Consider the following 72,089-nt stretch of genomic DNA (forward strand, 5'->3'; position numbering starts at 1 on the left):
TACACAACAGACACACGCACAACTACAAAACACAGAAACACGCACACCAGATACACGCACACCTAAACAACAGACACACTCGCCACCACACACAGACACATGCACACCTACACAACACTCCTCCCCCACAGACACCTACACAACACACTCCCCCCAGACACACGCACACCTACACAACACAGACACACGCACACCTACACAAAAGACACACGCACACCTACACAACAGACACACTCCCCTCCACACACAGATACATGGAAACCTACACAACACAGACACAAGCTCACCTACACAACAGACACACGCACACCTACACAACAGACACACTCCCCCCACACACAGAAACACGCACACCTACACAACACACTCCCCCATACAGACACACGCACACCTACACAACACACTCCCCCCTCACACAGACACACGCACACCTACACATCACACTCCCACCACACACAGACACACGCACACCTACACAACAGACACACACACACCTACACAACAGACACACGCACACCTACACAACAGACACACGCACACCTACACAACAGACACACGCACACTTACACAAAAGACACACTCCCCCCACACACAGAAACACACACACCTACACAACACACTCCCCCCATACAGACACATGCACACCTACACAACAGACACATGCACACCTAAACAACAGACACACTCCCCTCCACACACAGACACATGCAAACCTACACAACACAGACAAACGCACACCTAAATAACACAGACACACTCCCCACCACACACAGAAAAACTCACACCTACACAACACACTCCCCCCATACAGACACACGCACACCTACACAACACTCCTCCCCCACACAGACACCTACACAACACACTCCCCCCACGCAGACAAACACACACCTACACAACACAGACACACGCACACCAACACAACAGACACACGCAAACCTACACAACTCAGACACATTCACACCTACACAACAGACACACGCACACCTAAACAACGGACACACTCCCCTCCACACTCAGACACATGCAAACCTACACAACACAGACACACGCACACCTACACAACAGACACAAGCTCACCTACACAACAGACACAAGCTCACCTACACAACAGACACACGCACCCCTACACAACAGACACACTCCCCCCACACACAGACACATTCACACCTACACAACACTCCTCCCCCACACAGACACCTACACAACACACTTCCCCACACAGACACACGCACACCTACACAACACACTCCCCCCACACACAGACACACACACACCTACACAACACTCCCCCCCAATAGACACGCACAGCTGCGCAACACACTCACCTACACAGATACATGCACACCTACGCAACACTCTCCCCCACACACAGACACACGCACACCTACACAACATACTCACCCCCACACACAGACACACGCACACCTACACAACACTCCTCCCCCACACAGACACCTACACAACACACTCCCCCCACACAGACACACGCACACCTACACAACATACTCCCCCAACACACAGACACATGCACACCTACACAACATACTCACCCCAGTCACTCACACACCTACACAACATAGACACACGCACACCTACACAACAGACACACGTGCACCTACACAACACACTCCCCCTCTCAGACACACGCACACCTACACAACACACTCCCCCCACACAGACACACACAAACCTACACAACACACTCCACCCACACACAGACACACGCACACCTACACAACACTCGCCCCACACAGACACACGCACACCTACACAACACAGACACACTCACACCTACACAACAGACACACGCACAACTACACAACAGACACACGCACCCCTACACACATACACATGCAAACCTACACAACACACTCCCCCCACACACAGACACACACACACCTACACAACACTCCCCCCCAATAGACACGCACAGCTACGCAACACACTCCCCTACACAGATACATGCAAACCTACGCAACACACTCTCCCCCACACAGACACACGCACACCTACACAACACTCCGCCCCCACACAGACACCTACACAACACACTCCCCCCCACAGACACATGCACACCTTCACAACACACTCCCCCCACACAGACACACGCACACCTACACAACATACTACCCCCAGACACACGCACACCCACACAACATAGATACACGCACACCTACACAACAGACACACACGCACCTACACAACACACTCCCCCCCACACAAACACACGCACACCTACACAACACACTCCCCCCACACAGACACACACACACCTACACAACACACTCCACCCACACACAGACACATGCACACCTACACAACACTCGCCCCACACAGACACACGCACACCTACACAACACAGACACACCCACACCTACACAACAGACACACGCACACCTACACAACAGACACACGCACACCTACACAACAGACACACGCACCCCTACACACAGACACATGCAAACCTACACAACACACTCCCCCACACAGACACCTATACAACACACATCCCCACACAGACACACGCACACCTACACAACAAACTCCCCCCACACAGACACACACACACCTACACAACACTCCCCCCCAATAGACACGCACAGCTGCGCAACACACTCCCCTACACAGATACATGCACACCTTCGCAACACACTCTCCCCCACACACAGACACACGCACACCTACACAACATACTCACCCCCACACACAGACACAGCCACACCTACACAACACTCCTCCCCCACACAGACACCTACACAACACACTCTCCCCCACAAAGACACACTCACACCTAAACAACAGACACTCCCCTCCACACACAGACATATGCAAACCTACACAACAGACACACTAACCCCCACACACAGAAACACGCACACCTACACAACACTCCTTCCCCACACAGACACCTACACAACACTCCCACCCACAGACACACGCACACCTACACAACACACTACCCCCACACACAGACACACACACATCTACACAACATACTCCCCCCAAGACACACGCACACCTACACAACACAGACACACACACACCTACAAAACACTGACACACACACACCTACACAACAGACACACGCACACCTACACAACAGACACACGCACACCTACACAACAGACACACGCACACCTACACAACAAACACACGCACACCTACACAACAGACACACTCCCCCCATACAGACACACGCACACCTACACAACACACTCCCCCCACACACAGACACACGCACACCTACACAACACATTCCCACCACACACAGACACACGCACACCTACACAACAGACACACGCACACTTACACAACAGACACACAACCCCCACACTCAGACACACATACCTACACAACACACTCCCCCCACACACAGACACACGCACACCTACACAACATTTCCCCCCCATAGACACGCACACCTACGCAACAGACTCCCCTACACACACACACAGACACACGCACACCTACGCAACACACTCCCCCCACACACAGACACACGCACACCTACGCAACATACTCACCCCCACACACAGACACACGCACACCTACACAACACTCCTCCCCACAGACACCTACACAACACACTCCCCCCCCACACAGACACACGCACACCTACACAACAGACACACTCCCCCCACACAGAAACACACACCTACACAACACACTCCCCCCATACAGACACACGCACACCTACACAACACACTCCCCCACACACAGACACACGCACACCTACACAACACACTCTCCACACACAGACACACGCACACTCACACAATAGACACACACACACCTACACAACACAGACACACGCACACCTGCACAACAGACACATGCTCACCTACACAACAGACACATGCACACCTACACAACACTCCTCCCCCACACAGACACCTACACAACACACTCCCCCCCACACAGACACACACACACCTACACAACATATTCCCCCCACACACAGACACACGCACACCTACAAAACATACTCCCCCAACACAGACACACGCACACCTACACAACATACTCCCCCCCCACACACACACACACACTCCCCCACACACAGACACACTCACACCTACACAACATACTCCCCCTCCACACACAGACACACGCACACCTACACAACATACTCCCCCCCACACACAGACACACGCACACCTACACAACACCCCCCCCCACACACAGACACACGCACACCTACACAACACCCCCCCCCCCACACACACACACACACACACACGCAGACACACGCACACCTACATAACACACTCACACTCTGGAACTGCGCGAGCCTTGCTGCGACCTTGGGCGATCGATATATTGCCGGGGCCCTCCTTCAAGGTAGAAGCGAAAAAAATTGAGACAGTGCCAGGTGAGGGAGGAGGTGTTAATGGAAATGGATAAGGCAACAATCGATTTTGTCTGTGTGTAGGGAGGCAGAGGGAAGAAAATTGAGAAGCCGGAGTTAATGCTGTCCGGTTGGAGTTGTCCGGGTGGAAGATGAGGTGTTGCAACGAGAACTTCCTACGACTTCCTCACCCACAGGATGTCTCTAAACCCATGCCCTCACCATCATTCCCTGCCCTCCCCAACCCCGGCCTCTTCTCAAACCCACTCCACCGCTTTCTGCTTCAATTTTTTGCCCCTTCAACTTAAAAGTAACATATTTCAGAGTGGCCAAACTTCTGATGTTTGAGAGCTGCCAGCCAGGAAAAAAATACGTTATTACTCTGACAGGCACATTTTGTTGCAAAAAAAGTATCTATAAAGAGAAACGTGCACATAATAAGATTTATTCATATATGCACTTTTTAAATTGTTAATTTGCATTCATTTTAATAATCAAAAGTTACACATTCTCAAATTTTGTGGACCGATTTTTAGGGTAAGATTTAGGGGGTCAGTTATTAGACGCGTACTACTTCGACCATGCATTGCTCGGGGTGTCGGGATGGGTCTGGCGGCCGAGGCGAGGGTCTGCAGTCGGGGCTCCGGAAGCTCTGGTGGGGCCAGCAGCCAGGGCCCAGACGAGTGTCCGTGGCCGGGAGGTCCAGCGGCCTGGACCACGCGAACGCTCCCCTGCCCGCAACGTGATTGCAAGCCAGGCCCTCTAACGCCAACCAAAATACCCCCCACCCAAGCTGCACATTCACGTCAAAGGCCCCCGTAGTTTGGCCACCCCCCACCCCATCCCCTGCTCTACTTTCCACAGCCGCCGTTTCCCCTGTCCGCTGTGAACTGGCTCACATTGGGTTCAAGAGCGGGGTCTTTCCCTGATCTCCACAGTGCGCATTGGTCCACCGCGAAATGGGAAATTGGGAGCAAATACATTTCCCACACCCCATATCCAACAGCATACTTCCTTAAAACTGGAATTCTATCTTTTTATTTTAAAAAACATTACGTGATAAAACTTGTACATGTGTTAGCTAATGGCTATACAGAGGTCCTACAACGAAGCAACAACTGTACATGCTAGTTAGTAGGCTATCTAAAGCAGTGGTTTTCAACCTTTCTTTCCACTTACATACCTCCTGAAGTTATCCCTCTGTCATCAGTGCTCAAGGTGGGATGCAAGTGGGGGGAATAGAAGTTTGAAAACCACTGGTCTAAAGTTTTATTTTGCATGTCTGTCTAGAATGGAAACTTGAACATTTTGTTTGAAAACATTTTACAGCACGGTGGAAGCTGCTGCTACCCAATGGTGCCCAAATTTACCCTCAACCCCCCCACTTGTTGGAGGGGATTAGCATGTCCAGTGGTTTTCAAACTACCCATCCCACTTTAAGTCATCCCTCTGCCATCTGTGCTCTGTGATTAGTCAGAGATTGCTTAAGGTGGGATGTGAGTGGGAAGGTTGAGAACCACTGCTCCAGACCTAATTGTTACTGAAATATTTTGCTTGAGAAAAATTGGCCCATTTCCTTTGGGAGTTCTGAAACAGTGCACATGATGAGTCCATGAGGGACGATTTAAACAGTGGTCAAACATTTACTTCCCACTCACATCCCACCCTAAGGCAACCCCTGATTAAATCAAAAGAGCACTGATGGCAGAGGGATTACTTAAAGGGGGATATGAAGTTAGGCAGGTAGTTTTGAGAACCACTTAGCACAATGATGTTTACTGCATCAGCGACTTGGGATCAATTCTGACCACTGCCCAGGAGTTTGCACGTTCTCCCCGCATCTGCATGGGCTTCCTCCCGCTCCTTCAGAACGTACCGGGGTCACGGGTCAATTGGGCGGTGCAGCCCCAAGAGCCCCATGCTGCATGTATGTCTTGAAGGGTAGGAGGAAGCCAGAGGAGCAGAAACTGGAGGATGAGAGAGAGAGAGAGAGAGAGAGAGAGAGAGAGAGAGAGAGAGAGAGATGGGAGATGGGAGATGGGAGAAATTGCGGGGGGGGGGGGGAAGAGGAGAAAACGGAGAGAGAAGGGGAAGCGGGTGGGGAGGGAAGGGGAAGCGGGTGGGGAGGGAAGGGGAAAGCGGGTGGGGAGGGAAGGGGAAGCGGGTGGGGAGGGAAGGGGAAGCGGGTGGGGAAAAATGGGCAGAGAATTAGGAGGGAGTGACGGGGAGGGAGAGCCTGCAGAGGAGGTTCAGATCAAAGAGGATCATCAAGGGATCGGCCTGTCAGCGAGGTTAGGACACGAGCCACTCCGACCCCCTCTTCCCCATCACTCATTCCTCTTCGTACACCTCCACCTTCCCGCCCCTCTGTCACTCCCTCTGCATCTCGTACATTTTGTTGATCTCGGACGAGTTCATCAGCTCGAAGCTCTGCGAGAAGATGGAAGACATGAACTGCTCCACCTCGGCCTCGTCCTCGCCCAGCAGGCCCGCCCCCTGTCCCATTGGGGACCCCCTCGGGCCTGTGCTCCTGGCCGCAGTTCATCAGCTTGATGATGTCAGGCGAGTAGCTCATCAGGGTGGCCTGCGTTGGCTGGTCCTGGCGCAGCAGCTCCCGGAAGTCCACGTTATCAATGGAGCCCAGGCTGACGCACTCGCCATCTTGGCCTGGCAGTAGGGGGTCTATCGAGGTGGCTCCCCCACTCAGGTACAGCTCGGGCCCCGGGGGCTGCCTGGAAGGATGAGGGGAACAATTCGGTGGCGTCGATGGTGGAGAAGGCGGGGGGTGGGTCGTCTGCAGCAGGGGGTGGCAAGGCCAAGATGTCAGCCAGCGATTCGGTCTGGCGCTCTGATGAGGGATAGAAGTCAAAATGGGGAATAAAGCAGGGGGCCGCTGCCGGTGGGGCTCGCGGAACCTCCTGGCCCCGGCTGCTGCCCGCGGCAAAGCGGTCGAAAGGCGAGGACGAGACAGTTCCGCCGAGCAGGTCTGGGGGGTTGGCTCCTGGCGAGAAAAGGTGGGGGGAGGGGACAGGGGTGAGTAAGGCCTGGGACCTTGGCTTGCTTCCCCCACCCCACGTGCTCTCACCGAAACCTTGATCCTCCACCCACCCTTTCCTATCTACGGACCTTTAGCCCCCTCCTCAATGCTTTTCAAATGACCTCAACTCCCACTCCTTGGTTCTACAGCTCCCCCATCCCATCCTCCCCAACCTTGCTCCCCATCCCTCTCCCCATTCTCTCCTCCCTCCTCTCAGTTGATGATCCCCCTCCTTCCCCCAACCTGATCCCTTCCACCCCTCCTCCTCCTCCTCCTTCCCTGATTCCCCCCCCCACCCATCCCCCTAATTGGCGGCCTGTGACTAGTGGTGTGCCTCAGAGATCGCTGCTGGGACCATTGTTGTTGGTCATCGATATCAATGATCTGGATGATAATGTGGTCAATTGGATCAGCATATTTAACACTAAGATTCAAGATGTTGTGGACAATGAGGAAGGTTTTCAAAGCTTACGGAGGGATCTGGACCAGCTGGAAAAATGGGCTGAAAAATGGCGGGTGGAGTTTAATGCAGACAAGTGTGAGGTGTTGCATTTTGGAAGGACAAACCCAGAAAAGACATACACGGTGATTGTCAGGCACTTAGGAGTGCAGTAGAACAGAGGGACCTAGGAATACAGATACATAATTCCCTGAAAGAGGTGTCACAGGTGGGCAGGGTTGTAAAGAGAGCTTTTGGCCTATATAAATCAAAGTATTGAGTACAGGAGTTGGGATGCTCTGGTAAAGTTGTACAAGACACATTTGGAGCATTGTGTGCAGTTTTGGTTACCTAACTACAGGAAGGATATCAATAAGATAGAAAGAGGGCAGAGAAGATTTACTAGGATGTTGCCCGGACTTCAGGAACTGTTTCAGGGAAAGGTTTAACAGGTATGGACTTTATTCCCTGGAGCGTAGAAGAATGAGTGGAGATATGATTGAGGTATTTAAAATTATGAGGACGGATAGAGTAAATGTAAGTTGGCTTTTTTTCCGTGAAATTTTTTAAAAATTTAAACGTACCACACAGTAACAGGCCATTTCGGCCCACAAGTCCACACCACCCAATTTACACCCCATTAACCTCGGTACGTTCTGAACGGTGGGAGGAAACCGGAGCCCCCGTGGAAAACCCCATGCAGAAATGGACAAACTCCTTACAGACATCACGGGATTCGAACCCCAGTCCCAATTGCTGGGTGCTTTAAAAGCGTGGCACTAACCGCTAGCCAACCCGTGCCGAAAAAGGAGAAAGGTTTAAGGGAAACTTCTTCACACAGGGACTGGTGAGGGTGTGGAACAAGCTGCTGACAGAAGTGTGGCGAATGCGGGCTCAATTTTAGTTTTAAGATGAAGCTGTACAGGTTCATGGATGGGAGGGGTTTGGAGGGCTCTGGACTGGGTTCAGGTCACTGGGACTACAACGGCACGGACTAAAAGGCCTTTTTCTATGCTGCTTTGTTCTAAGGATCGGGCTCGGGTTCGAGACATAAATATTGCCCAATCCACTGAATCTCTGATCCCTCCCCCGCCTCACCTACCTCCTCTGCACCCCCCCACCTACCTCCTCTGCACCCCCCCACCTACCTCCTCTGCACCCCCCCACCTACCTCCTCTGCACCCCCCCACCTACCTCCTCTGCACCCCCCCACCCTACCTCCTCTGCACCCCCCCACCTACCTCCTCTGCACCCCCCCACCTACCTCCTCTGCACCCCCCCACCTACCTCCTCTGCACCCCCCCACCTACCTCCTCTGCACCCCCCCACCTACCTCCTCTGCACCCCCCCACCTACCTCCTCTGCACCCCCCCACCTACCTCCTCTGCACCCCCCCACCTACCTCCTCTGCACCCCCCCACCTACCTCCTCTGCACCCCCCCACCTACCTCCTCTGCACCCCCCCCACCTACCTCCTCTGCACCCCCCCACCTACCTCCTCTGCACCCCCCCACCTACCTCCTCTGCACCCCCCCACCTACCTCCTCTGCACCCCCCCACCTACCTCCTCTGCACCCCCCCACCTACCTCCTCTGCACCCCCCCACCTACCTCCTCTGCACCCCCCCACCTACCTCCTCTGCACCCCCCCACCTACCTCCTCTGCACCCCCCACCTACCTCCTCTGCACCCCCCCACCTACCTCCTCTGCACCCCCCCACCTACCTCCTCTGCACCCCCCCACCTACCTCCTCTGCACCCCCCCACCTACCTCCTCTGCACCCCCCCACCTACCTCCTCTGCACCCCCCCACCTACCTCCTCTGCACCCCCCCCACCTACTTCCTCTGCACCCCCCCCACCTACCTCCTCTGCACCCCCCCCATCTACCTCCTCTGCACCCCCCCACCTACCTCCACCGCCCCCCCAGAGATGGTGGAGAGGGACGCTCGGTCCTACCTGCACGGCAGGACTTGTCCAGGTTTTTGCTTTTCACTCGACCATCAGCTCCCCGGGACGGTACCAAAATGGGCCTCTTGGCCGTAGATACCCCTGGAACGGATGGAAAGAGGTCAGAGGCGAAGACATGTCCCCAACTCCAAAAATACAATTCAGGAGGAGGCAAGGGAGGGGGAGGCGCGAGGCGGGACGGACGAGGGGGCGGGGGGGAGAGGAGCAAGCGGCTCACCTTGCAGTTGACACTTATGCAGCATGTTGACAAATTCGTTGTGAGTCTTGCGCCTTTTCTCTTGGGTGCCGTATGGATCTGCAGAGAGAAGGGGGAGCAGGGGGCATTTAAACACAGGAGCATCACACAATTCATCAATACCGATGGTCAAACAGCTTAAATGTCACTGAACTCTGTTCTGCCACAGAGCCATCCCATTCTAATAATGACCGTGGCCAAGACAAGGGATGGGTGGGGGGGGGGGTAGAAGAGTGGGTGAAGGGCGGGGTGGGGGAGGAGATGGGAGAGTGGTTACCTCTATCCTCAGGGAGGAACTGGAATTCCATGGCCTCGCTGACCTCGTTGTCGGATGGCCGACGAAGCTGCATACGGACGGTGACCGGCTGGCTCAGCGACACGTCATGGTAGGCCGGCGTCCTGAACACGATGGCCACCTGCCTGTGCACGTCCGCCTGTGAGAAGGAACCCTTGCCCTCCCAATTCTGGGTGAAGAAACGGACCTCGATGTCCTCTGCAGGGGGGAGCAGAGGGGAGGGGGGGGTCAGTGCAATAGGTCCACCGTCATTGCCGCCCATCCCCCAAACGTGCGCACGCCAAGATAAACAGAAAGCCAATAAGACAGACGCGCACAATCACAGACACATACTCGCAGACAGACATGCACACTCAGAGGGACATACGCAGACACAGAGCTAGCGGTAAGGATCGAATCCCCACCTCGGGAGCAGGGAGGCAGCAACCCCCTTCTTCCCAGATCTCCAGTTACCTTTCTGAACCTTGTCACAGAGCAGGAAGATCTCATCCCCACCATGACAGCTTCCGGAATTCTTGTTCACTCGACAGATCTTCAACTCTGCCGTGTTCGGAGCTCCTGAAAGAAAACTTGAGTCCTTCAGGCACCAGGCAGGGTCAAGACAAGGCCATCACAAACTCCCAGGGTCAGACAAAGAGTGAAGCTCTGTCCACACCGTCCCGTCACACACTCCCGGGGTCAGACACAGAGTGAATCTCCCTCCGCACCGCCCCATAACCACTCCCGGGGTCAGACACAGAGTGAAGCTCCCTCCGCCCCATCACCCACTCCCAGGGTCACACTCCAACCTTCTCACTGCATCCTGGCATGCGTCACTGCCAACCCGAAAATAAAACTCACGGTTGTCATAGATGGGGTTGGAGACAACAGGTTGGAGGGGCATGGAGCAGATCCCCAGTTCGTTGGGAAGGAACACTTCGAAGCAGAGGCGGACGACATTCAAATCCTCCTCCGAGTCATTCTGTAACTCCTCCGCTGACACTATACCAAACGGTGGGGAGAAAAGGAAGTGGGATGAAGTCAGTAACCAGGCCATTCAGTCCATCTTAAGTCCAACCATACTAGACTCAGAATCACAGCAGGAGGCCATTCCTGCCTTCGAGCCTACCCCACCTTTCAAAGCGACAGCGAGACAGTGCCCCATTCCCTCTCCACCCTCCCTCCCTCCAACCCCCTTGGCCCCGTTGCACACCAGAGCAACATCCAACACCATCATGAAGGTAGAGCCAGCCTCAACAGAGCCTCCTGCATCCAGGAGTTCAATTCGCACATCCCACCCAAACCTTCCCCATCCACAGCCCTGGCCTTCCGCGAGAATCAGGAGTCGGCCATTCAGCCCACTGGCCCTGCTCCCCCATTCATTGAGAGCATGGCCAATCTGTTGTCTGGCTCATCTCTACCTTTTCCCCATATTCTTTAATTCCTCAACTCTGTAAAAATCTATCCAACCTTGTCCATGGCTTTAATGGGCAGTGAATTCCATGGATTCACCACCTTCTAGGGAAACCAGTTCTTCTTCATCTCTGTCCTAAATCTACTCCCCTGGATTGATGTCCCCTAATTCTGATCCCATTAATCTTATCTACGCCTTTCATAATATTATACAAGGTCCCTCTCATTCTTCTAAATTCCAGCGAGTACAGCATCTCATAGGCCAACGCCCTCTCCCAATCTCTGGATTCAACCTGGTGAACCTTCCCTGCACCCCTTCCAAAGCCAATCCATCCTTCCCCAAGCAAGGAGACCAGAACTGCCCAGAAGTGGCCTCACCTGCACCTTGTACAGTGGGAAACGTTCATTGAACCTCCTCAGACGCCATCTTGTTCCACACACCTTCTCTCTCCCCCTCAGGGCTTAGACGGACAGCAGGGTCAACAGGCCCTTCTGGCCCACGAGCCCGTGCTGCCCAATGACACCCAACAGATATATGACTGGTACGTGCTTTTGAAGGGTGGGAGGGGACTTCAGCACCCAGTGGAAACCCACAGGCAGAAGGTACAGACTGCTCACAGGCAGGATGTGAGGTGGCAAAGGGTTGGGGAGACAGGTCAGAATGGAGAGGCTCCCCCCCTACCCTCCCAGACAGAGGGTTTGGGGCCAGACCTCACCATTGAAAGGGTTGATGTTCTTGCTGATGCGGTTTTGAAGAGCCATCGTCACCTCTCTCTTCTTCACGCATTGGATGCCAAGGTTCTGGAAACTGGGGAGGCGACAATATGGTCATCAGGAAGGCGCAGTCCCTCTCAGCATTCCCTCTCTCCCTTCACTCTCTCTTCACGGACATCCCCTCTCTCTCCCCCCACCAACTCTCTCCCCGTCATTCTGTCTCTACTCTGCCCTTCTCTCCCCCATCCTCTCTCACCCACTCCCCCTACCATTCCTGTTTCTCCCCGTCTCTTCCCCCCACCTCGGCCCCTCTCTTTCCCTGACCCACAGGCCCTCTCTCTCTCTCCCTCTCCCCCCTCACCGTTCCCCCCCCATTCTCCCCTATTTCTTTCTCCCCATTCCCCATCTCTCTCCCACCTCTGTGCTCCTCCCTCCTTCCCTGTTCCCCTCTCTCCATTCTCCCCTCTCCTCCCTGTCCCCTCCTTTCCCCACCACCTCTCCTGCACAACTATCCCTCATGTTCACTCTCTCCCCATCAACACCCCCTCCTTCCTCTCTGACACCCCCCTCCCTTCACTCTCTCACCTCCCTGTTCCCCCTTTCCCTCCTTCCCTGTGCAACCCTCCCCTCTCCATTCTCTCCCTCACCTCTCCATGATCTCTTTCCCCCACCCCCTCTCCCGCACACCTACCGCTCATGTTCTCTCTTTCTTTCTCCCATCAATACCCCTCCTCCCTGCCCTCCTGCTCCTATAGCCTCCCCTCCCTTCACTCTCCCCTCCTCTCTGTTCAACCCCCCCCCCCCCGCCCCCATCACCCCTCCCTGTCCCAGACCTGTGGATGCTTCTCTCAGGGAGTTCAGCCTCGTAGAATCCGTCCTTGCAGTCCTTGCCCACCAGGTCATGGGGATGGGGTCTGAATGGTTCCTTTTTGGTCACCAGGCAGATCCGGACCCGCGCCGGACCCAGGTAGTTCATAATCTGCCCACCGGGAGACAACTGAATTTACACAGAGCCTTTCACACCCCCGAGCCACCTCCCCTCACATGTCCAAAAAGCGCGATCCCACACAGAGTGCTTGTGAAGCTGCAGAGGGAACTTCAGCCCATCCAGACCCTGGTATCCACCATTACCACACGGGCACAGGGTGAACGTGCAAACTCCACGCGCAGCCCGACCAGCATTTCTACCCCCCCCCCCATCCCACCCACCCCCCTCTGAGAGTGACCGGCCAAACCACGGGTCACGGGAACAGACCCGAAACGATCACCATCTTTGTTTTCACCCCTAGGCTTGATAAGGGGGGTGGGGGGGGGGGCGCGATACCCGCAGTTCTGATCTGAATGAGTTGGCCACACACCCACCTCGATGGCCGGATAGGTCCGGGTGCTGTCTGTGCTCTTTTCCCCGGGAATGCTCCCGGCTGACCGGCCCTCACACTTGTACCGGAACCGCATGCCTCGCTGCTTCGGCTGCTCCAAGATCCGGACGTAGGGACTCACTGAGGAGGAAAAGACAGGTGAGCTCCAGACCCCCCCAACTACACACACAAAGCTTCTCAGCCACTGCTGAGAAGACTGAGGCGGGCAAGGCCACCGGTCACCATCAAGTCAACCTTCGACAGGAGCTCCATTGAGAGCGCTCTAGCCGGCTGCATCACTGTGGAGGTCCAGTCGCTGCAGACAAACGGGTCGGAGGTCCATCCACAGGACCTGAAGAGTGGCAGAGAGGACACCAGAGTCTCCCTCTTCCCCCATCAACGTGATCCACCGGGATCGCTGTCTGAAGAGGGCGCGCAAAATCATCGAGGACCACTTTCCGCGCCCCCTCCCCCATCAGGGGAAGAGATCCAGGATGATTAGAGCCAGCACCGCCAGGCTGAGGAACGGCTTCTTCCCACGGGCAGGGAGAACCACCAACAGAACCACTCGCTCTCGCCCTCCTAGACTATCTTATTCACAAAACGGTATCTATTTACCTATTTGTAGATATGAAATCTTGTCCTGTGTGTGCATTGTTTGTACATGTGTTACGTCTGGGTGTGTGTCTGTGTGTTTTGCACTGAGGACCAGAGAATGCTGTTTCATCAGGTTTTACTTGTGCAATTGGATGATAATAAATTTGACTATGAGGCTCAACAGTTCAAAGGACATCCACCAATCGACAAAGAACACTGCCATCAGACAGCAGCAGAAATCTTCCATTTTAATTTTTAAAAAATTTAGACGCACAGGCCTTTTGGCCCACGAGCCCTGTGCTGCCCAATTACACCCCATTGACCTACAACTCCCCATTTTTAAATGGAAACCGGAGCCCCCAGAGGAAACTTACGCCTGACAGACCGCGCAGGATTCGAATCCCAGCTGCTGGTGCTTTAATGGCATCTTGCGTTAGCCACTGCGCCAACCAGGCCACCCGGATCAAGGACTCACCCCACCTGGCCCACACTTGGTTCTCGCTGCCGCTGCTGGAAGAGGTCTTGGCGCCACAAGACTTGTTCAGGAACAGCAGCTGCCCCTCCACCATCAGACTCCTCAATGACAAACTCAATCAGGGGCTCGTTTAAGAAATCTCGTTCATTTTTTTTACATTTATTTATTTGTGGATCTTCTGAAGTCAGTTTTTATTCCCAACAATCAATTAATGGTAAATTCTGCCTGGCCCGTAGGGAAAAGCTCATGGCTCTACGTGATATCGTGTGCGTGCCCTCTGACAATAAACCTGAACGCTGATAGATTTGGTGATGACGCCACTGTCGTCGGCAGAATCGCAGATGGCCTTGAGGGAGCAGCTGGGGTGGGGGGGGGCGGGAGGGGGAGGGTAGATCAGGCCGTCAAGTGGTGTCACGACAACCGCTTTGCACTCAACGTCAGCAAAACCCAAGGAACCGATTGTGGACTTCAGGAGGGAGTCAGGGGAGCATGACCCAGTCCCAGTCGAGGGCTCAGTGGTGGAGGGAGTCAAATTCCCTGGGGTTGACGTCTCCGGGGATCCATCCTGGAGCCTCCACGTCAATGCAGTCACAAAGAAGGCACACCAGCGGCTAGACTTTGTGAGGTGTCTTGAGGAGATTTGGGTCGTCACCGAAAACGCTTGCAAACTTCTACAGGTGGCGAGCATCCTGGACAGTTGCATCACAGCCTGGGATGGAGGCGCCATCTCTCAGGACAAGAATAAACTCCAGAGGGTTGTTAACTCGGCCTGTGGGCCCCAGACCTCACTCCATCAAGGACATCGACATGAGGCTGTGTCTTCAAAGAGCAGCTTCTATCCTCAAAGACCACCCAGGCCAGGCCCTCTTCCCATCGGGGAAAAGATACAGCTGCCTAAAGACGAGCACAAGAACAGCGCCTTCCCCTCCACCATCAAATTCCTGAACAGTGAACTGCAGACACGGCCTCACTTTTAAAAAATTTTTGCACTCATTTATTTACTTTTTTTTTTAAAAAATGGGGTTATTTATAACAAGAATTTGGTCAGAGATGCTGCTATAAAAGGACAAGTTCCGTGGCAGATGAAGCTAAATTCCGGCTCAGTGGGGGAGGCACGGGGTGGGGAAGGCCCAGCGAGAACTCACCTGGGCTGATGCTGGCCGGCCACTGCATCGACGCCATCTGCAGGAAACCTGGCAAGGCGAGCAAGACAAGGACGGTGGTTAATCCACGCTGCAATTTCCCACGTGTGACCCTGCCAGGTCACGTCTGTTCCCTTTCTCCCCACCATCAATTCTCCCCACCGCTTCCATCAATCCCCACTGCATCCCACGACCCATATAACAATTGCAGCACAGAAAAAGAACAGTCCGGCCCTTCTAGTCCATGCCGAACACCTTCTCCCATTGACCTGCACCTGGGCCATAACCTTCCATACCTCTCTCATCCATATACCCATCCAACTTCTCCTTCAATATTAAAATCAAGCCCACACCACTACTTCGGCTGGAAGCTCATTCCACACTCCACCACCCTGAGTGAAGAAATTCCCCTTCACATTTCTCCTAATTTCTCACCCTTCAATCTCAATCCAGGTCCTCTTGTTTGAATCTCCCCCAACTCTCAATGGAAAAAGCCTCCACGTTGACTCGATCTGTCCCCCTCGTAATTTTAAATACCTCTATCAAATCACTCCTTAATCTTCCACCTCCTATCCTGCTCAACCTTTCCCTGTAACTCAAACCCTGAAACCCAGGCAAACTTCTTGTAAATCTCTTCTGCACTCAAAACACACAAAATATTAGCCTGGCAACATAAAACAGAACAAGCTAAAAGAATTGTATTAGCATCAAGGAAAAAGGCCGACAAACAAATTACATATAACCTAATGGAGATTAATGAGAACTTTAAGGAATTTTATGAACAATTATACCAAACTGAGAACGAGGGGAAAGATGATAAAATAGAAGAGTTTTTAGCTAAAATTGAACTGCCGAAATTGCAAGAAGAGGAGCAAAACAAACTGATAAAACCATTTGAAATAGAGGAAGTACAGGATATATTAAAACAGCTGCCGAACAATAAAACACCAGGAGAGGATGGATTCCCAATGGAATTCTATAAAACATTTAAAGAGTTATTAATTCCTCCTCTCCTGGAAGTAATGAACCAGATAGAAGAAACATAAAACTTGCCAAATTCATGTAAGACAACAATAATTACCGTAATACCAAAGACGGGGAAGGATCCACTAACACCAGCATCATATAGACCAATATCTCTACTTAATTCAGATTATAAGATAATAGCAAAATTATTAGCAAAGAGATTGGCCGACTATGTACCAAAAATAGTAAAACAAGATCAAACTAGATTTATTAAGAAAAGACGAACAGTGGATAATGTCTGCAAATTTATTTAATTCATGCAGATTGGTTCAATCTACCAGAAAAATATATTAATTGGATTAAAGCATTATATAATGGACCATTGGCGAAGGTAACAGTAAATGGATATGTATCGAACTAATTTAAATTAAGTAGGTCAACTAGGCAGGGATGTCCATTATCCCCCTCATTGTTCTCTTTTGCAATAGAACCATAGGCAGAACTGATAAGAACAGAAAACAAAATAAAAGGGATAAAAATAAAGGAGAAGGAATATAAAATCAGTTTATTTGCAGATGACATCATAGTATACTTCTTTCTTTTCTTTGGCTTGGCTTCGCGGACGAAGATTTATGGAGGGGTATGTCCACGTCTGCTGCAGGCTCGTTTGTGGCTGACATATCTGATGCGGGACAGGCAGACACGGTTGCAGCGGTTGCAGGGGAAAATTGGTTGGTTGGGGTTGGGTGTTGGGTTTTTCCTCCTTTGTCTTTTGTCAGTGAGGTGGGCTCTGCGGTCTTCTTCAAAGGAGGTTGCAGCCCACCGAACTGTGAGGCTCCAAGATGCACAGTTGGAGGCGATATCAGCCCACTGGCGGTGGTCAATGTGGCAGGCACCAAGAGATTTCTTTAAGCAGTCCTTGTACCTCTTCTTTGATGCACCTCTGTCTCGGTGGCCAGTGGAGAGCTCGCCATAGAACACGATCTTGGGAAGGCGATGGTCCTCCATTCTGGAGACGTGACCCATCCAGCGCAGTTGGGTCTTCAGCAGCATGGATTCGATGCTTGCGGACTCTGCCAGCTCGAGTACTTCGATGTTGGTGATGAAGTCATTCCAATGAATGTTGAGGATGGAGCGGAGACAGCGCTGATGGAAGCGTTCTAGGAGCCGTAGGTGATGCCGGTAGAGGACCCATGATTCAGAGCCGAACAGGAGCATGGGTGTGACAACGGCTCTGTACACGCTGATCTTTGTGTGTTTCTTCAGGTGATTGTTTTTCCAGACTCTTTTGTGTAGTCTTTCAAAGGCGCTATTTGCCTTGGCGAGTCAGTTGTCTATCTCTTTGTCGATCCTTGCATCAGATGAAATGGTGCATCCGAGGTAGGTAAACTGGTTGATCGCTTTGAGTTCTGTGTGCCTGATGGAGATGTGGGGTGGCTGGTGGTCATGGTGGGGAGCTGGCTGATGGAGTACCTCAGTTTTCTTCAGGCTGACTTCCAGGCCAAACATATTGGCAGTTTCCGCAAAACAGGACGTCATGCGCTGGAGAGCTGGCTCTGAATGGGCAACTAAAGCGGCATCGTCTGCAAAGTGTAGTTCACGGACAAGTTGCTCTTGTGTCTTGGTGTGAGCTTGCAGGCGCCTCAGATTGAAGAGACTGCCATCCGTGCGGTACCGGATGTAAACAGCATCTTCATTGTTGAGGTCTTTCATGGCTTGTTTCAGCATCATGCTGAAGAAGATAGTAAAGAGGGTTGGTGCGAGGACGTAGCCTTGCTTCACGCCGTTGTTAATGGAGAATGGTTTGGAGAGCTCATTGCTGTATCTGACCCGACCTTGTTGGTTTTCGTGCGGTTGGATAACCATGTTGAGGAACTTGGGGGGGGGGCATCGAGGCGCTCTTGTATTTGCCAAAGCCTTTTCCTGCTCATGGTGTCAAAGGCTTTGGTGAGGTCAACAAAGGTGATGTCGAGTCCTTTGTTTTGTTCTCTGCACTTTTCTTGGAGCTGTCTGAGGGCAAATACCATGTCAGTAGTTCCTCTGTTTGCGTGAAAGCCACACTGTGATTCTGGGAGATACTTAACAGAACCAGAAATATCAATAAAATAATTACATAAGAAATTGAAGGAGTATGGAGAAATATCGGGGTACAAGATCAACACAAACAAAAGTGAAGTGATGCCAATGAGTGATGCGGATTTATACAGAATTTTAAAAAGAATCACCATTTAAATGGCAAATACAAGCAATCCGATACCTAGGTATTAGGTTAGATAATAATTTAAGCCACCTGTACAAATTAAATTATCAGCCATTAATAAAGAAATTACAGGAAGACTTATAACATTGGAAAGAATTACCACTAACGTTGATAGGGAGGGTAAATTGCACTAAAATGAATATCTTCCCAAGGATACAATACCTATTCCAATTGTTACCAATTCCCTTAACAGAGAAATTCTTCAATGAACTAAAGAGAATAATAAGGAAATTTTTATGGAAAGGGGGGAAACCGAGGGTAGCATTAGATAAATTAACAGAGTGGTACAACCAAGGTGGTTTGCAGTTACCAAACTTTTGAAAATTATTATAGAGCCGCACAATTAAGGTATTTATCAGATTTTTATCAGACAAGGGAAAAACCAGAATGGACTAAGATAGAACTAGATAAAATAGGGGAGAAGGTACTGGAGCATATAGTTTATAAGTTCGATGAAAAGCTGGTGCAATACAAAAGTTCACCAGTACTGCATCATTTACTTAATATATGGAAGAAGATCCACCTTAGAAAGGAAAAAAAACAAATCACCAACTACCAAAATTATCATTGACGCAAAATCAGCAAATCCCTTTTATAATAGATAACCTTTCCTTTAGAGAATGGGAGAGAAAAGGAATTAAAAGAATAGAAAATTGTTTTTTTGGGAAATAATTTATTAATATTTGAACAAATGAAGTACAAATATGGAATAACTCACGGTACAATGTTTGCATTACCATTAACTGAAAGCCCACTTAAAGGATAAATTGAGAAACAGACTGAGATTACCAGAAGGAAGCAGCTTTGAATGTGTGATTACAGAAACAATGATAATTAAAAGATTTATAACGAACATGTCCATTAAGCTGCAAGAGAGGGAAAATAATGAAATAAGCTATAAACCCAAACAAAAGTGGGAAAAAGATTTAAACATAAAGATAAAAAATGAAACATGGGAAAAGTTATGAAGAATATAATAAACACAAGGTTACACATGAAGCAGAATAATTGGGTTACACGCCCCAAAAGTTAAATAAATGGGATCCAACATTATCAGATAGATGTTTTCGCTGTAAGAAGGAAATGGGAACAACAGTACATACAATTTGGGCATGTGAGAAAGTGAAAAAGTTTTGGGAAGATCTAAATCAGGTATTAAATAAAATCACAAAAAGCAACATACCAAAAAAATCCAGAGATCTTTCTTTCTAAGTAATATAAGAAGAAAGGAATTAGGCCTCAAACTCGATGAAGCGCAAAAAAGATTTATTATGATAGCCTTAGCTGAAGGAAAAAAATGTATGATGTCAACTTGGAAATCAGAAGAGACCCTGAGAATACAGCAATGGTACATGGAAATGAATAAATTTATTCCATTGGAAAAAATAACATAATTTAAAAAATAAAGTCACATTATTTGAACAAATTTGGGAACCGTACATGGAATATAACAGAGAGGGTTTGCCTTGGACCTCCACCACCTAAAATTATAAAATGAGAAGACAAAATGACTTGACCCAGTGTGTAAAAGTAGATGACACAATTTTCTTGTTTATTTTCAGTGTGATGACATTGTTTAATGGTTTTATTGTGTTGTATTTGTTGAACGTTTAATGGGTTTGGAGGGGGGTGGGAAGGGGGGGAGGGAAGGGAGGGGGGAAAAGGGGGAGAAAATGCCACTGTGTATATTTAAGAGGGAAATGTTTGTATGTATTTTGATTGATATGGTTCAGTGTGAAAAATAAAAAAAATTTAAAATCTCTTCTGCACTCTCTCTATTCTGTTGACATCCTTCTTATAATTCAGTGACCAAAACTGCACACAATATTCCAAATATGGCCTCACCCATGCCTCAGACAACCTCAACATGGCATCCCAACTCCTGTATTCAATACTCTGATTTATGAAGGCCAACATACCAAAAGCTTTCTTCACCATCCTACATGTGACTCCACTTTCAGGGAATTATATACCAGAATTCCTAAATCCCTTTGTTCTACTAAACTCCTCAATAATCTACCATTTAACGCACATGACCTTTGCTGATTAGTCCGACCAAAATGTAGTACCTCACATTTATAAATATTAAACTCCATCTGCCATCTTTCAGCCCACTCTTCTAACTATCCTATATCCCATTGCAAGCTTTGATAACCTTCTTCACTGTCCACAACACCACCAATCTTGGTATCATCTGCATACTTACTAATCCAATTTACCACCCTATCATCTAGATCATTAATATATATGACAAGCAGCATTGGACTCCATTAGTCACTGACATCTCCCATCCAACTATTGTTGAATCCATTTCACTACTTCCACATCAATAGCTAATGATTGAACCTTCCTAGTAACCTCATGAGGATCCTTGTCAAAGGCCATATATACAACATCCACAGCCCTCCCCCATCAACCTCCTTGAAAAACTCTATAAGATTTATTAAACATGATCTACCATGTACAAAATCATGTTGACTACTCCTAATCAATCCCCGTCTTTCCAAATAATTGTATATACCATTAATGGAACACTCTCCATTAATTTAACTCCCACTGATGTCAGACTCACAGGCCTATAATTACCCAGTTCACTTTAGGAACAGTGGAACGACACGAGTTGCCCTCCAGTCCTCCGGCTCCTCCCCCCTGTGGCCCATGACCTTCTATTTCTGACAGAGCCCCCTCTGTTTGTTCACTAGCCTCCCTTGGGGTCCTAGGGAGTATCTTGTCAGAGATTTATCCACTTTTACTCTCTTTAAAAATAGCCAATACTGCCTCCTCATTAATCTGTACATTATCTGCCAGACTTCCCCTCTTCCACCTCCTCAATATTCTGTTCCTTCGTGAATACTGAAGAAGAAAAATCTTTTAAAATTTTCCCCCATCTCTTCGGATCTTCAAGGGGCCCAATTTAATCCCTTGCTATTACTTTTAATGTACCCGTAGAAGCCCTTTGGATTTATTTTTTTACCTTGACTGCCAAAGCAGCCTCATACCTCCTTTTAGCCTTTCTAATTTATTTCTGAAGATTTTTTTTTTGCATTCTTTATATTCCTTGAGCACCTCACCTATCCCTTGAAAACCAAGGCTCTCTATATTTTTTAACCTTTCCTTTAATCCTCACGGGGACACAGTGACTCAAAATTTCCTCTTCAATATCCTTCATTTATCAGTTACATCCTTTATCTACTCTGGTCTGTCTTTTTAAAAAAAACTCTTGATACACTTTTGTTATGACCCAAAAACCCAGCAGTAGTAGATATTCAGAAAGACAAACGGTTACTTAAACAAAAGTTCCTTTTAATTATCTTTAAACATGAAAATAAAATCACACTTTAACTTATCATGATTGACTTAACTAACCTATTTAATCCCCTTCTAATTTCTAAGCGGCGCATGCATGTGCAAGTTCAGAAAAGTTCTTTGGTTCACAGTCCAAACTCACTTCTCATTCCTCCAAGTTCACTGGTTGTTCTTGTACTGTGCACAGAATTTAACATTTATAAAGTTCACCAGGCTTTGGTGCTCAAAAGGTCATTGGTTACCACTCAGGAAGGTTCTTGTTGGTTTTCAGAGAGAGATTTGTTGTTCCAGGTCATTCACAACTGATGAACTTCCATCAGTCACCTCAGTGTTTTACTGACGAAACTTTCCCCATCAGGGATGTCCAGATGATAACCTCTTTCTTTCATGGCACCAGAGTTCTTTTTTGTTTCTCTTATTCCTCTCCTCTTGAATGAACCACAAAGGCTTCGACCAGGCCGTCTTCCAAATGGGGCTTTCCACAAGCTTGCCAGCTCGTCCTGTTCCAGTCCCAGCTGCTATTGCTGACTGTAATACTGTAGAACTGATCTCTGTCTCTCTCACACACACAGAAAGCCTGTTTGACTCTCTCTGGTTTCAAAACCACATGACTCTCTTAGAACAGCAGGTTCCACTCCAGATAATCAGCAGCTCCAACAAGATCTTTCATCTGTTGCCTTTTTGTAAACAACAATCCAGGAGTGAAGTCTCTTGAGCACTTTTCAAAGCTCTTGCAAAAGCTCTGAGGCTCTGACATGTCTAGCATGGGGAAGAGCTCCAGTATTTCAAATAAGATCTGTTTTAGTGTGTGTATGTGACCTACTCTAACAAACCTTTCCTAATTTATCTCCCAAAAACATATCTATATACTCTGCCACAACTTAAAAAAAAGCCTTTTAGTATCTTTTTGACACTATTTGCTATCCTCCGAACTGTAGTTGTTGCCTCCCCTGTTCTCCTTCAACAAAGCCTCCGTCTCTGAGTGGTCGACGTTGAGTCCCTGATTACACAGTGGGGAGGGGGGGAATACTGACAGGGTTTCCTGTTGCTCCCGCCAATCACAGGGTCCGCACTGGAAGGGTAAACCTGGGCCACTGATCCACAGATTCATCTGCCCAGTGTTTTTAGTTTGATCGCCGTCAAATTCCAATATGTAGAATCTGCTCGTAGAAACCATCCACCATCTACTAGCCATGGCCTCTTATGACCCCCAAACTCCTTGCCCAAGGGTGGCCCATCAGCGAGCAGATGGAAGGAGCGCCTGACACCTCCTTTTAGCTGAGCAAACTGGGTAGTACTGACACCCGAGATCAGGGGAGATCAAAACTGGAGCACGTGGGCGAAGGATGGAAGGTGGGAGTGGAGGTGGGGGGGGGGAGAAGAGAACCTCTGCATGCTGAGAGTGGCTGGGAGTTGTGAAACGAGCTACCAGCTGAAGCGGGGAATGTGGTCTCAACTTTGGCTGGGTACGTGGATGGTGGGGGGGGTGGGGGGGGAGGGGGTCAGTGGGACTGAGCGGAATAATAGCTCAGAATGGACTAGAAGGGCCTGTTTTCTGTGCTGTCATGCCCTATGGGAGCAGCTGGGTCTCTCCGTGTAAACCAGAGGCTCTCAACCTTCTTCTTTCCACTCCCATCCCACTTTAAGTATTCCCTCCGCCAATTGGTGATCTGTGATCAGTAAGGGGTCACTTAAAGTGAGATGAGGGTGGGAGGAAAAAGTTTGAAAACCACAGTTTTAATCGTCCCTCATGGGTTCTTTATGTTCAGGGTTTCAGAGCTCCCAAAGGAAATAGGCCAATGACAACTTCTCCCAAACCAACTATCTCAGTCACAATCGGGTCTAGGGGAATGGTTCTCAATCATCCCTTCCCTCTCACATCCCACCCCTCTTACTAATCACAAAGCCCCTGATGGCAGAGGGGTTACTTAAAGCGGGGTGTGAGTGGGAAGAGGAAGGTGGTCGAGAACCGCTGGGGTAAAGGGCAGGTCACGCAGTGGCGGACACAAGCCACAGCATGGGGGTGGGTGGGGGGGGGTGGGCCACAGCGTTCCAGTGGCAAGGCGTCCCCGCCAACAGTCTCCAAAACAGTGGCCCTCCTGCCGTCGGAGAGCGCCCTGGCTCCATCCGCACCTGTGACACAGACCTTCCCGGGGAAAGCCCATGCAGGCCCGTATAGAATTCAACCCTCCCCTCCTCATTTTTTTGGCCCCAGAAATTCGACAATTACACAGTAGCTGTTAACTGGAGAGCAGCTGCGTGTTTAACAGGCAAATCTGCAGATGTTGAAGTCCAGTTCAGTGCCCTACAGCATCCCGAGGCAGTAAAAGGCAGTCGAGATTGCAGGCCCGATCCCTTCATGTCAAAAAAAAAAATCAAGTGTCGGAGGGGATGGAGCACAAGCTGGCAGGTGAGAGGTCCACACATGTTGGTCATGTATCACTACATCGAATAGCAGTGGATTAAATCACACCGCAAAAGTGTGCGTGATTAGAAATGGGTAATTCGGGCCTCGTGCTTAACACGGACATGCGGGCCGCTCTCCAATTTAACGGCAGGGTAAGATATTTACCAATAGGAATCCAGGCTGGTGACATGTCGCAGAGATTGGTGGTGGGCACACGTTGGACCAACCAAGAAAGGACGTACACAGTGAATGGTCAGCCAGTGAGGAGTGCGGTAGAACAAAGGGATCTGGGAATGCAGGTACATAATTCTCCAATGGATGGGGTTATGAAGAGAGCTTTTGGTACATTGGCCTTCATAAATCGAGTGCAGGAGCTGGGATGTCATGAGGCCAAATTCGGAGGATTTAAACCATGCTTTTGCTTATGCAAGGCTGAGTATCAGTAACCTATTTTGAGAATAATGTAAGAATCTGCAGACAGAAGCTAAATTCCACCACGGGGCCCAGAGATGCAGTTATCTGACAAAAAGACATCGGATACCAATAACATTTAATCTTCCTGCTTGTTAGCCGGTTGCTGTTTGAGATTGATGGGATTGTTGGTCGCAGAGTGTCAGGCGAGGCCTTGAAGCTAAGTAAATCATTGTATTCAAAGTGATAAGCTAGAAAGTTGTGGTATTTGATAGAAGCCTAGGCGTGCTCGGTGCGTGCTCAGTTTTTTGTGCAGGGAATAGGTGCTTGAGTAAGCAATTTTTGGGTAATATAAGCTGTGGTCCCACTGCTGAAGTTTCAGACTCTCTGAGGGGTGGAAACATCTCTCAGCAAGAAGAAGAACTTCTAGAGTCCAACCAACGTCCTGGTCGAAGGAGGTGGAGAAGCTGCTACCAGCACCCCGACAACCTACTACAAGTGTGCGGTTGTTGCCTCGCTTCACCAGTTGGGACCAGTCCAGGCATTGATAAGTATAATTGGGAAGGGCTTGCATATTGTAGTTTGAAATCAGCTTAAGATTTTGTAATAAAGATTTGTATAAACTGAAGTGCTCTCGGCGTGTGTCTCTGTTTTCTTTCGGTAGCTCAAACACTGACCAATCTAAAATGAACAAAGTGAGAGGTACAAGTTTACCCAGGACAACAGGTTAGGTCTTTATTCCCTGGAGTGTAGAAGAACGAGGGGAGATTTGATGGAGGTATTTAAAATTATGAGGGGGACAGAGAGTAAATGGTGGAGGGAAGGGGCACGGTCCCACAGACAGGAGGTAATAGGGGGAGAAGGCAGGGAAGGCACAGCAATGGGTCTGTGAATGGAGAGAGAAAGGGGTGGAGAGCTGGAGGAAGGAAGGCAGAGAGACGGGGGAGAATAGGTGAGAATTAATTTTGGCTCTGTGAAAGGAGATAAAGGGAAAAGGGGAGAGAGAGATAAAGTGCGAGAGAGAGCACGCACGAGAAAACTAGAGAACAGGAATAATACTCAACAAATATCTTGATGAAGGACTCAAGCCCAAAATGTCGATTCTGTATCTTCACCTTTTCTCTATCAAGTGCACTGTTTGACCTGCTGAGTTTCTCTAGCATTTGTGTTCTCACTACATTTTCAGACTTTTGTGTTTTACGACTGCCCGTTATCGTGGTTGGATGAAACGTCAGCAACCTTCAGTCAAATTTTATTAAACTGAAGTGGCGAATGCAGGCTCAATTTTAACATTTAAGAAGAATTTGGACCGGTGCATGGATGGGAGAGGTACGGAGGGCGAGGGACTGGGTGCAGGACAGGGTGGGATGAGGCAGAAAACAGACTAGAAAGGCCTGTCCCTGTTCAGTCGCACTCCGAGTGCTGCCATCCATCATCGTCTTGCTCCCCCCACCCCAATTCAGCAACTGGGCGCCTTGTTCTACCTGCCAGTGAACCTGAGAGGGTCCAGACAGAAAATCAAGCGATGTTCCTCCAATCCACGGGTGGTCTTGGTGGGATAGTACAGGAGGCCATGGACAGTCACGTCAGTGCAGACACAGAATTGAAATGGTTAGCCACTGGGAGATCCCGGTCACTGGTGCGGACAGAGCGAAGTGATCTCCCAGTCTCTCCGATGGAGAGGAGGCCACAGTGGGAATCGCCGGGTTACAAAAAAAGTTGCTTTCCTCAGAACTATTTGTAGGTTTTTTTTCTCCAAGTCGGACACATCAGTTTTCTACAGTTCTCCATATTGTTCTGCTCTGTGCACACTTGCTGTAATTTTTAATATTCACCATAACTCTAACAATAATTAAATTGATGAAATGTACTATACAAGATTGAAAACTTACCTGAACGGTCCACCAACAACAACCTCACACTCAATGCCACCAAAACTAAGGAGCTGATTGTTGACTTCAGGAAGGGAAAACCAGAAGTGGATGATCTAGTGATCATTGGGGGATCAGAGGGGGAGAGGGTGGGCACATTTAAATTCTTGGGAGTCGCTATCCTGGAGGATCTTTCCTGGACCCAACGCACCATTGGCATCATGAAGAAAGCCAGTCAGTGCCTCGACTTCCTCAGAAGTTTGTGGAGGTTTGGTGCCATATCACAAACCTGGCAAATTTCTACAGAGGTGCAGTAGTGGGGGAGGTTCGGGTGGGGGGAGTGCACCGACTGGCTGCATCATGGTCTAGGATGGGGAACATCAATACCCCTGTGAGTGTGAAGACCTGCAAAAGATAGTGGACAACAGCCCAGGACATCACAGGCAAAACCCTCCCCACCATTGAGAACATCTACAGGGAGCGCTGCCACCGGAGAGCAGCAGCGATCGTCAAGGATCCCCACCACCCAGAACACGCTCTGTTCTTGCTGCTGCTGCCATCAGGAAAGAGGCCACAAGACCAGCACCCACCAGGTTCAGGGACCCCTCCACCATCAGACTCAAATTCAATCTGGCACTCTTACTTGAGCATTTTATTGATTTTTCTTTCTGTTCTCTCTGTGCTGCACAGTCAGTTTGTTTACATTTGTTACCTGCTTCCAGTTCTTTACATGTTTACACTGTGTAGAGTTTATTTTTTGCAATTAGTGGTCATTCTGCCTCGCCTGCAGGGAAAAGGAATCTCAGGGCTGTATGTTGTGTGTGCTCTCACAATAAATGTGAAATGTACTCTATCCAATCATTAATAAATAATCCAAGACATTTTAACACTTTGATGAAAACCGCTTTAAAAATGCACAGGAAAATTTGTGCAAAAGGGGGATATGGACTGAGTGAAGAACAGCGTGGGACTGACAAGGCAGCACACAAACAGGCCCTTTATCGCCTTGCTACCCCCCTTCCCCCCCCCCCCCCCCCCCCCCACGGGGACCTCGTTCGAGGAAGGTACCCGAAAAGATGGGGGCTTGGGAAGAGATGACCCGGGTGGGCTCGCTTGCAAATCGATCGCCCTCCCGATGGAAGTGGCCCTTCTCCAAAAAAAATCAAAGCTATTCCATTTTTTATTTTAAAACACCCCCAAAACTAATCCGCCTGGGCTGCCAGATTGGCCTGTAATCCAACTGCTTGCAAAGGGGAAGTCATGACAAAAATGGGGCCCCTCCTGTAGGGCAAACAATCGCTGGTGCAGGCGTCTCGTCGGGAGGACGCCGCTGTCCTTATTTGGCATAAATACTCCAGAGAGAAGTAGCCCCTTTCCCACACACACACGCAGACACAGAAAAGGAAACATCCTTGGGGAGGTGGGTCAACAAAAACAAGATACTGACCTTCCATTTCTCCCACGGGCCGACCTCCAGCTGTCCAGAGGGAAGGGGGTGAGCTATCTTCACCTGGCGGGGAGGGGAAAGAGGAATGGCAAACGGGGAGCACACCCCCTCCCCCCTTCTTTGCGCGTCAATTTCACTTTATTTACTGAGAGACGCGGAAATACCCCGGGCGGTGACGTCACTGCCGATTGTTACACGAATGTAGCAAGTTTCCTGCGCCTGCGTCTCCCTGGCTGGCGGCCCATTCATAAACAATTCCAGCACTTGTATCAAGCGTTACTCTTCAGTGTTATTGCCATCGCGCAGCTGACCAGCGGGGAATACGGAGAGGCTGCAGAGAGATCGTGAAGGTGTGGGAACAGAAGTAGGCGGTTCAGCCCATCGAGTCTGCCCCGCCATGTGCTGATCCATTTTTCCCCCAACTCGGTCCCACCGCCCGCCCTTCTCCCCGGAACCTTTTGATGCCCTGGCTAATCAAGAATCTGTCGATCTCTGCTCAGTGACAACAAATTCCACAGATTCAGGGCTGAAGATTCCGCATCTCTGCTCTTCGATCCCGAAGTCGTGCCCTCTTGTCCGCTGTGGAGAAACAACCTTTCTACATCGACTCTGTCTAGGCCTTTCAACATTCAAAATGTTTCAATGAGATTCCCCCCGCCCCCCACCCCCATTCTCCCAAATTCCAACAAGACACCTCTGGTGTGATACCCTTTTCATTCCCAGAATCATTCCTGTGAACCCTCTTTAACAAAGGCGCATCTTTTCAATGATGAGCCCAGAACGATTCCGAATGCTCCAAGTGAGGTCTCACCTCTGCCTTATAAAGCTTCAACATCCGCCCCTGCTCTTCTATTCCTTTCATTTCAAGAGAAACTGCTGACTGCAAATTGATCGCCCACTTGAAATGAATACCAGCTTCAACCAGGTCATTGGGTTGTGGGTCACAGGGTGCAAACCCCACACACTTTCTCCCTGTGAAGAGGTCAGGGATCGAACCAGGGGCTTTGATCCCCAGGCAGTAGTTCAGTCCACTGCTCCTCTACCTTCCTAGTTCTGGAAACAATGTCAATCATATCAAAAACCCACTTTCCCATCGTTTATAGAAATCTTTTAAATTTAGACACAAAGCACAGTAACAGGCACTTCCGGCTCACGAGCCTATACCTCCCAATCGACCTAAAAAAAATCCTCCCCCACCAAATCCCGGTATGTTTTTGAAGGGTGGGAGAAAACCGTTGAGGACAATAGTCTTCGTTCCGTTGATCCACAGAGCGAAGACGCCTGCTTGCGTATTTGCTTAATGTGGTCCTCCAAGATACATCGAAAATTAGCCAGTGGCACAGAGACCACGACAACTGGAGCGGACAGATTTTGGGCAGCCTTCGTCGGCCTTCACAGCTGTTGAGTTCTTCATCCCGCCTGTTCCTGCCCTTTGTCAGGGGACCTCCTGCCTCCCCTCGGCCTTACCACCATGGGTGGGCCCTACCAGGAGCTCACCCCAGATGGCATCGCTCTCATGAACTCAGGACCACACGAGCGTCTGCACTGCCGGCAATCCACAGAGAAACGGCAGATATGGATAGGTTAAGCGAGAGGGCAAGGGTCTGGCAGATGGAGTCCAAAGTTGGCAAATGCGAGGTTTGGAACCTCGGAAGGGAAAACAGAAGATCAGAGTAGTATTTCAGAATCAGAATAGGGGGGAGGGGGGGCACAGTTTTCTTGAAAAACACCTTGTATCAAAGTGACATGAGGGAATAAAATACTGGATACTTGGCACTGTAAAAGGGATCAAGTGTATCGAGGATTGTTATAACATTTAAACAGCTAAAAAATAGATACGATTTGTCCAATAGAACTTTCAATTCCGATCATTTTTTTGAGAGATAGTTTAGGACCAACCATGACCCTGCCGATGTGACATGACATGGAGACTCTCCTTCAAAAGGGGATCTCAAATTCATTTATATCTAAGATGTATTGAAGAGCTTGAAGCTTGTCGAAACTGGGCTTCAACCAATCGAGGAGATGGATTTGGGGAAAAGGATTCAAGAATAATATTAGTCAAAATTTTCCTCTGATAACATCATTTATTAATGCCAGATATAGATTGGTACAATACAATTTTATGCACCTTACCCTGCAAAAATTAAAATCTGAATCTCCGGTCTCGTGTTTGAGGTCTGGTATAGAGATTGGAACAACCTGGCTCTGCTAAAAGTAAGATTCTTTTGGTGTGATGGCAGAAATTTGACAAAAAAAATGACAGAATTAAGATTTTCCATTGCATTTATTGAGCAAAACTATCAAAAGATCAAATCCATTTCATGACGATCGCACTAGCGGGAGCCGGGAGGTTACACAGAAGTCTTACTCCCCCCCCACCGCCACCCCACCCCGTACTTATTACTCACTGGGATATGGAAACACAATGTTTTCCTTCCGCCCCCGGAAAAATAAATCCTGGAAAGAAATATGACGTGTTTGTTGAAATATACAGTGCCAATTTCTCATTGAAACTTACCCTGAAAAGCTCACACAATGAGGTTAAGGTTGAATTCCTGAAGATGAAGTAGGGACTAAATCTTCTTTGGCTTGGCTTCGCGGAGGAAGATTTATGGAGGGGTATGTCCACGTCTGCTGCAGGCTCGTTGGTGACTGATGAGTCCGATGCGGGACAGGCAGGCACGGTTGCAGCGGTTGCAAGGGAAAGTTGGTTGGTTGGGGTTGGGTGTTGGGTTTTTCCTCCTTTGTCTTTTGTCGTGAGGTGGGCTCTGCGGTCTTCTTCAAAGGAGGTTGCTGCCCACCGAACTGTGAGGCGGCAAGATGCACGGTTGGAGGCGATATCAGCCCACTGGCAGTGGTCAATGTGGCAGGCATTGATTTCTTTAAGCAGTCCTTGTACCTCTTCTTTGGTGCACCTCTGTCTCGGTGGCCAGTAGAGAGCTCGCCATATAACACGATCTTGGGAAGGCGATGGTCCTCCATTCTGGAGACGTGACCCACCCAGCGCAGTTGGGTCTTCAGCAGCATGGATTCGATGCTTGCGGACTCTGCCAGCTTGAGTACTTCGATGTTGGTGATGAAGTCATTCCAATGAACGTTGAGGATGGAAGTCATGTGATGGACTAGTGGCCGGTCAGAGAATTCCAGCCCTCTCCGGAAAAGTTAAAAAAAATGCACAAAACACAAGGGTACAAGATTAAAATTTAAAACAAAGTAAAAATAAAGGTGAGAAGAAAATGGCAGCGAAGAGAGAAAAGTCAAAAACAACGGGAAGAAGAGAAGAAGAAAGAACGTCAGAAGAAGAAGGTGAAGGCCTTACCTGTCCGAGGAGGCCCGCTGCGGAGAGAGAAGCCCGCTCCCTCAGGTCAGTGGAAGTCCCGGGCTTGGGACTACAAAAATGGCTCGCCGAGCCAAGTAAAAGTGCGCAACCGCGCATGAAAAAAAACACACTGACGGGAGGGGGGAACAGCTGCGGAGTAGATCAGCACAGCTGAGAGAGACACCTGCAACACAGCAACAGGTGCAGAACATGGAAAATAACGACAACAAGAAAGAAGAGGGTAAAAAGAAAACAAGGAAACAACAGATGGTCAATCCAGAGGAAGAAGAAGAAGAAGAAGAACAGAAAGAAATGGAAGAAGAAAGGAAAGGTAAGACAATGGATGTATCTTTTTTTAAAGAATATATGGAATCAGTGAAAGAATGGCAATTACAAGAATTTAATGAGATAAAAAGAAGAATTAAGAATGCAGAAGAAAAAATGAATAAAATAGAAATGGTCATATCAGAGATAGGAAAAAGAGTGGATAATTTGGAAAAACGAGAAATAATCGTAGAAATCGAAGCAGAGGACAAAAGAGAAATTAGAAGAATCTAATAAAAAAGTTAAAGAGGCACATGAGCTGTTAGCTCAGAAGATAGATACAATGGAAAACTATAATAGAAGAATTAATATAAAGATAGTGGGCCTTAAGGAAGATGAAGAAGGTAAGAATATGAGAGAATTTATAAAAGATTGGATCCCCAGGGTCTTAGGAAGACCAGAATTACAAGAAGAAATGGAAATAGAGAGGGCACATAGAACATTAGCCCCGAAACCACAACCGCAGCAAAAACCAAGATCCATTTTAGTAAAATTTTTAAGATATACAACAAGAGAAAATATATTGGAGAAAGCAATGAAGAAAATAAGAGAAGACAAAAAGCCACTGGAATACAAAGGTCAAAAATTTTTTTTCTATCCAGACATAAGTTTTGAACTCCTGAAGAAGAGGAAGGAGTTCAATACAGCAAAAATGATCTTATGGAAAAAAGGATATAAATTTATGTTAAAGTACCCAGCGGTACTTAAAATAGTTATTCCAGGGCAACAAAACAGACTATTCTCGGATCCAGAGGAAGCACGAAAATTTGCAGAACAACTACAAAACAAGCAGAGAGATGAAGACATGTAATGAGAGTAAAAATGACCACGAACTATATGTATGTGTGTGTATACATGAATGTATCCGTATTTAGAGGAAAATATATAGAGTATAGATAAGAATTAATAAGGGAATGAAAGGGAATAGAGGGAATAAGGAGGGAATTAAAAGAGTGACCTTTGTTATATATGAAAATTGAAATCTTTTCTGTGGGGGGGCTGGGTGGGGAGGAGTTACGGTCACTGCAAAATCAGTTGACACTTGCGAGTGAATTCGCAAATCCAAATGGAGAGGGGAGATGTGGTTGCCCGACAAGGGCAACTCAGGAGGGGGAGGGGAGAATGGGGTTAAAGAAGTTTTAAATAGGAGAATAAGGAAAATGTTTGATGTTTGAGAAACGTCTTATAAAGTGTTTAAAACAAGAAAGCAGAAATGGATAAGAAGGAAATGTGATGATGAGGAAATGGAAAGGGAAGATAAACAAAGTGTGAAATGGGTACGTTGAACTATATGACTTTAAATATTAACGGAATACATAACCAAATCAAAAGGAAGAAACTGCTAAATTTACTGAAAAAAGAAAAAATTGATGTAGCATTTGTGCAAGAAACACATTTAACTGAAATGGAGCATAAGAAATTAAAGAGAGATTGGGTAGGACATGTAACAGCAGCGTCATATAATTCAAAAGCAAGAGGAGTAGCTATATTAATCAGTAAAAATGTACCAATTAAAATAGAAGAGAAAATAATAGATCCAGCAGGGAGATATGTAATGATAAAATGTCAGATATATTCGGACTTTTGGAATCTACTCAATGTATATTCACCTAACGAAGAAGATCAAAAGTTTATGCAAGATATTTTTTTGAAGATAGCAGACACGCAAGGGAACATATTAATAGGAGGGGATTTCAACCTTAATTTGGATTCAAATATAGATAAAACTGGGAAAAAACTTAACAGAAAGAACAAAGTAACCAAATTTATAATTAAATCGATGCAAGAAATGCAACTTTTGGATAAATGGAGGAAACAACACCCAAAGGAAAAGGAATATTCATATTATTCGGGTAGACATAAAACATACTCAAGAATAGACCTATTTTTGTTATCAGCTCGTATGCAAGATAGAGTAAGAAAAACAGAATATAAAGCTAGAATATTATCGGACCATTCACCCTTAATATTGACAGTAAAGCTAGAGGACATCCCTCCAAGAATGTATAGATGGAGATTAAACTCCATGCTACTTAAAAGGCAGCATTTTAGAGAATTCATTGAAAGACAAATTAAAATGTACTTTGAGATAAATACGGAATCAGTGAAAGATAAGTTTATACTATGGGATGCAATGAAAGCATTCATTAGAGGGCAAATAATAAGTTATGTAACCAAGATGAAGAAGGACTATAATCAGGAAACAGAGCAGTTGGAAAGGGAAATAGTAAATATAGAAAAAGAATTAGCAATGAAGGAAGATACAACTAAAAGAAGAGAATTGGCAGATAAAAAAATAAAATATTAAACACTACAAACATATAAGGTGGAGAAGAACATAATGAAGACAAAACAGAAATATTATGAACTAGGGGAAAAAACGCACAAAATTCTAGCGTGGCAGCTTAAGATAGAACAAGCTAAGAAAATGGTATTGGCATCAAGGAAAAAAGACAAACAAATCACATATAATCCAACGGAGACCAATGAAAACTTTAGAGAATTCTATGAACAATTATACCAAACTGAAAATGAAGGGAAAGAAGGCAAAATAGATGAATTTTTAACTAAAATTGAACTACCAAAATTACAAATAGAGGAACAAAATAATTTAACAGAACCATTTGAAATAGTAGAAATACAAGAGATAATAAAAAAAACTACCAAATAATAAAACACCAGGAGAGGATGGATTCCCAATAGAATTCTATAAAACATTTAAAGATTTATTAATTCCTCCCCTCCTGGAAGTAATCAAGCAGATTGACAAAACACAAAGCTTACCAGATTCATGTAAAACAGCAATAATTACAGTAATACCAAAGCAAGGGAAAGATCCATTCACACCAGCGTCATATAGACCAATATCATTACTTAACACAGATTATAAGATAATAGCTAAACTATTAGCAAACAGATTAGCAGATTATGTACCTCAAATGGTAAATCTCGACCAAACTGGATTTATTAAAAAAACACGGACAACAGACAATATTTGTAAATTTATTAACTTAATTCATGCAGTAGAAGGGAGTAAAGCGCAACAGTCGCAGTTGTTTTAGACGCAGAGAAGGCCTTTGACAGAGTAGAATGGAATTATTTATTCAAAGTATTGCAAAAATTCAGTTTACCAGAGAAGTATATTAATTGGATTAAAGCATTATATAAGGGGCCATTGGCGAAAGTGACGGTAAATGGATATATATCAAAGCAATTTAACTTAAGCAGATCAACAAGACAGGGATGTCCACTATCACCCTTATTGTTCGCGTTAGCTATAGAACCACTAGCAGAATTGATAAGAACAGAAAATAATATAAAAGGGATAAAAATAAAAGACAAGGAATATAAAATCAGTTTATTTGCGGATGATGTTATAGTATACTTAACAGAACCAGAACTATCAATAAAAGAATTATATAAGAAATTGAAGGAATATGGAGAAGTGTCGGGTTACAAGATTAACGTAAATAAAAGTGAAGCAATGCCAATGAATAATGCGGATTTCTCAAAATTTAAGAAGGAATCACCATTCGATGGCAAATGCAAGCAATAAGATACCTAGGTATACAAATAAATAAAAATCTCGGCCATCTATATAAACTCAATTATTATCCACTAGTGAAAAAATTACAGGGCGATTTAGAGCATTGGAAAGATTTACCATTAACACTAATAGGAAGGATAAACTGTATTAAAATGAACATTTTCCCAAGGATATTATACCTATTTCAGGGATTGCCAATACACTTGACAGAGAAATTCTTCAAGGAGTTAAAGAAAATAATAAGGAAATTTTTATGGAAAGGGGGGAAACCGAGGATAGCACTAGATAAATTAACAGAATGGTATAAACAAGGAGGCTTACAACTGCCAAACTTTAAAAATTATTATAGAGCCGCACAATTAAGATACCTATCAGATTTTTACCAAACAAGGGAAAAGCCAGATTGGACTAGATTAGAACTAGATAAAATAGGGGAAAAGATACCTGAACACATATTATATAAATGGGATGAAAAATTGGTACAACGTAGGAGTTCTCCAGTATTACATCATCTGCTCAATATTTGAAAGAAGATTCATATAGAAAGGAATAAAACAAATTACCAATTACCAAAACTAATAATGACGCAAAATCAGTTACTCCCTTTTACAATAGATAACTTTTCCTTTAGAGAATGGGAGAAAAAAGGGATCAAAAGAATAGAAAATTGTTTTTCAGGAAATAGATTATTATCCTTTGAACAAATGGAAGATAAATACAATATAACTCAAGATACAGTGCTGGCATATTACCAATTGAGATCCTACTTGAAGGACAAATTAGGAAACAGTCTGAGGTTACCAGAGGGAAGTAACCTTGAATATGTGATTACAGATACAATGATAATCAAAAGATTTATAACAAATATGTATATTAAACTGCAAGAAAAGGAGAATGAGGAAACAAATGGTAAAACTAAACAAAAATGGGAACAAGATTTAAATATAAAGATAAAAAAGGAAACATGGGAGAAGTTATGTTCTGGAACTATGAGAAATACAATAAACACGAGGTTACGTATGATACAATATAACTGGATACACAGGCTATACATTACACCTCAAAAGTTAAGTAAATGGGTCCCAACAGTATCTGATAGATGTTTTCGATGTAAAAAAGAATTGGGAACAACAATTCATGCAATCTGGACATGTGAGAAAGTGAAAAAATTTTGGGAAGATCTAAACCAGATATTAAATAAAATTACAGAAAACAATATACCAAAAAACCCAGAGATCTTCCTCCTAAGTAACATAAAAAACAAAGAATTTGGACTTGATTTGGATGGTGCACAAAAAAGATTTGTTAAGATAGCTCTAGCCATAGCAAAAAAATGTATTATGTCAACCAGGAAATTGGTTATCCAACTGCACGAAAATCAACAAGGTCGGGTCAGATACAGGAATGAGCTCTCTGAACCCTTCTCCATTAACAATAGCGTGAAGCAAGGGTGTGTTCTCGCACCAACCCTCTTTTCAATCTTCTTCAGCATGATGCTGAACCAAGCCATGAAAGACCTCAACAATGAAGACGCTGTTTACATCTGGTACTGCACGGATGGCAGTCTCTTCAATCTGAGGCGCCTGCAAGCTCACATCAAGACACAAGTGAAACTTGTCCGTGAACTACTCTTTGCAGATGATGCCGCTTTAGTTGCCCATTCAGAGCCAGCTCTTCAGCGCTTGACATCCTATTTTGCGGAAACTGCCAAAATGTTTGGCCTGGAAGTCAGCCTGAAGAAAACGGAGGTCCTCCATCAGCCAGCTCCCCACCATGACTACCAGCCCCCCCACATCTCCATCGGGCACACAAAACTCAAAACGGTCAACCAGTTTTACTTATCTCAGCTGCACCATTTCATCAGATGCAAGGATCGACAACGAGATAGACAACAGACTCACCAAGGCAAATATCGCCTTTGAAAGACTACACAAAAGAGTCTGGAAAAACAACCAACTGAAAAACCTCACAAAGATAAGCGTATACAGAGCCGTTGTCATACCCACACTCCTGTTCGGCTCCGAATCATGGGTCCTCTACCGGCATCACCTACGGCTCCTAGAACGCTTCCACCAGCGTTGTCTCCGCTCCATCCTCAACATTCATTGGAGCGACTTCATCCCTAACATCAAAGTACTCAAGATGGCAGAGGCCGACAGCATCGAGTACACGCTGCTGAAGATCCAGCTGCGCTGGGTGGGTCACGTCTCCAGAATGGAGGGCCATCGCCTTCCCAAGATCGTGTTATATGGCGAGCTTTCCACTGGCCACCATGACAGAGGTGCACCAAAGAAGAGGTACAAGGACTGCCTAAAGAAATCTCTTGGTGCCTGCCACATTGACCACTGCCAGTGGGCTGATATCGCCTCAAACCGTGCATCTTGGCGCCTCACAGTTCGACGGGCAGCAACCTCCTTCGAAGAAGACCGCAGAGCCCACCTCACTGACAAAAGACAAAGGAGGAAAAATCCAACACCCAACCCCAACCAATCAATTTTCCCCTGCAACCGCTGCAACCGTGTCTGTCTGTCCTGCATCGGACTTGTCAGCCACAATCGAGCCTGCAGCTGACGTGGACATTTACCCCCTCCATAAATCTTCGTCTGCGAAGCTAAGCCAAAGATATAGAAATGAATAAATGTATTCCATTAGAAAAAATAACATATAGCTTAAGAAATAATATTGAAATATTTGAACAAATATGGGAGCCATACATGAAATACAATAGAGAAAACCTACCCGGGACATTTACCACCTAAATTAACGAAAGGAGAAGGAAATGAAAAGAATTGACTCAGTGGAATTTCTTGTTTATTTTTATTGAATGACAACATTGTTTGACTGGTTTAATGTATCTTAGATTCTGTACTTTAAATGAATGGGAGGGGAGGTAGGGAGGGTGGGATGGGAGGAGGGGGGGGTAGAAAATGGCACTGTATATATTTGAAAAGGAAAATGTATGTATCATGGTCAATGTGGTTTATGGTGTGAAAAATAAAAATTAAAAAAAAACTGTTGAGGATGGAACGGAGACAGCGCTGACAGAAGCGTTCTAGGAGCCGTAGGTGATGCCGGTAGAGGACCCATGATTCAGAGCCTAACAGGAGCGTGGGTATGACAACGGCTCTGTACATGCTGATCTTTGTGTGTTTCTTCAGGTGATTGTTTTTCCAGACTCTGTGTAGTCTTTCAAAGGGGCTATTTGCCTTGGCGAGTCAGTTGTCTATCTCGTTGTCGATCCTTGCATCAGATGAAATGGTGCAGCCGAGGTAGGTAAACTGGTTGACCGTTTTGAGTTAACGAAGACTCAAACACCCATTCATTTTTGGACAATGTGGCTTTTTTTTATGTTAGCTTTTTGGGGGGTGAGATCTGGGCAATCATATGAGACTATGATTTTTAAAATACTATTTATATGATGTATGACTCATTGATCGCATGCAGCGTTGCAGTGGTAGCATCGACCCTGGGGGAGTCTGTGGCGGCGGCAGCAGCGGCGGTAGCGTCGACCCTCGGGGAGTCTGTGGCGGCGGCAGCAGCAGCGTTAGCCACTGTCGGGACCGAGGCCGGGTCGAGTGTTCCGCACGGGGGCGAGAGGCGGGCCAATACCATGGTTGCGAGGGTGGGCTGCCCCTTCCAGGTTCGGCATCTCCGTGATGTCAGGCATTGCCGTGCAGGGGAGCCCTCGCTCTCATTGGACGAGAGCTCTGGGGAAGAAGAGTTTGAATGGGATAGTGGCGATTGGGCTTCACACAAGGCACTGTGTTTGCCGGCGGCCATTTTAGACCTAGAGACTGGAGCAAAGTGGCCCTTTTTAAGGCACTTCTGGCATCTGGCTTTTCTTGCTGGGCACTGGGACCAGCTGTGCTTGTCCCTCCCACAGAAATAACATTTTGGGTTCGCACGGGGCAGTGTAGCAGCAGCCGACAGGCCATCAGTATCTCGGGGGGTGGTAGAGTAGAAGGGCACTCTACTCACATCAGAACGAGGGGTCCAGTCCCTAGAGAACTCGGTGGACTTTAAGGCTGCATCCTCCATTGTGATTGCAATCCGGGCCACGTCCTCTAGTTTTTCTACCCCTTGCTCGAGCAAGTGCAGCCTCACTTCGTTCGATCAGAGCCCGGCCACATAGGCATCCCGGACAAGATCGTTTGTGATCTCAGCAGCAGTTTTGTCCACACAATTACAGTCCTTGCCCAACGCCTTTAATACTTGTAAATCTGCCCTGCTGGACTCGCCGGGCTGTTGCTTCCTCGACGCAAGCACGAGCCAGGCATGAACTCTGTTCACCGGTTGTTCATACAGTTCTTTCAGTACCTTTATGGCTGCGGTGTAAGTGGTCTCATCCTGGATGTTCTTGTAGACTCTCAAGGACACCATAAACAGCAATGCTGTTAGACGCTGGTTATCCTCCTCCACCTCAATGAATCTCAGGAAGTTTTCAAAGTTCAGCAGCCAGAAGTTAAAGGCTTTGAAGGCTGTAGCTGACTGTGGGTCGATATCAAGTTTTTCTAGCTGAGTTAAATGCTCCATCCCTTTCAAAAAAAATTCTTTTTGCTAATAAAATTGTAGAGCTCGTTGAAAGAATCAAAGACTTGTTGATCCAAACCAAGGCTTTTATTAGCAAAAGACAGGAGCTCTTCACAGGTGGCCGACCAGTCTGGAATGATCCGACCTGGCTAGGGACACAACTCTTTAAGGCCCAGACAATAGGCGTGGCTTAGCTCTCAGCCAATCGCTGTAAGCACAGTCTAGATACAGTAACTATATACACTATGTACATTGGTGATAGATCTGTACTATCACAATGATGTATGTAATAATGAATCTTGGAAAAATTGTAGTAAAATATTTTTAAAAAGGAATCAGAAATCAATGTCGTGAAATAGGGGGTTTGGCTGCAGTGTCATAGAGAAAACGTTCATATAAAACCACTTTTACAACAAGAAATAATGAAAAGTCAGGCTGTGTCTTTGGTTCATTGATCATTCAGGAATCTGATGGCGGAGGGGAAGAAGCTGTCCTCGTGCTCATCTTTAGGCTCCTGGACCTTTCCCCCAATAGTAGCAGAGTGATGGCCTGGGTGGTGGGGGTCTTTGAGGATAGAGGCCACTTTTTTGAGACACCGCCTCATGTCGATGTCCTCGATGGAGTGGAATCTGGGGCCCATGATGTCGCAGGCCGAGTTAACAACCCTCAAGTTTATTCGTCCTGAGAGTTGGCGCCTCTGTACCAGGCAGTGATGCAACCCGGGAGAACATTCTCCACGGTACCACCTGTAGAAGTATACAAGAGTCGTTGGTGACATCCCAAATCTCCTCAGACACCTCACAAAATATAGCCACTGGCAAGCCTTCTTTGTGATTGTATCAACGCGGAGGTTCCAGGACAGATCCTTGGAGATGTTGACAGCCAGGAATTTGAGGCTCTTAACCCTCTCCATTACTGAGCTCTCAACGAGGACTCAGCCGTGTTCTTCCATCTTCCTCTTGAAGTGCACAATCATCTCCTTGATTTTGCTGATGTTGAGCGCAAGGATATTGTCGTTTACACTGTGTTCTGTGTAAACTTGTTCCTCTCACTTTGTTCGTTTTAGATTGGTCACAGTGTTTGAGCTACCGAAAGAAAATAGACACACACACCGAGAGCACTTCAGTTTATACAAATCTTTATTACAAATTCTAAAGCTGATATCAAACTACAATATGCAAGCCCTTCCCAATTATACTTATCAACGCCTGGACTGGTCCCAACTGCTGAAGCGAGGCAACGACTGCACACCTGTAGTTGGTGTCGGGGCGCTGGTAGCAGCTTCTCCACCTCCCCCGACCGGGACGTTAGCTGGACTCTAGAAGTTCTTCTTCTTGCTGAGAGATGTTGCCACCTCTCGGAGAGTCTCAAACTTCAGCAGCGGGACCATGGCTTATGTTACCCAAAAACTGCTTACCCAAGCACCTATTCCCAGCACAAAAAGAAAGATAAGCGAGCAAGCTAGCATGCCTAGGCTTCTATGGAATAACACAACTTTCTAGCTTATCACTTTGAATACAATGGTTTATTTTACGTCAAGGTTAGGTCTCTGCCTGAAAGACTGTGACCAAAACAAGCAGGAAGATTAAATGTTCTTGGAACACAGATGTCTTTTTGTCAGATAACTGCATCTCTGAGCCTCATGGTGGAATTTAGCTGATGTCTGCTGAGACTCAAACTGGTTACTGATTCTCAGCCTTGCAGGAGCAAATAAACGGTTTAAAGCTGAAGCAAAAAGCATGGTTTAAATTCTCCAATACATTCCACCCCTTGGTCATAGTCTGTCACTTACGAGACCTAACAAGCATTTGAGTACAGAAGAAGTGAAAAAGAGAAACTAAAGCTATAATAAGCACAAAAATAAGCAATAATGCGAGCAGCCGACGGAGAATAGCGTGGCCCAACCCCCCAAATGGACCAGTTAACCATGAAAAAGGATTCCAACCAAGGCTCAAACTATCCTTGTGGGCCACAATACCCAGACGCTGAAGCTCACGAACAGAATTCGAAACATGCTGAACAATAACAGAAATATTAGTGGATACATCAGGAATATACAAGCAACATTCAGAACCAACAATGGCACACGTGCCACCCTGTTTTGCTAACAGAAAATCCAGGGCCATACGATTCTGTAAATCTACTGTCCTGACGGCAGAGAGTTCTTGATTAAGATCATTAAGGCCCTGATTGACAGAAAAAAGGGCAAAGGATGTCTCATTGCCAATATAATTTGTAAACCTCTAGGGAAATGCGAATAATGCCATAACCTGGGATCAAGGCGCCAAAGAAAATCTCAGCACCGGAGAGGGCACGTCTATGCCGAAGGACAGGGGACATACGCATAAGCGAGGGATGGTCCTGTAAACGGGAAATATGGTGTAGGTAGGGGATGTCGTATGCCAAATAGCAACAAACACCCCAGGTAAGGGGTAGCCAGGCAAAGGCACGAGACCCACAAACCCAATAGGTCCCGTTCACAGGGTGATTGTGTGAGAGATGGGAAAACTGATCTAAAATTATGAACATGAAGGAAACTAAAATTCATACATCAGTTAATGGCTGTAACCAGTACAAACAGGATGAGCTTGGGAAATAGGATGCAGGAAAGCAGAGTCAGCACGATTAACATAAGAATCTTCTAGTCTTTGTGACAAGATCAATGAGCCACCATAAGAATAAGATAAGGAGTGGTAAGGAACAATAGAATGTAGGAAGTTGAGGTAGTCTGGATAGACAGAAGTGCCAAGTTCTACATATCTAATTAGTTAACCTTACACAGATTTACAAAGTTATACATATTAAATTAGCCAAACCTAGACAGGATGAGCCAACTCTACATACCAAGAGACTGTAGCTCCGAGAATCAGGAAGGTGTGAATAAGGACAATAACATGAAGGGACACCGACAGGATACCCCCTGGTCCTCCAAGTATACTGAAACTGCACGTAGGCAGGAAGGATTGCCTATGCCAAACCCATCCAGAGGGCAGAAGAATGTAAGGGGGAGGGTATTCTGATACTAAAATTTACTGTATAAAAGTTGGGTGAGCCCCAGTGTATGTGTGTATTCCCAGGGTAAGGGGAAGCACCCAACTTTGTATTGTTGTTGTAATAAATGTTCTTTGTTCTCAATATTTGTCTCGAGCAATTTCTTTAAAGGTACTTCTATTTCTAACAATTGGAAATACAAGGGGAATATGCCAGACAATCACTGAATCCCAGTGCATCGGCAGGTCTGGCAGGGAACTTACAAAAACAGACAGAGCCCTTCACATGTTGGGAAAAATAAAATAGGGGGGTGGTGTCATATTATAAGGGGGGGGGTTGGAATATGCCATCCTCGAAAAATACCCACAATATCACTTAGACTAAAGAAACGAGCCTCCTCAGGCACCGGCTGATCAACATCAATGTAAACTCTGCCTTTGGATGGATTAAAATATTTCTAGGCAGCAACTTCCTTTCGGGTGAAAGGAATGGAGATCATGGGAATGCCTGTACCAGTATGTAAAAGGCCTATAGTACAAACCCAACAATCAGAAACATTTAATCAGTGAGCATACGCATAGGAAACATGGAGAAAGGAATTGTCGGACAAATCTGAAGGAATATTTGATGGTGAAGTAGGCCACCAACCCTCCACAGAACTGGAATCCTCCCACCACTTAGTGACAGGCGGTGCAGAGTTATTACAAGATACAAAGCGGGTACAACAACTACCATCACAGAAGTAGGGGGCGACCCCTTCAGTTGGTCCATCTACAAACAAAATATAGGAACCGAGACTGGCAATAAGCCTCACTTGAGGCGGGTGACCAAGGACTTTCTTGGTGTAATGCATCGGGCCGTGTCTCCCACGGGCAACTCCCTCGGAACGTCCTCGACATTACAAATCCAATTGCTGGCACCAGGAGCGTAAGACAGAGGACCTGGAACAAAGAAGCCTGAGATATGTTACTCACGATGCCGTAATCGTTCAGTATTTAAACAAACTAAATCATCCTGTCCCTCAAGAGCTACCCACCGAGTGTTACCCTGGGCAAGTGTCACTATTTCCCCTTTTACAGGAGGGCCACTACCTGGTGGTGCCACCCATACCTTTTGTCCGACATTCTCTAGTTCGGGAATGGGGGGCAATGACTGTTTTTCCTCTGGAATAGGCTGTAGTTCAGAAGCATTAAGAAGTCGGTGGAAAGGTGTACCTCCCTTCAAAGGGCGATGATTCAAATTGTCGACTGCCTGCTGCAACACATGGCACCACCCCTTCAGGGTCCCCAATGGTGTTAATGAATGAATTTGTTCCTTCAGTAAGCTGTTCATTCGTTCAACTAACCCGGCAGCCTGCGGGTAATAAGGAATATGGTGAACCCGTAAAATACCGTTGTCAGTTGTCCAATCACAGATTGCCTTCCCGGAGAAGTGCGAGCCATTATCAGACTGAATCTCCTCTGGAACATCATAATGAGAAATTAAATGGTTTAGTCCTTGGATAGTGCTAGCTTGGTCAGCCGTCTTGGTGGGAAAAGCAAAAACCAGGCCCGAAAAGGTGTCAACCATTACTGGGATGTAATGTTTACCCATACAGTCTGGCATAGGGCCGATGTAATCAATTTGCCAGACCTTAGCCGAGCGAGCTCCCCGTCTTATTCGGCCATGCGGACCAGGAGGAATGGTGCGGGACTTCACAAGCTGACATGCTGGGCATGTATGCACGACCATGCGGACATAATCCTGATGGACGGGTAAGGCATGTGTACGGGCCCACATAGCTGATCCCTTCTCCCCCAAATGGCCACTCTGTTCATGTGCCCATTGAGCCAGGGGGGGACGGTATCGGCGCGGCTGAGAGTGGCAACCTGGTCTGTTACTGCATTATGTTGTTCCATGTTCATCGTTGCATTGGTATGGGCGTCAATGTGATATATGGTTATCTCACGATGGTGGGAAGCATCCCACAATAGCTGCCACAACTGTTTGCCCTATACTGGGCGGTCATGTATCAGCCAGTTGCTCTTTTGCCATTAGTCCATTAGCCACAGCCCAGGAATTGGTAAACAGACAAAGAGGGTGATCATGGGGGTCTAGTGGTAAAGTGACCGCCTTCAACTCAGCATACTGGCTGGAGCCACCATCCCCCTCCTCCGATTAGTGAGTTCACGACCTGGGATGGTAAGTCACCGCCTTCCACTTCTGCCTTCCTTGCACCCACCGGCTGCTATCATCAGTAAACCAGGCATCCTCTTGTTCTGCTGGAGTGAGCGAATCATATGGTTTACCCCACTGAACTGGTGAAGGGGGTAGGGGAAGGGGCAAGGCGGGTTCAATGTTCTCATGATGAGACGGAAGATCAGCCACCTGTTTGTGTATGTGGCCCACCCCTTCAGGCCCTCTGATCGCGTGACTCTGAATATACCACTTCCATTTAACAATGAAGACTGCTGAGCCCACCTGATCTTTAGATTAGTGTCATTAGCCAGGACCCAGTTCATTATTGGAAGTGCAGGTCACAACTGAACATCTGCATCGCCTGTCATTCTTTCCATCTCCAGCAGGGTCCAGTAACAGGCCAGTAAATGTTGTTCAAAAGCAGAATAACGAGTGGCAGCCTTGGGCATGGTTCGTGACCAGAAGCCCAGCGGGACTCGACAGCCCTCTTGTTTCTGCCAGAGGCTCCAGGAGGCCACATCATCAGTAATGGAGACCTGTAGTTCATAGGGGGTATCTGGGATGCGGGGAGCAATGGGCAGGGCCTGAAGAATAACCTGCTTGGCGGATTGGAACACCCTTTCCTGATCGTTACACCATAAAAAGTCTGCTTTCTTTCGGGTAATCTTGTAAAGAGGATGTAAAAGCCATGCCAAGTGTGGAATATGGTGTCGCCAGTATCCCAATAACCCTAGGTAACGCTGGGTCTCTTTTTTGTTAGTAGGAGTGGCCAAGACTGCGATCTTATTGCGAACTTTATCGGGAACCACCTGTTCTCCAGCATGCCACTGAATTCCAAGGAAGATAACCGTCTGGGATGGGCCCTGAACCTTCGCGGGGTTAATGGCCCACCCTCTTTGCATCAAGGTATCTTGGACACTCTCCATACCTTTCTGTACCATCTCTTCTGTGGCCCCTTGGATCATCACATCATCAATATAATGGTGAATCGAGAGAAAAGGCGATACTGGCACCATCTCCAAATCACGGGCAATTAGGCTGTGGCAAATAGTGGGAGAGTGTACGTAGCCCTGAGGGAGGCGGGTGAAGGTATACGGACATCCCTTCCAGGTAAAGGCAAACTGATCCTGTGAGACCTCAGCTATAAGAATACTGAAGAAGGTGTTAGCGAGATCAATGACAACATACCATGTTCCCAAGTTCCAAGTAGCAATGTTTTCAATAAGGGTAACAATGTCTGGAACTGACGAAGCAAGTGGTGGGGCATGTTTGTTCAAAAGACGATAATCAACTGTCATTCTCCAGGAGCCATCCGGCTTCTGGACTGGCCAAACAGGGCTATTAAAGGGCGACATTGAGGGCCTCACTACCCCTTCTTCTTGCAAAGCATCGATGGTGGCAGTAATCTCTTCCTGCCCTCCAGGGAGGTGATATTGTGGAATGCATACTGGTTTTGGGGTGGGGGGGGCACCATCACAGGATCCCACTTAGCCCGACCCACCACTAGTCTTTTTGTAATAGTCCAAATTCCAAATGCAAATCCCCCTTGGTTAGTATTCAGGGCTGTACTGGCCAACATATTGATATCCAGGATACACTCGTCAGTGGCAGCCACCAGGGCATGTAACCATACAGGGGAAGGCCGATCACCCACAGTGGCGCGGACTTGTATTTCCTTCGCCAGGGTGATCGCTCCTCCCATCCCCTCTATTTGAAAAGTCGGTCCAGTCCAGAGGTCGGGGTTACCCGGAATCACCGAGTGCTCCACACCGGTATCGACCAAGGCCAAATATTGGTGGTCATTACCCTCACCCTACTGGATTGTTAACATTATGTAGGGCCGTGGGTCCCCGTGTATCTGCCATATCTCAATGGAGTAGACATGGGAACCCTGCCCACACCCTTATGCCTTAGTAGGGTTCAGGGGCTTCCAGGCCCACATGCCACTATTATCCATAAGAGCCTGTTTAACCCATTGTTTTACCTCATCATGGGTAACTGGAGCAAGAGAAGCTGGCTCAGTGGGAGAAGCAGTGGGAGCAGATGGCACAGCTGGGCCAGGAGGACAACAGTTGGGGAAGATGTTTCCCTGCCTTCCTCTTATAAAGGGCATAAAGGACCGCAGTAGGTTTCCCATCAATATCACTTTTAGGTACGCTTAACTTTAACAAGGTCAGAAAAAGGTCCTTTCTTGTCGGTCCGTTATTACCAGCAGCCCCTCTCTTTTCATCCTGCTTGTCTGATTTAACCCGGGCTGTACATGAGTGGATTTTACCTCCCAACTCTAATTCTCGAAGCCCAGATAAGGCGTGCACCACCTCAGACACAGGGTGCCCAATTAGTGGACGAGTTACGGACAGAACCAGTAATCGTATAGTGGGTTGGGCGGAACGAACCAATCGAGTATGCATTCCGTCGGTGAACGTCTCTTCGTCAGGGCTTCCCCCATGTACCCACAGCCTCAAACGCCCTGCATACAAGGCAGAGGCCAGGGCCTGCTGACGAATTACTGCTATACCCTCCTCTGGGGTGCCCCAATTATTCTGCAAATGTAAATCCCAGTCTACTGGTGAGGGTATACTTGTAACTAGGGCATCCCCTAGAGTGGTAAGTAAGTAATCTACCCCTCTCATTCTACCACGTAGCTCAGCAGTGACCCAGATATCAGTACATTACCCCTTCCTTGTTCCAAAACACGCAGGAGCCAGGCCGCCAGAGTTTCTCCCGTCTTTTGCCTAAATCAATCTCCAGTGGCGGCCAGCTCTTTTATAGAGAAGTCACGTATTGTTAACTGCTCCCGACCCCTGTTCCTACTTTGGCCCACAGGGCTCTCTACCCCATCTAGGGGAGGGGGCTGAGGCCATCCCGTAGAGGGGTAGGCCATAGAGCATAAGCAGGGGGTTGGGTATCTTCCCCTGGGTCCGCTTGGGAGATCAGGGTATCTATCCCTTACATCATCCCCCCTTCTGTCTATTTGGGAAGTCTGATGCCTTACAGGGCGGGCGTGAACAGCGGATGGAGAGGATAGTATGTTAGGCACATGCTGAGGAGTATCTGCATTATTACCATGGTCATCTTTCCAGATATTCCCATCCCAATCATCAATTACATCAGGATCGTCGCCATTCCTTATCATGGCACGAATACGATGTGGATCGGGTTCTACTCCATGCCGTTCCTTATCTGCACAGAGCTGCTGCCGGAGTTTAATATTACGGCAGATCGTTTGGACATACTTATCTTCCCATTCTTTGGCTCGGTCCTGACTGGTGCGAACAATCTCGCTCATCATGGAACAGCATTGTCGCATGGCTTCTAGCTCCTCCTCTAGTTGTTCTCTCTTGTGCTGGGATTCTACTTCTCTTTGAATAGATTCTGCTTCACGCTGAATCTGCTGTGGCCAGCAGCCAAAAACCGTCCGTCAGCGTCCCCTTTTTAACAGGAAATTTAGTTTCTTGAAGGAGAGTGGTAACCCGCTCTCCCAGAGGTGCACTTGATGGATCTAACTTCTCATCCCAACTAATGGGTGGTCCCAACAAAGACAGGGTATTGGTCAACATGCCAAACCCATCATCTTTGGAAGTCCATCCCGGAATCAAGAACTGCTCAGGGCTCATCTCTTTTTTATGGCAAAACATCTCGAGACCAATCCTGCTGACTACGCCAATTGTTCTGGGTAAACTTGTACCTCTCATTTTGTTCGTTTTAGATTGGTCACAGTGTTTGAGCTATCGAAAGAAAATAGACACACACGCCGAGAGCACTTCAGTTTATACAAATCTTTATTACAAATTCTAAAGCTGATATCAAACTACAATATGCAAGCCCTTATACTTATCAACGCCTGGACTGGTCCCAACTGCCAAAGTGAGGCAATGACCGCACACTTGTAGTAGGTTGTCGGGGCGCCGGTAGCAGCTTCTCCACCTCCCCCGACCGGGACGTTAGTTGGTAAAAGTTCTACTTGCTGAGAGATGTTGCCACCTCTCAGAGAGTCTCAAACTTCAGCAGTGGGACCATGGCTTATATTACCCAAAAACTGCTTACCCAAGCACCTATTCCCAGCACAAAAAGAAAGATAAGTGAGCAAGCTAGCATGCCTCTTTGGCTTGGCTTCGCGGACGAAGGTTTATAGAGGGGGTAAATGTCCATGTCAGCTGCAGGCTCGTTTGTGGCTGACAAGTCCGATGAGGGACAGGCAGACACGGTTGCAGCGGTTGCAGGGGAAAATTGGTTGGTTGGGGTTGGGTGCTGGGTTTTTCCTCCTTGTCTTTTGTCAGTGAGGTGGGCTCTGCGGTCTTCTTCAAAGGAGGTTGCTGCCCGCAGAACTGTGAGGCGCCAAGATGTACGGTTTGAGGCGATATCAGGCCACTGGCGGTGGTCAATGTGGCAGGCACCAAGAGATTTCTTTAGGCAGTCCTTGTACCTCTTCTTTGGTGCACCTCTGTCACGGTGGCCAGTGGAGAGCTCACCATATAACATGATCTTGGGAAGGCGATGGTCCTCCAATCTGGAGATGTGACCCACCCAGTGCAGCTGGATCTTCAGCAGTGTGGACTCGATGCTGTCGACCTCTGCCATCTCGAGTAGTTCGATGTTAGGGATGAAGTCGCTCCAATGAATGTTGAGGATGGAGCGGAGACAACGCTGGTGGAAGCGTTCTAGGAGCCGTAGATGATGCCGGTAGAGGACCCATGATTCGGAGCCGAACAGGAGTGTGGGTATGACAACGGCTCTGTATACGCTAATCTTTGTGAGGTTTTTCAGTTGGTCGTTTTTCCAGACTCTTTTGTGTAGTCTTCCAAAGGCGCTATTTGCCTTGGCGAGTCTGTTTTCTATCTCGTTGTCGATCCTTGCATCTGATGAAATGGTGCAGCCGAGATAGGTAAACTGGTTGACCGTTTTGAGTTTTGTGTGCCCGATGGAGATGTGGGGGGCTGGTAGTCATGGTGGGGAGCTAGCTGATGGAGGACCTCCGTTTTCTTCAGGCTGACTTCCAGGCCAAACATTTTGGCAGTTTCCGCAAAACAGGACATCAAGTGCTGAAGAGCTGGCTCTGAATGGGCAACTAAAGCGGCATCGTCTGCAAAGAGTAGTTCACGGACAAGTTTCTCTTGTGTCTTGGTGTGAGCTTGCAGGCGCCTCAGATTGAAGAGACTGCCATCCGTGCGGTACCGGATGTAAACAGCATCTTCATTGTTGAGGTCTTTCATGTCTTGGTTCAGCATCATGCTGAAGAAGATTGAAAAGAGGGTTGGTGCGAGAACGCAGCCTTGCTTCACGCCATTGTTAATGGAGAAGGGTTCAGAGAGCTCATTGCTGTATCTGACCCTACCTTGTTGGTTTTTGTGCAGTTGGATAACCATGTTGAGGAACTTTGGGGGGCATCCGATGCGCTCTAGTATTTGCCAAAGCCCTTTCCTGCTCACGGTGTCAAAGGCTTTGGTGAGGTCAACAAATGTGATGTAGAGTCCTTTGTTTTGTTCTCTGCACTTTTCTTGGAGCTGTCTGAGGGCAAAGACCATGTCAGTAGTTCCTCTGTTTGCGCGAATGCCGCACTGTGATTCTGGGAGAATATTCTCAGCGACACTAGGTATTCATCTATTTAGGAGAATCCTAGCGAAGATTTTGGCTGCAATGGAGAGCAGCGTGATTCCCCTGTAGTTTGAGCAGTCTGATTTCTCGCCTTTGTTTTTGTACAAGGTGATGATGATGGCATCACGAAGGTCCTGAGGCAGTTTTCCTTGGTCCCAACAAAGCTTGAAAAACTCATGCAGTTTGACATGCAGAGTTTTGCCGCCAGCCTTCCAGACCTCTGGGGGGGATTCCATCCATACCTGCTGCTTTGCCACTTTTCAGTTGTTCAATTGCCTTATATGTCTCATCCCGGGTGAGGACCTCATCCAGCTCTAGCCTTATGGGCTGTTGAGGGAGCAGGAGCAGGGCGGAATCTTGGACTGAGCGGTTGACACTGAAAAGAGATTGGAAGTGTTCTGACCATCGGTTGAGGATGGAGATCTTGTTGCTGAGGAGGACTTTGCCATCTGAGCTGCGCAGCGGGCTTTGGACTTGGGGTGAGGGGCCGTACATAGCCTTTAGAGCCTCGTAAAAACCCCTGAAGTCGCCAATGTCTGCGCTGACCTGGGTTCGCTTGGCGAGGCTAGTCCACCACTCATTTTGGATCTCCTGGAATTTGCGCTGAAGATGAATGTATGCACGACGGAAGGCTTGTTTCTTCTCTGGCCAGGACGGCTTTGTAAGGTGAGCCTGGTGGGCAGTTCGCTTCTTTGCCATCAGTTCCTGTATTTCCTGGCTGTTATAGTCGAACCTGTCCTTGTTTTTCCTGGAGGAGAAGCCCAGTACCTCTTCAGTGGATTGCAGTATGGTAGTCTTCAGCTCATCCCAGAGGGTTTCAGGGGACGAGTCCGTGAGGCGGATTGCATCGTCGAGCTTTGCTTTGAGGTTTGCCTGGAAGTTTCCTCTCACTTCGTCTGACTGCAGGTTTCCAACATTGAACCTCTTTCTGGGGGCTTTACTGTTCCTGGGCTTTGGCTTGAAGTGAAGGTTGAGCTTGCAGCGAACCAGCCGGTGGTCAGTGTGGCATTCCGCGCTGGGCATGACCCTGGTGTGGAGCACATCTCGTTTGTCTCTTTCTCGCACCAGGACGTAGTCCAGAGGTGCCAGAGTTTGGATCGGGGATGCATCCAGGTAGTCTTCAGGCTATCCCTCTGCTGGAAAAGGGTGTTTGTAATGACAAGCCGCTGTTCTGCGCAGAGCTCCAACAGGAGGCGCCCATTGTCGTTGCACTTGCCGACACCATGCTTGCCCAGGATTCCTGGCCAGGTTTCTGAGTCTTTGCCAACGCGAGCGTTGAAGTCACCAAGGATGACAACCTTGTCGGCTGTAGGGGTGCGTTGAATGAGGTTGAGCAAGTCAGTGTAGAACTTGTCCTTTTCTGTTGGTTCCGCCTGGAGGGTTGGAGCATAGACACTGATGAGGGTGATGCAACGTTTGTTTTGAAGGGGGAGTCGCATGCCAAGGCTTCTATCGAATAACACCTTTCTTGCTTATCTCGTTGAATACAATGGATTTTGTGTCAAGGTGAGGTCTCTGCCTGAAAGACTGTGACCAAACCAAGCAGGAAGATTAAATGTTCTTGGTCTTTTTGTCAGATAACTGCATCTCTGAGCCTCATGGTGGAATTTAGCTTATGTCTGCTGAGACTCAAACTGGTTACTGATTCTCAGCCTTGCCGGAGCAAAAAAACATGGTTTAAAGCTGAAGCAAAAAGCATGATTTAAATTCTCCAATACACACCATTCAACTGGTTGATCGGAGATGAGGGGGAACTGCTTTTCCCAGAGCGTGGGTGAATCTGTGGAATTCGCTGCCCATTGTTGGAATATAGGGGTTAATTAATCATAGAAAATATGTAGTATATATGCTTATGTACCATTCATTTTGTATACATGAATCCAGTACTATGTAACAATTTAATATTTATCTCATGGTGAAGGGAAAGAGTAATGTAAGTAAGGGGCAGCCACAGTATGTAGCAAAGTTGGCTGATTACAGTAGGTTTAGAATTGTCTGGTCCCAAAATACAAGAGAGAATATGTATGAAACAATTTAGTAGGAAGATTAAGGCAAAAGGAGGTGTTGATAAGCACAGGAGCCGATGGCCAGACAAGAACAAAGAGAATCCTGACAGAGACTGTCAGAAACAAAAAGAATGGAATAACTCAAAGGCAGAAGGAGGTGTTGAGTAGAACAGAAGAACATGGCCAAATGAGAACAAAGAAATAATTAGAAATATCTGGGGTATGAATTGATTTCTGATTAAAATTACAGGATATTCTGGCCTTGAGGATTAAGATGGGAGGTCTATGCCCAAGATATCTGTATGATAATGAGATCTAGCAAAGGAAGCCAACTTTTGTTCTGTATGATAAGGTTGAGCTATATAAACTGTAGAGACTGGACAGTAGAGGTCAGTCTTGGGGAATAGCTCACTGTGCAGGTGACCTATGAACTAATGACTGAACCAGAGCTCTGTTAAACTTTATTCTTGTGCTGTGTAATAAACTGATTGTTGAACCGAATACCTTCTCCTATCACTTCATTCAACGAGCATGCTGGACTCAGACGACACATAGACTAAATTGAGGGTAGGGTAAAGCCAGAGTCCGACAATTTGGTGACCCCGACGTGATGAAGATGGAAAAGTGACGGAAAAGAAAGAGACGAAACAAAGGTCGATTGTGGTGTGGTGATAACAACAAGTGGCCATTCAACAAAGGGAGGTAAGCAGACGCCTGTTTAAACGAAGTTCTGCTATTGGCAATGATAAAATTGTGTGTTGTCACCACTCTGCAAAAGTCCTAGTAGAAGCCAAGGAATAAATCTTAAAAAACCCAGGGGTTAGAGTCCCCTGGAGAAAATGGGGGTTAGAGGCCCACAAGAGAAACAGGGGTTAGATGCCCTTGAAAAACCCAGGGGTTAGAGTCCCCTGGAGAAAATGGGGGTAAGAGGCCCCCCTAGAGAAACAGGGGTTAGAGGCCCTTGAAAAACCCAGGGGTTAGAGTCCCCTGGAGAAAATGGGGGTTAGAGGCCCTCTAGAGAAACAGGGGTTAGAGGCCCCTGAAAAACCCAGGGGTTAGAGTCCCCTGGAGAAAATGGGGGTTAGAGGCCCCCTAGAGAAACAGGGGTTAGAGGCCCCTGAAAAAAATAGGGGTTAGAGTCTCCTAGTAGAGACGTAGATATAAAAGTTAGAGTTCTTGGCCAAATAGATTTAGTGAACATATTGTATAATAGTTATGTTTTTTAGTAGTGTGCTAAGTTTTCCTTGTTCAATATTGTATAATAGTTACTTGTTTTAGTATTGTGATAAGTCTTCCTTTTGTGTTTGTAGGAAAGTGTGAAAGTTCAAGGTAAATTGAAGGGAGGTGAAAAAGGAGGTATAGGAACATGAGAAAGAGGGACAAGGGTCTATCTTGAATAGAAGAAAATTTAAACAACAGAAGGAAGCGAAGGAGCAGAGGAGATCATATTTACATAATATGACATTGGCTTGCATGGCTGTGGAAACAAACCTTCAGCATGCTACTAAAAAGGCATCCCCTATCACAAAGGAGAAAACAGGGGAGGAGATGACAGGGGAGGTTAAGCCGTCAGCCCCGCTAGATCCAAAGTTACCAGAGACGTTGCCACCACCTTATCCGATTCCCCAGATGCCAGTGATGCAGAAAAATGAGGGAATAGTGAATGTCACTGAAATAGCAGGTCACGAACTCCAGGAGGTGAAGGAGAGACTTAAGACAGTTATGCAGGAAAAGGTGGAGGAAATGAAGGAGTAACCAAAGGAAATACAGAATGATGTATGTAAAGTAAGGGAAACTAGTATGTGACTGGAAAAAACAAATGAGAGAGAGCAAGAACAGACACTTGAGAATGCCTTCTCGGTAGGAATGTCAGAGGATCACTCCACCCCCTTTATAGCTTGGGTTGTGGGAAATACAGCAGGTAGAAATGGTCGCAGGAACCACTAGGTGCCCTGATGCCGAACCATTTGCCAAACATGCTACGGCAGTGGGAAGTTTCCCGTTCGCCCCGGTGTCATGCAGTCCCTGACCTTTTCCATTAAGGAGGATGAGGAGATCTTGATCTTGACCTTTTGAGTCAGTGTAAGGAGAGTTGGACGGATAAAGCAGGAGTACACCCAGCCACAGATCCCTTGCAGACTACACTCTTTCTTTGGCTTGGCTTCGCGGACGAAGATTTATGGAGGGGGTAAAAAGTCCACGTCAGCTGCAGGCTCGTTTGTGGCTGACAAGTCCGATGCGGGACAGGCAGACACGATTGCAGCGGTTGCAGGGGAAAATTGGTTGGTTAGGGTTGGGTGTTGGGTTTTTCCTCCTTTGCCTTTTGTCAGTGAGGTAGGCTCTGCGGTCTTCTTCAAAGGAGGTTGCTGCCCGCCAAACTGTGAGGCGCCAAGATGCACGGTTTGAGGCGATATCAGCCCACTGGCGGTGGTCAATGTGGCAGGCACCAAGAGATTTCTTTAGGCAGTCCTTGTACCTTTTCTTTGGTGCACCTCTGTCACGGTGGCCAGTGGAGAGCTCGCCATATAACACGATCTTGGGAAGGCGATGGTCCTCCATTCTGGAGACGTGACCCATCCAGCGCAGCAGTAACGAGTGGACTGCCAGCTGTAGTTAGGGAAGCGTTAGAGAATAACCCTGATATTCCTGGCTGCTCGAATGAGCAATGGGAAAAACATTTGACCCATCACATGAAACGTTATAGGGCTAAGCAAAAGGAGGACAAACAAATTATGGAGTCGGCACAAGTGCAACTCCTTAAGCTTCAATTGGAAGAGGCTAGGAAAAAGGCAAATGAGGCAAAAAAGATTTCCTCAAAGGGTGCGAACCAGATGATTCAGCAGCCACCGCAGCCACCACAAGGGAATAATATGAATTGACACCCGGCCCCAAATTGGGCACCGGGTCCCACCTATGGGGGCAGGACTGGAGGTCCAATGGGGGGATTCCGAGTAAGAGGGAGAGGTCGGGGTGTTCCATGAGTGCAGCCAGCCGTATGTTTTGGATGTGGTCAACCAGGACACTGGGGGAAGGGGATATGGACCACCACAATATGAGCCTTGGGTCTAGCCCCAGAGATCGTCAGTGACACCCCTGGTACATCAGGCACCCCATGCGGCTCTAGCAACGACGAGACAATTCCCATTGCTGACGGAGGAAGAGCAATGTTACCCACAGTGACGGGGCCCGAGCACCTAAGAGCAGGCTAGGTTGGCAGACCCCTTCCTGCAGATTAAAGTGATGGACATGGAAGTATCCTTTTTAGTGGATACGGGTGCCAGATTTTCAACACTTACTGGCACTGAGTTTCAATCTAAAAAGTCATCCTCTAGCGTCCAGTTGATAGGGTTCTCGGGTACACCAGAAAATCTGCCATTTTCTACACCACTAGTCACTTCTGTGGCAGGACAGACTTTTGCACATCAATATATTCTGTCGGCAATGTGCCCTACTAATCTTTTGGGCAGAGATCTGCTGGTCAGGTGCGGAGCATCGATCCTTTGCGGACCTAGCGGATTAGAGGTCACCTTTCCAAATGGATATTCAATGAACTGTTCATTAACTACACTTTGTTCCAGTTCTCAGATGTTAGTGTCAGCCGCTGGAGGATCCACGTCTGAGGGACTATGGGCTGACATTTACTGGGGGCTGCTGGAACCAGAGGACCCACAGAAGGGAGGGCTGCTAAAGCTTTATAATCAATGGAAGCCGTGGATCCAGACGTTACACCCATATACCCCTCCCTCGGACCCCCTCCATTTAACTCTCTTTTACGATAGAGATGGGGATGAAATGTATCAGCATGACTTTTATGCAGAGGTAGAGGGCATGCAATGGGAGATTAATTCGAACTACATTGTGGAAGGAAAGGACTGACATCTGAGCAGCTGGAGTGGTATGTGATGGCCGGTGAGGCCATTCCTCATGTCACTCTTGCAATTGGCACTAATCACCAGGCAAAAGATTTGGGACCGATGTGTCAGAACTTGATGTCCTTGAGGGACTGGTCCGACACTCAACTACCGACAGTGCAGTTCTCTCTATCTGGTCAGGCGTACAGGATTTTGTACCCTTCAAATGATCAGGTCCTCCTTGAGCATAGACAGATTGAACGCTTGCATGGTAGAGAAAGGATGGATCATCCCGACTCTGCCCCTGAGCTCCTTTGGTCAGTGGGACCAGCAGACATGGGTTTTTGCCAGCAGGTTGATCCCATAATGTTTGAACTTTCAGATTATACTCCCATTTGGCAGACACAGTATCCCCATAAACCCGAGGCTGAGGTGGGTCTGGCAGATACCACTGATGGCCTTATGTATTCAGGGGTGTTGGAACATTCGTGTTCAAGTTGGAATACACCCATCTTACCTGTTCTGAAACAGGACACGGGCAAATATCGGATGGCCCATGACTTAAGGTGCATTAATGGTATTGTGCGAACACCCACAGTTCCAGTACCGAACCCATATACCGCCATGACTGCTTTAACTCCAGACCACAAGTGGTTCTCTTGTATAGATTTAGCGAATGCTTTCTTTTGTTTGCCGCTGGCAGAACAGTTTAGAGATGTGTTTTCCTTTACGTACAGAGGTATAAAGTTACGTTATACTCGACTCCCGCAGGGCTTTATCTTATCCCCAGGGATTTTCAATCAGGTTTTGAAAGAACAGCTGGGGGGGCTAGTACTGCCATGTTGGGTAGTTCTGATCCAGTACGTAGATGATATCTTATTGGCAGCACCTGAGCCCGTCTCCTGTTTGGTGGCCACAAAACTCCTGCTAGTGCAGCTGTTCAAGGCAGGTTTTAAAGTCTCTCGTTTAAAGTTGCAATGTTGTAGACAAGTGGTCTCCTTTTTAGGAAGAATGGTCTCAGTGAAAGGTACAGGGATATCCCCTGTGCATCGTACAGCGATACTACATCATCCAAAACCTAAGATAGTTAAGGAAATGCTTTCGTTTTTGGGTTTGTCAGGTTATAGTAGGCAGTTTATCCCATCGTATGGTGAGTTGACACATCCACTGTGAACTTTGGTGAATGAGCAAGGGATGAGGAATCTGGGAGCTACACTTGACTGGAATGCACAGGCTGAGATAAGTTTTATTCTACTTAAGCAAGCTCTTACAACCGCTATAGATTTGGCGATTCCAAATTATAGACACCTTTTCTTTTTGGATGTTTCTGAAAAAGCACACTATTGTTGGTGTCCTTTTTCAGAAAAGTGGGTGGAAGATGTGTGCTCATGTATGTGAGTATAACACTAGATCCGACTGAAGACAGACACCCACCATGCACGAGACATGCAGCGGGGGTAGCAAAAATTTTACAAAAGGTGGCACACATAGTGATGGGACATACCCTGATGGTATTAACAACACACAGTATTGTAGCATTTGTGAGCTTGACAGCGTTTACAATGACATCACTGAGGCAGACGAGACTGGAAAAGATTCTGAATGCTCCAAATATTACATTTACCCATGAAGGCATTAATATGGCAGACAATATGGGAGAGGGAGAACCACACTGTTGTGAAAAGAGGGTTCTAAGGGATATTAAAATAAGACCTGATTTACAGGCTTCACCCTTGAGAGAACCAGATGAAACCTTATTTACAGATGGTTGTTGTAACAGACATCCCACGGACAGATTAAAACCCGCCTATGCAGTAGTACGGAGAACCACAGAAGGATTTGAAGAAATTATTACAGGGACAGTGAGAGGAAAGGAGTCAGCACAACTGGCCGATCTACAGGGAATGATAGCAGCATTAGAATGGGCAGAAGGGAAGGAGGTCAATATATATACAGACTCGGCATATGTGGTAGGGACAATACAGGTTGAGCTAAGTCAATGGATTAGAAGTGGGTTTTTAAACAGCAGCAAGGACCCCAATTAAACACGAGAAGGATGTTAGGAAATTGGCTGAGACCCTCTTGAAACCAAGGGCATTAGCAGTTATTAAATGTAAGGGCCATGATAAAACAGATGCAATGGTAGCTCGAGGAAATCAGGAAGCGGACACGGCCGCAAAAAGGGCAGCAGGGTACGGCCCTCAGTTCATTATGATGCAGGCACATAGAATGGCACATGACTTATTGCCACCTTGTGAGGTAGGAGTAATAATTCAGGAACAAGTGCAGGCAGTCCCCCAGGAAATGATGGTATGGAAAGAAAGGTGGGCAACCAAAGATCAAGGACTGTGGAGATCAATGGACGGTAGGCCAGTATTACCATCTGGACTCATGAAACCCCTCCTGGAGGAGGCACATGGGTTAACCCACTGTGGGAAGAAACAGGTGATAAGGTATTTGGTACATTGGTAGCACCCCTTTCTGCCGGCGATGGTGGAGAATCATATCAGAGAGTGTAAGGTATGTATAACATATAATGTCAAGGCGACTGTGAAACCTCACGAAGGACAGTTTCCGTTGCCTAAGTTACCAGGGCAGGAAATTGTAATTGATTATACGGACATGATAGAGAGGGCAAGGGGATATTGATACCTTTTAGTAGCAGTTGATGTGTTCACAGGTTGGCCGGAGGCAATTCCTGCCAAAAAAGAAGATGCAAAGATGGCAATTAAGTTCCTAATCAACCAGTACATTCCTATACATGGGTTTCCTAGGAAGATCAGGTCAGATAATGGAAGTCATTTTAAGAATGAAGATTTACAGGAGGTAAAAGCGATGTTAGGGTTAAAACATGCCTTTGGAATGGTGTATCATCCACAATCCCAAGGAAAAGTGGAGAGAATGAACCAAACAATAAAAGGTAAGATCGGGAAAGTACAGGCATGGACCAAATTAAATTGGGTGGATGCGCTGCCCCTGGCATTGATGTCAATAAGGAGTTCGGTAAGTTCTGTGACAGGATTTACTCCGTATGAACTACAAACGAGGCACCAGTTTCTGGGACCTGGAGCTGGGATTCATACCACAAAGGAAGAGGTAAGTTCAATTAAATGTAAGCTTTATTATGATAAACTAATGACTCTGGTATCAGCTTTTTCACAACAGGTTACAAGTACCGAACGGAAAGGTGAAACCCCGATACCATCCGTTGCGGAGTGGGTTCTGCTAAAGGTGATCAAGAGAAAGTGGTCGGTGCCCAGGTGGACAGGACCCTACAGAGCAGTGGAGAGGACGTCCCACGCGGTTCGACTACTAGGAAAAGGAGAGACGTGGTATCATTGGAGTCAGTGAACAGCAACGGACCCACCAACACAGACACTGGAACAGATTCGAACGGAGGTGACTGGGACACTGTGAAGCAACTATGGACTAAGAACTTTTTGAACGGGTCCCTTTGAAGAGACTATTGGATTATGGTGACTGGATATCAGTATTTGAAGTGATATTTCTATATTGAAGTCAACAGAATTTAGGGCTGTGATGGACACTATGTGGGGACTATGGGTGATGTTGTTCCTAGCCCTTGAAGCATCTGGAGAAGGAAACAACTGTACAAAGTGTTTGTGGTCAGCCTGGGAGGCCCATAACGAACCGAAACAGTACTTTGCGGATTGGACTGACGTTCCTGAACACTGTGTTGGGGCCCCCACTGGACTGAAGTGTGTTCATAATGGCCAAGTTTGTGAGGTTAAGTTTAACAAGGAGTCGGAGATGCCGGTCCTTGCAAAAACTCCTGAGGTCTTGGTCCCATAAGTTAACTGGTGGTTGGTCTCATTTTCATGAGACCAAAAGGGGGACTGTTGGAATATAGGGGTTAATTAATCATAGAAAATATGTAATATATATGCTTATGTACCATTCATTTTGTATACATGAATCCAGTACTATGTAACAATTTAATATTTATCTCATGGTGAAGGGAAAGAATAATGTAAGTAAGGGGCAGCCACAGTATGTAGCAAAGTTGGCTGATTACAGTAGGTTTAGAATTGTCTGGTCCCAAAATACAAAAGAGGGAATATGTATGAAACAATTTAGTAGGAAGGTTAAGGCAAAAGGAGGTATTGATAAGCACAGGAGCCGATGGCCAGACAAGAACAAAGAGAATCCTGACAGAGACTGTCAGAAACAAAGAGAATGGAATAACTCAGTAAGAAGGCAGAAGGAGGTGTTGAGTAGAACAGAAGAACATGGCCAAATGAGAACAAAGAAATAATTAGAAATATCTGGGGTATTGATTTCTGATCAAAATAACAGGATATTCTGGCCTTCAGGATTAAGATGGGAGGTCTATACCCCAGATATCTGCAGAGCAGGAAATTACTTGTGATAAATCTTATGCAAGAAATCTAGAGCAAAGAAAGCCAACTTTTGTTCTGTATGATAATGAGATCTAGCAAAGGAAGCCAACTTTTGTTCTGTATGATAAGGTTGAGCGTTGAGCTATATGAACTGTAGAGACTGGACAGTAGAGGTCAGTCTTGGGGAATAGCTCACTGTGCAGGTGACCTATGAACTAATGACTGAACCAGAGCTCTGTTAAACTTTATTCTTGTGCTGTGTAATAAACTGATTGTTGAACTGAATACCTTCTCCTATCACTTCATTCAACGAGCATGCTGGACTCAGACGACACATAGACTAAATTGAGGGTAGGGTAAAGCCAGAGTCCGACAATTTGGTGACCCCGACGTGATGAAGATGGAGAAGTGACGGAAGAAAAAGATACGAAACACTGGTCGATTGTGGTGTGGTGATAACAACAAGTGGCCATTCAACAAAGGGAGGTAAGCAGACGCCTATTTAAACTAAGTTCTGCTATTTGCAATGATAAAATAGTGTGTTGTCACTACTCTGCAAAAGTCCTAGTTAAAGCCAAAGAATAAAAGCTTCAGGGGTTAGAGTCCCCTGCAAGAAACGGGGGTTAGAGTCCCCTGCACAGAAAAGGGGGTTAGAATCCCCCTAGTAGAACGGGGTTGGAGTCCCCTGTAGAAAAAAGGGGGTTAGAGTCCCCCTAGTAGAACGGGGTTGGAGTCCCCTCGTAGCGATCTCGAGAGATAGGTTTAGACACTTGGCCAATTAGAATAAGGTGTATGGTGATAGTTATTTAGTTCTATAGTGTGTAATAAGTATTTGATTAAGGATCGTGTACCATAGTAGTGTATAATAAGTATCTGTATAAGGTGTATTGTGTTATAGTTATTTGTTTCTATAGTGTAGAAGTATCTGTTTAAGAATCGTATAGTGTATCATAATAGTTTATAATAAGTATTTGTTTAAGGATTGTGTACAGTGTGCCGCTGGTGTTTATAATAACGTGGGAAGGGTCGAAGTAGATTGCAGGGTGTCAAAATCCTACTGGGGAGAGACCCAGTGAAGTACGAAGTCTAAAGGGTTAAAAATCGGAACATAAGATGGAAGGAGTAATTAGGGATGTACGGCAAGAGTTCAGGGAAGACAGATGGGTTCCCCCATCTGTAAACCGACAGTGGGAAAAAACAAGGAATCAATTACTGGGAGGATTACCGAAGGGAGAGGAGGTACAGTCTATTGCACGGTACGAACAGATATGGAAAGAGCTGCAGAGTCAGGGGAAGGTACCACGAGGGTTTGAAAAAATCCGGCTGGTACTGTACTTAGGAGAAGCAGAGAGGGAAGCAGCCAAGGAGGTACAGGAACATGAGGCAAAGGGACAAGGATTTATATGGAATAGAAGAAGGCTTAAACAACAGAAAGAAGTGAAGGAACAGAGAAGGGCAGATTTACACAATATGACATTGGCTTGCATGGCTGTGGAAGCGAACCTTCAACATGATATTAAAAAGGGATCCCATATCACTAAGGAGAATACGGGGGAGGTTAAGCCGTCAGCCCCGCTATATCCAAAGTTACCGGAGACATTGCCACCACCTTATCCTATTCCCCAGATGTCAGCGATGCAGATAAGTGAGGGAATAGTGAATGTCACTGAATTAACAGGTCCAGAACTACATGAGGCGAAGGAGAGACTTAAGAGAGTTGCGCAGGAGAGAGTGGAGGAAATGAAGGAGTTAACAAAGGAAATACAGAATTATGTATGTAAAGTAAGGGAAACTAGTATGCGACTGGAAAAAACAAATGAGAGAGAGCAAGAAAAGACACTTGAGAATGCCTTCTCGGTAGGAATGTCAGAGGATCACACCACCCCCACTCCTCACAATAGACAAAAGGTGTCAGAGGATGAGGAGATCTTGACCTTTTGGAGTCAGTGTAGGGAGAGTTGGACGGATAAAGCAGGAGTACACCCAGCCACAGATCCCTTGCAGACTACACTCTTTAGGGCTGCAGTAACGAGCGGACTGCCAGCTGTAGTTAGGGAAGCGTTAGAGAATAACCCTGATATTCCTGGCTGCTCGAATGAGCAATGGGAAAAACATTTGACCCATCACATGAAACGTTATAGGGCTAAGCAAAAGGAGGACAAACAAAGTACGGAGTTGGCACAAGTGCAACTCCTTAAGCTTCAATTGGAAGAGGCTAGGAAAAAGGCAAACGAGGCAAAAAAGATTTCCTCAAAGGGTGCGAACCAGATGATTCAGCAGCCACCGCAGCCACCACAAGGGAATAATATGAGTTGGCACCCGGCCCCATATTGGGCACCGGGTCCCACCTATGTGGACAGAACGGGAGGTCCAATGGGGGGATTCCGAGTAAGAGGGAGAGGTCGGGGTGCTCCACGAATGCAACCAGCTGTATGTTTTGTATGCGGTCAGCCAGGACACTGGAAGAGAGACTGCCCCCTAGCTTGGGATCCTCGGGACACTGGGGGAAGGGGATATGGACCACCACAAAATGAGCATTGGGTCCAGCCCCAGAGATCGTCAGTGCCACCCCGGTACATCAGGCACCCTATGCGGCTCTAGCTCCGAAGAGACAATTCCCTTTGCTGACAGAGGAGGAGCAATATTGCCCACAGTGACGGAGCCTGAGCACCCACGAGCAGGCTAGGTTGGTAGACCCTTTCCTGCAGATTAAAGTAAAGGACATGGAAGTATCCTTTTTAGTGGATACGGGAGCCAGATTTTCAACACTCACTGGCGCTTAGTTTCAAGCCAAAACATCATCCTCTAGCGTCCAGCTGATAGGGTTCTCGGGTACACCAGAAAATCTGCCGTTTTATACACCACTAGTCACTTCTGTGGCGGGACAGACTTTTACACATCAATACATTTTGTCAGCCAGGTGCCCTACTAATCTTTTGGGCAGAGACCTGTTGGTCAGGTCCGGAGCATCAATCCTTTGTGGACCCAGCGGAATAGAGGTCACATTTCCAAATGGATATTCAATGAACTGTTCATTAACTACACTTCATTCCGGTTCTCAGATGTTGTTGGCGGCAGCTGGAGGATCCGCGTCTGAGGGTCAATGGGCTGACATTTACTGGGGGCTCTTGGAACCAGAGGACCCACAGAAGGGAGGGCTGCTAAAGCTTTATAATCAATGGAAGCCGTGGATCCAGACGTTACACCCGTATACCCCTCCCTCGGACCCCCCCCATATGACCCTCTTTTACGATAGGGATGGGGATGAAATGTATCAGCATGCCTTTTATGAAGAGGTAGAGGGCAGGCAATGGGAGATTCATTTGGACTACATAGTGGTAGGAAAGGCCGCTACGGTAGCACTGACATCTGAACAGCTGGAATGGTATGTGATGGCAGGTGAGGCAGGTGATGGCAGGTGAGGCCATTCCTCATGTCACCCTTGCAATTGGCACTACTCACCAGGCAAAAGATTTGGGACCGATGTGTCGGAACTTGATGTTCCTTAATGATTGGTCTGACACCCAAATACCGACAGTGCAGTTCTCCTCATCTGGTCAGGCATACAGAATTTTGTCTCCGACATATGATCGAGTCCTCCTTGAGCATAGACAGATTGAACGCTTTCATGGTAGAGAGAAGATGGATCACCCCGACTCGGCTCCTATGCTAGATTCTCTCCCTGAGAACCTGTGGTCAGTGGGATCAGCAGATGTGGGTTTTTGCCAGCAGGTGGATCCCATAACCTTCGAACTGTCAGATTACACCCCTATTTGGCAGATGCAGTATCCCCACAAACCTGAAGCTGAGGAAGGTTTGGCAGATACCATTGATGGCCTTATGTATTCAGGGGTGTTGGAACATTCGTGTTCTAGTTAGAATACACCCATCTTACCTGTTCCTAAACAAGACACGGGCAAATATCGGATGGCCCATGACTTAAGGTGCATCAATGGTATTGTGCGAACACCCACAGTTCCAGTACCAAACCCATATACTGCCATGACTGCTTTAACCCCTAACCACAAGTGGTTCTCTTGCATAGATTTAGCGAATGCTTTCTTTTGCTTGCCCCTGGCAAAATCATTAAGAGATGTGTTTTCGTTCACGTAGAGAGGTAGAAAGTTGCGGTATACTAGGCTTCCGCAGGGCTTTATCTTATCTCCAGGGATTTTCAATCAGGTGTTGAAAGAACAGCTGGCGGGGGCTAGCACTGCCAGGTGGGGTAGTTCTGATCCAGTATGTAGATGACATCCTATTAGCAGCACCTGATCATTCTTCCTGTTTGGAGGCCACCTGTCTCCTGCTAGTGCAGCTGTTCAAGGCAGGCTTTAAAGTCTCGCTCAAAGCTGCAATGCTGCAGGCAGGTGGTCACCTTTTTAGGTAGAATGGTCTCAGCGAAAGGCACATGGATTTCCCCTGCACATTGAGCAGCGATACTACATTATCCAAAACCAAAGACAGTTAAGGAAATGCTTTCGTTTTTGGGTTTGTCAGGTTATAGTAGGCAGTTTATCCCATCGTATGGTGAGTTGACACATCCACTGCGAACTTTGGTGAATGAGCAGGGGATGAGGAATCTGGGAGCTACACTTGATTGGACTGCACAGGCTGAGATGAGTTTTATTCTATTGAAGCAAGCTCTTACAACTGCTATAGATTTGGCGATTCCAAATTATAAACTACCTTTCTTTTTGGATGTTTCTGAAAAAGCACACACAATTGATGGTGTTCTTTTTCAGAAAAAAGGGGTGGAAGATGTGTGCTCATGTATGTGAGTATCACACTAGACCCGACGGAAGACAGATACCCACCATGTACGAGACATGCAGCGGGAGTACCAAAGATTTTACAAAAGGTGGCACACATAGTGATGGGACATGCCCTGACGGTATTAACAACACACAGTATTGTAGCATTTGTGAGCTCGACAGCATTTACAATGACTTCGCTAAGGCAGACGAGACTAGAAAAGATCCTGAATGCTCCAAATGTTACGTTTACCCATGAAGGCATTAACATGGCAGACAATATGGGAGAGGGAGAACCACACTGTTGTGAGAAGAGGGTAGTGAAGGATATTAAAATAAGACCTGACTTACAGGCTACACCCTTAAGAGAACCAGATGAAACCTTGTTTACAGATGGGTGTTGTTACAGACACCCCACAGATGGATTGAAAGCTGCCTATGCGGTGGTACGAAAAACTACAGGAGGATTTGAAGAAATCATTACAGGGACAGTGAGAGGAAAGGAGTCAGCACAACTCACAGAACTACAGGGAATGATAGTAGCATTAGAATGGGCAGAAGGGAAGGAGACTCGGCATATGTGGTAGGGACAATACAGGTTGAGCTTAGTCAATGGATTAGAAGTGGGTTTTTAACAGCAGCAATGACCCCAATTAAACACGAGAAGGACATTAGAAAACTGGCTGAGGCCCTCCTGAAACCAAGGGCATTAGCAGTTCTTAAATGTAAAGGACATGATAGAACAGATACGATGGTGGCTCGGGGAAATCAGGAAGCAGACATGGCCGCTAAAAGGGCAGCAGGATACGGCCCTTAGTTTATTATGATACAGGCAGACAGAACAGCACATGACTTATTACCACTGTGTAGGGTAGAAGTAATAATACAGGAACAAGCAAAGGCATCACCTCAGGAAAGGATGGTATGGGAGGAAAAGGGGGCAACCGAGGATCAAGGACTATGGAGATCGATAGACGGGAGGCCAGTTTTACCATCTGGACTCATGAAACCCCTCCTCGAGGAGGCGCATGGGCTAACACACTGTGGAAAGAAGCAGATGATAAGGTACTTGATACATTGGTGGCACCCCTTCCTGCCGGCGATGGTGGAGAACCATATTAGAGAGTGTGAGGTATGTATAACTTTCAATGTCAAGGCGACTGTAAAGCCACATGAAGGAGAGTTCCCGTTACCTAAGTTACCAGGGCAGGAAATTGTACTTGATTATACGGACATGATTGAGAGGGTAAGTGGCTATCGATACCTCTTAGTAGCAGTAGATGTGTTCACAGGGTGGCCGGAGGCAATCCCTGCCAAAAGAGAAGATGCAAGGACGGTATGTAAATTCCTGATCAACCAGTATATTCCGAGACACGGATTTCCTAGAAAAATTAGGTCCGATAATGGAAGTCATTTTAAGAATAACGATCTACGGGAGGTAGAAGCAATGTTGGGATTGAAACATGCCTTTGGAACGGTGCACCATCCACAATCCCAAGGGAAAGTGGAGAGGATGAACCAAACAATAAAAGGTAAGATCGGGAAAGTACAGGCACGGACCAAACTAAATTGGGTGGATGCGTTGCCCCTGGCATTAATGTCAATAAGGAGTTCGGTAAGTTCTATGACAGGATTTACTCCATATGAACTACAAACGGGGCATCAGTTTCCGGGACCGGGAGCCGGAATTCAGGCTACGAAGAATGAGGTAAGTTCAATGGGATGCAAGCTTTATTATGATAAACTAACGACTCTGGTGTCAGATTTTTCACAACAGGTCACAAGTCCCAACAGAAAAGGGGAAACACCGATACCTTCAGTCGCGGAGTGGGTTCTGCTAAAGGTCATCAAGAGAAAGTGGTCGGAGCCCAGGTGGACAGGACCCTACAGAATGGTGGAGAGGACGTCCCACCCGGTTCGACTACAGGGAAAAGGAGAGACGTGGTATCATTGGAGTCAGTGAACAGCAACGGACCCACCAACACGGACACTGGAACGGATTCGAACGGAGATGACTGAGAACCTATGAAGCAACTACGGACTAAGAACTTTTTGAACGGGTCCCTTTAAAGAGACTATTGGATTACGGTGACTGTATTTCAGTATTTGAAGTGATATTTCTATATTGAAGTCAACAGAATGTAGGGGGCTGTGATGGACACTATGTGGGGACTATGGGTGATGTTGTTCCTAGCCCTTGAAGCATCTGGAGAAGGAAACAACTGTACAAAGTGTTTGTGGTCAGCCTGGGAGGCCCATAACAAACCGAAACAGTACTTTGCAGATTGGACTGAAGTTCCTGAACACTGTGTTGGGGCCCCCACTGGACTGAAGTGTGTTCATAATGGCCAAGTTTGTGAGGTTAAGTTTAACAAGGGGTCGGAGATGCCGGTCCTTGCAAAAACTCCTGAGGTCTTGGTCCCATAAGTTAACTGGTGGTTGGTCTTATTTTCATGAGACCAAAAGGGGGACTGTTGGAATCTAGGGTTTAAAACATTATGAAAGAAATGATTAATTAATGTTTATATTTACTGCATGGTTCAGGGAAAAAGAGGAATGTGATTAAGTGGCAATCACAGCATGGAGCAAAGTTGGCTGAGCAAAATTGTCTGCTCTCAAAATACAGGGAGAGGAAATGCATAAAACGATTTAGGAGGAATGCTCAAACTGAAGGAGGTGGTGAGTTGCACAGGAGACACAGGCCAGACCAGAACAAAGAATGGCCTGCAAGAAACAAAGGGAATGGATAACCAGTCTAGGAGGAAGATTAAGGCATGAGGAGGTGTTAAAGAGAACAGCAGAAATTGGCCAGACAGGGACAGAATGGTGATTAGAAATATCTGGGGATGAATTAATTTCTGATCCAATCAACAGGATAGTCTGGCTTGGAGGATTAAGATGGGAGTGCTACACCCCAGATATCTGCAAAACAGGAGATGAGTTGTGATAACCCTTATGCAAAAAGATCTAGCAAAGGAAGACAACTTTTGTTCTGTATGATAAGGTTGATCTATATAAACTGAGCCAACTGGACAATAGGGGTCAGTCTTGGGGAATAGCTCACTGTGCAGGTGACCTATGAACTAACGAATGACCCAGAGCTCTGTTAAGTTTTATTCTTGTGCTGTGTAATAAATTGACTGTTGAACCGAATACCTTCTCCTATCACTTCATTCAAAGAACACGCTGGACTCAGACTACACATAGACTAAATTAAGAGTAAGGTAAAGCCAGAGTCCGACATGCCCCCTACACCTCTTTCCTGATGGCAGCAGCGAGAACAGAGCGTGTGCTAGGTGGAGTGGATCCTTGATGATCACTGCTGCTCTCCAACGGCAGCGTTCTCCGTAGATGTTCTTGATGGTGGGGGACGGTTTTGCCTATGATGTCCTGGGCTGAGTCCACAACCTTTTGCAGGGCTTTACTCTCAGGGGTGTTGGCGTCCCCATACAAACAGTATATACAAATAAATACATTTTGTATTGTGAATGTGAGAGTCTCGGATGGTTTAGTGCGAGCAGTTCCTTTTGGCCATTCAGCATTCTCACTGCCCATGGGAAGAATCTACTCCTCGGCCTGGCGGTGCTGGTTCTAATCCTCCTGTATCTCTTCCCCTGACAGGAGCAGCTGCGAGATGCTGTGTGCGGGGAGGTGGGGTCCTCAATGATTCTGCACGCCATCTTTAGACAACAACCTTGGTGGATCATGTCGATGGGGAGTAAAGGAAAACTCTAGTGATGTAAACTACTTACTGACTTCTATCGTGTCTAGAACACAGAACATTACAGCACAGTCCAGGCCCTTCGGCCCTTGATGTTGTGTATTCCTACCAAATACAAACTTAAACCCTTCCCACCTCATAACCATCTATTTTCCTTCCATCCATGTGTCTGTCTGAGAGTCTCTTCATCACCACCCCTAGCAAGGGATTCCAGGCTCCCACAACTCTCCCCTGAGGTCTCCCAGAAAAGATCCTGTCCTCACCTTGTACAAATGGTGTCTGGTGTTTGCTCTCTATCTCCCCAAAGTACTCAGAGACCTCTTATTTTCACTCCTTTCCTTCACTTCCCCTCCTATCTCACTCTCCCTATTCCCTCCCCTCTTCCTTGTTTCTTCTCCCCTCTCCACCCCATCCCCTCTCCACTCCTCTCCACCCCACTTTTCACCCCAACCCTCTCCACCCCCCTTTCCATCCCATCCCTCTCCACCCCCTTTCCACTCAACCCTTCCACCCCACCCCTCTACACCCAACCCCTTTCCACTCAGTCCCTCCAATCCACCCCTCTACACCTCCATTTCCACTCAATCCCTCCACCCCCCCTCTCCACCCAACCCCTCTCCACTCCAACTCCCCGATCCCGGACTGACAAGACAGCGACCCCACTCGACTCAAATGCCCTTTCCCCCCTACCCCCGTTTCTTTGTGACGATTTGTAGACACGCCGGTGAAGGGGGGGGGGGGGATATGATGCATCAAAACCTTCCCCCCTTTTTTATTGGGTGGACCGGTCAGCCGGCGGAGCCCAAGCCCAGCCCCGGCGATGGGCGACCCCTCTGCAGGACCCCCCCCCTCTGTACTTCTGGGCGCTGGGGGTGGGCTTCGTGGTCTATGTGCTCTTCGGGGCTATGGTCTTCTCGGCCATGAAGCTGCCCCGGGAGCTGCGGCTGAGGAGGGAGGTGGACGGGGCGAAGGCTGCCTTCCTGGCGGCCCATCGGTGCATGGGGTCCGGGGAGCTGGAGCGGCTCCTGAGCAGCCTGGTGTCCGCCGCCAAAGACGGGGTCTCCCCCAGTGGGAACGCGACGCGCCACCAGAACTGGGACCTCGCCTCCTCCCTCTTCTTCCTGGTCACCATGCTCATCACCACGAGTACGGGGGTGGGGTGGGGGGAGGGGAACACCCTCCTCCCCACCTGTGTCCGTTTCCAACTTCGCCCCTCATCTCCCCTCCCTCTCCCCATCATCTCCCCCTCTCCATCCACTCTCCCCGCTCCATCCCCCTCTCCTCTCATCTCTCCCCATTCCCTCTCCTCTTCACCTGCCTTATCTCTCCCTCTCTCCTCATCTCCCCCTCACACATCTCCCCCTCCATCCCCTCCCCCCTCATCTCGCTCTCATCCCTCATCTCCTCCATTTCTAATTTCCCCCATGCCTCTCATCTCCCTTTCACCCCACTCCCCTCACCCCCACCTCTCTTCCCTCATCTCCCCTCATCTCTCTGCCCTCTCACCCCTTTTCCCTCATATACCCCTTGCCCCTCATCTCCCCTCACCCCTCATCTCCCCCTCATCTCCTGCTTGCACTCATTTTCCTCCACACCCCTCATCTCCCTTTCAGCCTCCTCCCCTTCCCCACCCCCTTTCCCCTTCCCCATGTTCCCTTTCCTCCTTATATCCCCTCTCCCACTCCCTTCACACTCTGGACATCCCCATCACCCTTCCCCTGCTTCCACCCTCCCTGTCTTGGCTGAGTTACTTGGCTGCCATCGGTCGCATGTGTGTGTGTATGTGTGTGTGTGTAAGATGGAATCTGTTGGGGGGCATATAGCTATAATTAATGGACAATGGGTGGTTGACAGCCATTGGATGGGCCGGCAGGTTGTACGTCCCAGTGTGTAATCTGCCTTTGTGCCTCCAGGTAATGGACAGAGCATCCCCCTGACCAAGGAGGGCAAGGGCTTCTGCAAGCTGTACACCGTGCTCGGCCTCCCCTTCACCTTGCTGCTGCTCAACGTCCTCGTCCAGCAGCTGATGTTCTACGTTCACCAGGTGCCCGTTGACTATGACTGTCAGAACTGGGGCCTGTCCCCACGGCAGGCCTCGCGGCTCCACGCCCTGGTCATCGGCGCCACCATGGCCAGCTGTTTCTTCCCCCTCCCGGCTGCCACCTTCACTGCCCTGGAGGGCGAGTGGGACTACCTGGAATCTCTCTACTTCTGCTTCATTTCCCTCAGCTCCATCGGCG

At 47.4% G+C, this 72,089-nt stretch overlaps 2 protein-coding genes and 1 long non-coding RNA gene across 3 annotated transcripts in view; 2 read left to right on the forward strand and 1 right to left on the reverse strand.

Annotated features, from left to right (window-relative positions):
• Positions 1 to 6,634: 6,634 nt before the first annotated feature.
• Positions 6,635 to 28,854, reverse strand: rela (v-rel avian reticuloendotheliosis viral oncogene homolog A). The gene is given in 13 exon segments (XM_069893955.1): positions 6,635 to 6,833; positions 6,835 to 7,077; positions 7,079 to 7,352; positions 9,785 to 9,877; positions 10,014 to 10,091; positions 10,309 to 10,524; positions 10,780 to 10,884; positions 11,167 to 11,307; positions 12,435 to 12,526; positions 13,266 to 13,411; positions 13,795 to 13,931; positions 16,008 to 16,055; positions 28,673 to 28,854. Coding segments are annotated over 13 exon segments (1,692 nt in total). The 5' UTR covers positions 28,680 to 28,854; the 3' UTR covers positions 6,635 to 6,721.
• LOC138740815 (uncharacterized) lies at positions 28,619 to 30,456 on the forward strand. The gene is made up of 2 exons (XR_011343172.1): positions 28,619 to 29,022; positions 29,943 to 30,456. It is a non-coding gene; the product is annotated as an uncharacterized lncRNA (long non-coding RNA).
• Positions 30,457 to 70,625: 40,169 nt separating this feature from the next.
• LOC138742043 (potassium channel subfamily K member 1-like) overlaps positions 70,626 to 72,089 on the forward strand; it is a gene marked incomplete at its 5' end in the record, with an annotated part of 6,135 nt that continues 4,671 nt past the window's right edge. Inside the window, one exon of the mRNA XM_069896236.1 lies at positions 70,626 to 70,995. Within this exon, the coding sequence (XP_069752337.1) occupies positions 70,626 to 70,995 (370 nt within the window). The remainder of the gene's footprint in view (positions 70,996 to 72,089) is intronic.

Source organism: Narcine bancroftii, chromosome 8 (genome assembly GCF_036971445.1).
Source record: "Narcine bancroftii isolate sNarBan1 chromosome 8, sNarBan1.hap1, whole genome shotgun sequence".
In the NCBI taxonomy this organism is placed as follows: domain Eukaryota; kingdom Metazoa; phylum Chordata; class Chondrichthyes; order Torpediniformes; family Narcinidae; genus Narcine; species Narcine bancroftii.